Genomic DNA, 72089 nt, shown 5'->3' with positions numbered 1-72089 from the left:
TCATACCTAGTGCATCGGGACCAATGAAGATCTTCTGTGACAATACTGGTGCAATTGCCTTGGCAAAGGAATCCAGATTTCACAAGAGGACCAAGCACATCAAGAGACGCTTCAATTCCATCGGGACCAAGTCCAAGTGGGAGACATAGAGATTTGCAAGATACATACGGATCTGAATGTTGCAGACCCGTTGACTAAGCCTCTCTCACGAGCAAAACATGATCAACACCAAGACTCCATGGGTGTTAGAATCATTACTATGTAATCTAGATTATTGACTCTAGTGCAAGTGGGAGACTGAAGGAAATATGCCCTAGAGGCAATAATAAAGTTATTATTTATTTCCTCATATCATGATAAATGTTTATTATTCATGCTAGAATTGTATTAACCGGAAACATGATACATGTGTGAATACATAGACAAAACTATAGTCACTAGTATGCCTCTACTTGACTAGCTCATTAATCAAAGATGGTTATGTTTCCTAACCATAGACATGTGTTGTCATTTGATTAGTGGGATCACATCATTAGGAGAATGATGTGATTGACATGACCCATTCCGTTAGCCTAGCACTTGATCGTTTAGTATTTGCTATTGCTTTCTTCATGACTTATACATGTTCCTGTAACTATGAGATTATGCAACTCCCGTTTACCGGAGGAACACTTTGGGTGCTACCAAACGTCACAACGTAACTGGGTGATTATAAAGGAGTACTACAGGTGTCTCCGAAGGTACATGTTGAGTTGGCGTATTTCGAGATTAGGTTTTGTCACTCCGATTGTCGGAGAGGTATCTCTGGGCCCTCTCGGTAATGCACATCACTATAAGCCTTGCAAGCAATGTAGCTAATGAGTTAGTTACGGAATGATGCATTACGTAACGAGTAAAGAGACTTGCCGGTAACGAGATTGAACTAGGTATTGGATACCGACGATCGAATCTCGGGCAAGTAACATACCGATGACAAAGGGAACAACGTATGTTGTTATGCGGTTTGACCGATAAAGATCTTCGTAGAATATGTAGGAACCAATATGGGCATCCAGGTTCCGCTATTGGTTATTGACCGAGAATGGTTCTAGGTCATGTCTACATAGTTCTCGAACCCGTAGGGTCCGCACGCTTAACGTTTCGATGACAGTTTTATTATGAGTTTATAAGTTTTGATGTACCGAAGTTTGTTCGGAGTCCCGGATGTGATCACGGACATGACGAGGAGTCTCGAAATGGTCGAGACATAAAGATTGATATATTGGAAGCCTATGTTTGGACATCGGAATGGTTCCGGGTGAAATCGGCATTTTACCGGAGTACCGGGAGGGTTACCGGAACCCCCCCGGGGGTTATTGGGCCTACATGGGCCTCGAGGGAGAAGAGGAAGGAGGCAGGAGGGGCCGCGCGCCCCTCCCCTTCCTAGTCCGAATAGGACAAGGGAAGGGGGGCGGCGCCCCCCCCTTTCCTTCTCCTCTTCCTCCTCTTTCCCCCTTCTCCTACTCCTACTTGGAAAGAGGGAGTCCTACTCCCGGTGGAGTAGGACTCCCCCCTTGGCGCGCCCTCCTTGGCCGGCCGCCTCCTCCCCCCTGGCTCCTTTATATACAGGGGCGGGGGGCACCCCATAGACACACAAGTTGATCTACGGATCGTTCCTTAGCCGTGTGCGGTGCCCCCCTCCACCATATTCCACCTCGGTCATATCATCACGGAGTTTAGGCGAAGCCCTGCGCCGGTAGAACATCATCATCGTCACCACACCGTCGTGCTGACGGAACTCATCTCCGGAGCTCGGCTGGATCGGAGGCCGGAGATCTTCATCCAGCTGAACGTGTGCTGAACTCGGAGGCCCCGTACGTTCGGTGCTTGGGTCGGTCGGATCGTGAAGACGTACGACTACATCAACCGCGTTGTGCTAACGCTTCCGCTTACGATCTACGAGGGTACGTGGACAAATACTCTCCTCTCTCGTTGCTATATCATCACCATGATCTTGCGTGTGCGTAGGAAAATTTTGAAATTACTATGTTCCCCAACAGGAGCAGCAAGCACATGCATATTATATCTATCAAAATTATCATGTGCAACGGTAAAAGGCAACCCATCAATATAATCCTTACTAAGCGCAAACTTCTCTCCTATAGTGTAGTTGGGAGAATTCAAAAAGATAATAGGATTATCATGTGTGGGTGCAATAGCAACAATTTCATGTTTAACATAAGGAACTATAGCAAGTTCATCTCCATAAGCATAATTCATATTGGCATCTTTGCCACAAGCATAGCAAGCATCATCAAAAAGGGATATTTCAAGAGAATCAACGGGATCATAGCAATCATCCTTCGGTAAGCACGGAGGGGAATTAAACAATGTATGATTTGAAGAGTTACACTCATTATAAGGTGGGCACGGGTGATCAATCCGCTCTTCCTCCTTTTATTCTTCGCTCTCCTCATCATCTTTTTCATCCAATGAGCTCACAGTTTCATCAATTTCTTCTTCCATAGCTTCCTGCAAAATATTAGTCTCTTCTTGGACAGCGGAGACTTTCTCAATAAATGCATTAATATTGTAATTGTATTCATAATAGTCATGGTAATATTTCAATATAGCAAAATTTTCAGTCCTATAAACACCATCATCATCAAAAGCTTCATACTTTTCAAACAAAGATTCAATTTCATAAGCAGCCTTAAAAGCAACAGATTCTTCTATTTGTTCAACATCATAGTAATCATAGATACCATTAGCATAAGAAGCTAAGGTTTCATTATCATTAAATTTGCATGAAAAGGGAAGGTGTGGAGCCTTCATCCTAGAGCAATAAATAATATCATATCTCAAGCATAGATCCCTAGAATACCACTTCAACATTTGAATTTGATCCCATAATAGTTTCCCTTTTTGTGTCAAGCGATAATCCCTAAAGTATTCACGTTGATCCAACGTGTCTCCCATTATAAAGTTGAGTTGGGTTTTCTCAGTATTATCAAAGTAGTACATAATATTTCGAACATAATAAGCATCGAGGGTTTTAGGAGGTTCCCCATCTCCATGAGTAGCAAGTACACCTAATTTTTTTGGTATTTCGTGTTCCATATCCATAACTAATGATAGAGAACAACTTAGAACAGCAAGTAAAAATTACTTAGTGATAAAGCAAACAAGCACACACGAGAATATTCACCCCACACTATGACTCCTCAGCAACGGCGCCAGAAAAAGGTATTGATAACCCGCAAGTATACGGGATAGTTGTAGCCTCTTTCGATAAGTAAGAGTTTCGAACCCAACGAGGAGCTAAAGATAGAACAAATACTCTCCCAAGTCCTATCGGCCACCGATACGACTCTACGCACGCTTGACGTTCGCTTTACATAGAACAAGTATGAAACTAGAGGTACTTTGTAGGTGTGATAGGATAGGTTTGCAAGATAATAAAGAACACGTAAATAAAAAGTAGGGGCTGTTTAGATAAAGATGCAATAAATTAAATATAGCGAGCGTGGAAAAGTGGTGGTAGGAGTTATGAAAGTGTCCCTAAGCAATTGACTACGTTACTAGACCGATAACAAGTTTTTTGTGGGAGAGGCATAAGCTAACATGTTTTCTCTTCTTGGATCATATGCACTTATTATTAGAACTCTAGCAAGCGTCCGCAACTACTAAAGATTCATTAAGGTAAAACCCAACCATAGCATTAAAGCATCAAGTCCCCTTTATCCCGTATGCAACAATCCCCTTACTCGGATTTATGCTTCTGTCACTCAAGCAACCCACCATAAAAGAATCATGAATGTATTGCAACACCCTACAGCGGGGATCCCTCACGCTTGCGCGACACGAAGGGCACAATAGGACAGCAACATAACCACAAGAAAATTAAATCAATCATAGCAATTCATTAACCACCAATAGGACAACGAAAATCTACTCAGACATCATAGGATGGCAACACATCATTGGATAATAATATGAAGCATAAAGCACCATGTTCAAGTAGAGGGTACAGCGGGTTGCGGGAGAGTGGACCGCTGAATATAGATGGGGGAAGGTGATGGAGATGTTGGTGAAGATGATGGAGGTGTTGGTGAAGATCGCGGTGATGATGATGGCCCCCGGCAACGCTCCAGCGCCACCGGAAGCAAGGGGGAGAGAGGCCCCCTTCTTCTTCTTCTTCCTTGACCTCCTCCCTAGATGGGAGAAGGGTTTCCCCTCTGGTCCTTGGCTCCCATGGCTTGGGAGGGGCGAGAGCCCCTCCGAGATTGGATCTATCTCTCTGTTTCTGCGTTCTCAGAGTCTGCCCCTTCACCGTTTCTTTTATATCCGGAGATCCGTAACTCTAATTGGGGTGAATCTTTCGCCCAGATTTTTCTCATAAAATTAGCTTTCTTGCGGCAAAAGAAGAGCGTCAACCGCCTTACGGGTGGCCCAGGAGAGTGCCAGGCGCGCCCAGGGGAGGAGGGCGTGTCGTGGGAGACGAACACCTATGGGACCGGAGCCCCTTTCGGTCCGGCAGGGAGCGGACATCGCATGAAGAGCGGATCGAGGCGAGCACACGAGCAATTTTACCCAGCTTCGGAGCTCTCCGGAGAGATAATACTCCTACTGCTGCTTTGTGATTGTATTGCGTTCTTGCTTGAGAGCGTGAGTGTGTTCTAGTTTCGAATGCTTCCCACCTCCTCTACGTTGCGCATGGGCCCCCTTTTATACGCTCGAGGGGTCACCGACAGGTGGCAACGTAGGCGAGGGCAAAAATGTAAAAAGAGTGGTTGGTACAACTACTTGTACAGTGTATCCTACCTAACTCTGACGGCAGGGGACAAAGGCATTAAATGCCCGTCCGCGTCGCCCAAACAGTGCAGAAAAGCGACCGTTAGGGGCGCCACCGCTCGCCACGATGGCCATCTTGTCGTCTCCGCTTGCCACCTCGCACCGCTGGCTGCACAACCTCTCGCCACGCGCACCTGGAAAGACCCCAGGGCGACACATTGGCGGATGCGCTGGAGCGCGGGTACAGAGTGGTTGCTTTGCCGCGGCAAGCGCCTTGCCGCGGTCGTTCTCTTGCCGCGCCCGGAAGCTTGTTGCTCGCTGGGCCTTGCCGGGACGCACGGCGCGTCGCGGCAAGTTCCTTGAAATGCCTTGGTTGGCCTTCCCGGCAAGCTCCTCTTGTCGGGGCCTTGTCCTTCCCGGCAAGCTCCTCTTGTCGGGGCCTTGTCTTCTCGGCTTAAACACTTTGTTCTTGAATGGCTCCAAAGGAACCAACGGAGGACCTTGGCGGTCACCCGGCAAGCCTTGCCGCGGGACGCTGCGACTGCCCGTGCACAAGTTCGGGATACTAAGGTACCCCTACTTTAGTACACCGACAGGAGCCCCCGGGCCTGGGCCACACACGGTGTCGAGCGCTGTTGGGCCAGGCCCAAAACAGGGCACGGGCACACGCGGCCTGGGTTGCGCCGAATCTGACTCCGTATCCGCCGCGCTCTCCCTTAACGGCACGCGTCGAATGCGGCGTCGTGGGAGAGATCGTGGGTGATTCTTTATTTGGAAAAAGAGTAACGTTCGCCTCCTCCTCTTTATAAGCAGGGGAAACAGGGGCAGTTCCCCCACCTTCGCCATTTGCTGTTCACACCTCAGAAATCTCCGCCGCTCCCCTCCGCTCCCAAAGCCGAAAGAGAGCAACGCTCCGCCTCCCATCGCCACTGTCGCCACCAACGCCGTCGATCTTCCCCACCACCTCCGCCATGGCTCCGAAAACCGGGAAGGGCGTGAAGTCGGCCGAGGCGCTGCGGCTCGAGGCGCTGCGAAAGGAGCGGGCTACCTTCCCCTCTGAGCTCGCCGCGGCGGAGCTGAGGGAGTGGTACTACCTCTTCTGGTCGATGGAGACGCGGGCGCATCCGCGCATGAAGGTACTCTCCGCCGCCGCTTCGAAAAGGGCTCCAAACAGATACCCCTTCTTCGTGCTGTTCTTCTACTGCGGGCTCTGCCCGCCCTTCTCTGAGTTCTTCTGCGACGTCATGAACACCTACGGGTTCCACCTCCTTGATTTCACCCCCAATGTTGTCCTAACCATGGTGGTTGTCGCACATCTCTGCGAAAACTTTGTCGGAGTCCACCCAAATGTAGCCCTCTTCCGCCACTACTTCATGCCCCGGGTCGAGAGAGGAGAGCCCCTATCCGGCGGGATCGCCTGGATCTCGAGAGCCGGCAGGAAGGAGACGTATCTGGAGGGGGAGCTCCGCAGCAAATGGGAGGAGTGGACAGCAGAATGGTGCTGGATCGTCGAGGAGAACCCGCAGCCATTCACCACCCTGCGCCAAGCCCCAGTAGTGCGCGGCGGCGATTGGAGCGCCCTGGCCGCGGACGACGACAAGCTGAAGATCGCCACCACCCGGATCTTGCGGCTCAGGCTTGCCGAGCTCACTGTAGGCGCCGTAGGCGCAGACTTTCTTCGCTGCCGCATCGCCCCCTGCAAGAGAGGAAGAGACCCGCCTGGGAATTCGGGGGTCCGGCGGACATTATGAGGCTGCGTCCGGGACTCAATTTCAATTTCACTGTGCTGGAACTGGATGCGATGCTCAAGGAGTTGTTCAAGCACGATCCTCAGCATCCCAAATGGTTCAGGCTACCGCAGGGCGTAGTTCCGCTGTGCAACAACTCCTCGCTCGACCGCATCCGTGCAATGATGCCGCAGTGCAACTCGCATGGGATCGTCCCCACTTGGCAGGTGCCTGCAGATGACATCGTGCAGCAGTTCTTCGACGGCCTAGTGGAGGTGGCGGTCCACGCCGATGAACAGAAGATCCTCACCCGCGACACCACTGAGGAGGAGATGCAGCGCATCGCCACTAGGGCGGAAGAGGCGGCGGCAGCTGCTGCCGCGGGCGAGTTCGGGTTCACCGTCGAGGAGGCAGAGGCAGCAGAGGCGGCAAGCCTTGCCGAGCGAGAATGGCTTGACGGCGAGGAAGAGCTTGCCGCACCTGACGCCGAGTCGGGCGAGCCCGCCGAAGGTGCGAGTGGCCCGCCGTCTCCAGGTAGCTTACCGCAAACGGAGCCCACAGCGCAGCCCCCAGCTCCACCAAGAAGGCGTCTCCGCAAGGCCGGGGATGCGGCAGGGCGGCAGACGGGTCAGCAGCCGTCGCGCCGCACGACACGCTCCGCCGTGACAAGCAATGTTGCCGCGGGAGCGCCTCGCACCATGCCGGCAACTGGAGCGGGGTCGTCCCGGACCACCGCCGCTGCCCCCGCCAAGCGGCCAAGGGCACCTACTCCTCCGCCTCATCGCGCCGAAGGTGGGCCTGACTTCGACCTCTCCGCACTCAGCTCCGACGAGGAAGAAGAAGAGTAAGCTTCTTTGTTATATTTGTAGTTCTTCAATTTTTGTTGTTTCTGTCTTGTATCTGATCTGCTTTACTCTGAACTGATTCCTTTTCAGGACCCTGGCCCAGAGAGCGGCGAAGAGGGCCAAGGCTCCGGTGATTGTCATCGAGGACGAGCCCACCGTGACAGCAGGGGGCACACCCGAGACCACCTTGCCGGACCTGGCAACCACTCCCCGAAGCAGCCCCCAGCGTAAGTATATGATCTTTTTCTCGCTGTTGGGAGCGCATGGGTGTTCTTTCCTTTGTTGATATCTGACTGTTGGTTTTCTTGTGTAGGAGCAGAACAGCCTCACCAAGAGCCTCCGGAAGCCGCCCCTGAGATGCTATCTGCTTCGACTACGCCGCCAAGGGAGGATTCCCCGGCAAGGGAGCGTTCTCCGGCAAGGGAGAAGTCCCCGGCAAGGGAGGAGTCCCTGGCAAGGGAGGAGTCTCCGGCAAGGGGCAGCACCAGCGATCCCCCGTTGGCGGAGCACATGACTGTAGATCCCAGCCCAAGTAATCCCCTTGCTTGAAACTTCCCTTGGGTTCTTCTTCTGATTTTCTTTTTGGACATTTTCTTGACCTTTCTCCCTCTTCCGGCCTTTAGATCCACCTTCCACGGAGCTGATGGAGACCGAGGCCACCGGCGAGGAGAACGCGTGCGGCAACACTGACGATGCCGCCGCCACCAAAGAAGAGGCCGGCGCTGATGATCCCGCTGGCGAAGAGGCCGCCAAGGCTGCTGGCGCAGGAGCTGGCGAGGGGTCCGGCGATCGCACTGACGACCCTGAGGCCGCAGGAGCGCAAGGCGCTACGCCGACCGCCGATCCCTCCGCCGCTGATGCAGCACCAGGCTCCGAAGAGCCCCAGCCCGGCGCCTACTTGAAGGCCGGCGACGGTGTCTTCATCAAGCTTCCCTGGAATGTGCCGGTCTCTTCGAGCTCGCTGTCAGGGATCTGGAGTTTCTGGAGTACCACGGAGGAGATCAGGTTCAAGCCGGCCCCGCCGTCAACTAGCATCTTTGTGACCTTGAGGTTGCGGATAGTTGGTGAAACCAACATCGGCAAGCACCCAACCGCAGTTATGCGATCAGGGTGGTCCTCAATATCAAAGATGATAGGCGTGCTGGACCACTTCAGAGGCTTCCGTGACTCAACTGGTGGTTCTGCTGCATTAACTTCCCGTACCCACTGTTTGAGCTGGCGGTGCGAAGTATGCAGAGAAGCACCGCCGTCAACGCACAGAACCTCTGTGGCTTTTTGAAACTCCTGCTCGTCGGCCTCATCATCATCCATCTCTTCATCATCGTCTTCATCTTCATCCTTGTCGCGGCCGCGGGGAGGTCTGTCTCCTTGCCGCTGCTTGGCCTTGCCGCGGCGTCCTCCCCGGCCGGGACGCTTCTTGCCGGATCCTCCAGTACCTTCTTGGGCCTTCTCCTTGTCGCGTCGCTCGTACTCAGCTTTCTGCTGCTCGACAAGCTGCTCGACTTTCTTGCAGCTCTGGAGATCATGACCCTTGGTGTGGTGGATCTTGCAATACTGCTTGTCGGAGCCGCCCTGCTTGTCGGCGGCCGCCACAGCCTCACCGGAGCTACCAGCTTTGGCTTTCTCGGCGCCACCTCCATTGTTGGACTGCTCAACAACTAGCACGTCTTTGCCTTTCCTCTTTCTGTTGTTCCGCCGCCGGTTTTTCCTTGCCGGGGCGGCATCCTCGCTGTCAGATCCTCCTGCTCCTGTATTCTCTCCGGGGAGTCTCCTCCCTTCCTCAGCACGTGCACACTTGTCGGCCAGGGTGTATAGCTCACTGACGTATCTGATCTTGCACATCGCCATCTCCTCCCGCATCCTGCGGTTACGCACGTTCTGATGGAACGCGCTGATGACCGCGGCAGGGTGGATGTCTGGGATGTTGCGCTGTACTTGGCTGAATCTTTGAATATACTTGCGCAGGGGCTCTCCTTCCTTCTGGGTGAGTAGATGAAGATCGCTCTCTTGGCCATGAGGCTTGTGGCCGCCTGTAAAGGCACCGACAAACTGATGGCACAGATCTGCCCTGGAGGATATGGAGTTGTCCGGCAAGTGCATGAGCCAGGACCTGACATTGGGCTTGAGCACCAGCGGGAAGTAGTTGGCAAGGATCTTGTCGTCTCGTCCCCCGGCAGCTTGCACCGCGATGGTGTAGATGCTGAGGAACTCCGACGGATGCAACCTGTCGTCATACTTCTCTGGTACGTCTGGCTTGAAATTCTTTGTACTGGGCCACTGGACTTGCCGCAGCTCACGAGTGAACGCAGGGCAACCTACCGCGTATGGCAAGTCGCCTGGTTCCCCTGGCGCATGCATGTCGACAGCGGGCCCAGCGCGCTGGTCTGATTGACGCCGCGCTTCTCTTTGGCGCTCGATGCGGGTGCGACCGTCCTCTTGCTGCCGTTCCTGAAGAACTCGGCGCTGATTGCGACGAGCTCGAGGGTCAGATGATGCGGTGGAGTCGCTGTCGAGGTTGACCCGGCGAGTCGGTGATCTCGGCCTTCGGGGTGGAGAGTGCACTGTAGTTGCACCCCCACCGGTCTTGTCGCCATCGTCTCGCGCCTGGGCGTCTTGCCGCGGCTTCGATGTGCTCGGTTGCCGGGGAGTGTCGCCGTTGGCGAAGCCGATGAGACTCTGAATGGTGGCCCTCCAATCGTCGATCTTGTCTGGCGCTGGAGGGTAATCCAGGAGCAGTTGAGCTCGGGCCAACGCCTCTTCTGGAGTCTTGGGTGGCGGTGGCGAACGGTGCGAGGAGCGGGATATGTTCGAACTTCTAACTGTGTTAGAAGGAGCAGCATCTCGTCCAGGCGACCGTGCCGCGCTCGTGCCAACATGTTGACGCGCATGCTGGTCTTGAGCATCCCAAGACCCACCAGCTTGGCCTTGGCCCAACGAACGTATGGTACCGCGTGTAACATGACGCTGTTGGTCCAGCGCCTCCTGAGATGGGCGTGGTGCGTGTACGGACGCCGAGGTCTGCGCCGCCTTGTCCTTGGACCTGGCAGCAGCATGAGCTCCCTCGACGGCGCCCGTTCCTCCGCCGGCGTCTACCCCACCGCCTGCTTGCACCGGTGGTGGTGGGTTCGACGCGGACGGAGCAGCCACCTCCGAAGCCTTCTTCTTCGGTGGCATGTCGATGAGGATAATGAAGATCTAGATCGCGTGAACGCCGGATCGGGTTCACACAACCTCGACGCCCCCTACCTAGCGCGCCAAAGATGTCGTGGGAGACGAACACCTATGGGACCGGGGCCCCTTTCGGTCCGGCAGGGAGCGGAGATCGCACGAAGAGCGGATCGAGGCGAGCACACGAGCAATTTTACCCAGCTTCGGAGCTCTCTGGAGAGATAATACTCCTACTGCTGCTTTGTGATTGTATTGCGTTCTTGCTTGAGAGCGTGAGTGTGTTCTAGTTTCGAATGCTTCCCACCTCCTCTACGTTGCGCATGGGCCCCCTTTTATACGCTCAAGGGGTCACCGACAGGTGGCAACGTAGGCGAGGGCAAAAATGTAAAAAGAGTGGTTGGTACAACTACTTGTATAGTGTATCCTACCTAACTCTGACGGCAGGGGACAAAGGCATTAAATGCCCGTCCGCGTCGCCCAAACAGTGCAGAAAAGCGATCGTTAGGGGCGCCACCGCTCGCCATGATGGCCATCTTGTCGTCTCCGCTTGCCACCTCGCACCGCTGGCTGCACAGCCTCTCGCCACGCGCACCTGGAAAGACCCCAGGGCGACACGTTGGTGGATGCGCTGGAGCGCGGGTACAGAGTGGTTGCTTTGCCGCGGCAAGCGCCTTGCCGCGGTCATTGTCTTGCCGCGCCCGGAAGCTTGTCGCTCGCCGGGCCTTGCCGGGACGCATGGCGCGTCGCGGCAAGTTCCTTGAAATGCCTTGGTTGGCCTTCCCGGCAAGCTCCTCTTGCCGGGGCCTTGTCCTTCCCAGCAAGCTCCTCTTGTCGGGGCCTTGTATTCTCGGCTTAAACACTTTGTTCTTGAATGGCTCCAAAGGAACCAACGGAGGACCCTTGCGGTCGCCCGGCAAGCCTTGCCGCGGGACGCTGCGACTGCCCGTGCACAAGTTCGGGATACTAAGGTACCCCTACTTTAGTACACCGACAGGGCGCGCCCCCTATCTCCTGGCCACCTCGGGCACCGTTTCGCGTTGATTCTTCCTCCGGAAAATTCCAAATATTCGAAAATAATTCTCCGTCCATTTTTATCCCGTTTGGATTCCGTTTGATATTGGGTTTCTGCGAAACATAAAACATGCAACAAAATGGAACTGGCACTGGGCACTGGATCAATATGTTAGTCCCAAAGATAGTATAAAAAGTTGCCAAAAGTATATGAAAGTTGAATAATATTGGCATGGAACAATCAAAAATTATAGATACGACGGAAACGTATCAGGTACCAGAATTGGTGGAGTTTTGATGCAAGAAAAGCGAGCTATTGCATATTTTAGTGAAAAACTCTCCGGTGCTCAACTTAACTATCCCATCTATGACAAAGAATTGTATGCTTTAGTGCGTGTGTTGCATGTTTGGGAGCATTACCTTAGACCACATGAGTTTGTCATACATACCAATCATGAAACACTTAAATACCTAAAAGGTCAAACCAAGTTGAATAAACGGCATGCTGAATGGAGTGAATTCATTGAATCTTTTCCCTATGTGATCAAGTACATTAAGGGCAAAGAAAATGTGGTGGCGGATGCCCTTTCCCGCAAATGCATGTTACATACTCAACTTGAATTGAATGTAGTTGGATTTGATCATATCAAAGACTTGTATGCAAATGATCCTACCTTTGCTACTCCTTATGCTAAGTGTTTGACGCATACTTCTTGGGAATGATATTACATCAAGGATGATTATCTTATGAGAGCTAACAAACTTTGCATTCTCCAGTCTTCTTTTCGTTTGCTCCTTTTGCAAGAGGCTCATGGAGGCGGACTCATGGGACACTTTTGAAAGATCGAGGATGTCGCCTAGAGGGGGGTGAATAGGCGCTTTAAAATAATTATGGTTTAGGCTTGAACAAATGCGGAATAAACCTAGCGGTTAATTTGTCAAGCACAAAACCTAAAACAACTAGGCTCACCTATGTGCACCAACAACTTATGCTAAGCAATATAAGTAACTATGTGATAGAAACATATACGACAAGAAACAATATGGCTATCACAAAGTAAAGTGCATAAGTAAAGGGCTCGTGTAAGAGATAACCGATGCACATGGAGACGACGGTGTATCCCGAAGTTCACACCCTTGCGGATGCTAATCTCCGTTTGGAGCGGTGTGGAGGCACAATGCTCCCCAAGAAGCCACTAGGGCCACCGTAATCTCCTCACGCCCTCGCACAATGCAAGATGCCGTGATTCCACTAAGGGGCCCTTGAGGGCGGTCACCGAACCCGTACAAATGGCGACCCTTGGGACGGTCACCGAACCCGTACACTTTGGCAACCCTTGGGGGCAGTCACCGGTACCCGTCAAATTGCTCGGGGCGATCTCCACAACCTAATTGGAGACCCCGACGCTTGCCCGGAGCTTTACACCACAATGATTGAGCTCCAAACAACACCAACCGTCTAGGGCGCCAAGGCACCCAAGAGGAACAAGCTCTAGGGTGTCCAAACACCCAAGAGTAACAAGCTCAAGGGTACCAAGCACCCAAGAGTAATAAGCTTCTCAACTTGTAACTTCCACATATCACGTGGAGAACTCAAACCGATGCACCAAATGCAATGGCAAGGGCACACAGAGTGCCCAAATCCTTCTCTCACAAATCCCACTGAAGCAACTAATGCTAGGGAGGAAGATGAGAGGAAGAACAAGAAGGAGAACACCAAGAACTCCAAGATCTAGATCCAATGGGTTCCCCTCACATAGAGGAGAAATTGATTGGTGGAAATGTGGATCTAGATCTCCTCTCTCTTTTCCCTCAAAAACTAGCAAGAATCCATTGAGGGATTGAGAGTTAGCAAGCTCGAAGAAGGTCAACAATGGGGGAAGAACACGAGCTCAAAGGATGAGGTTCATTGGGGAAGAAGACCCACTTTTATAGGTGGGGAAAATCCAACCGTTATCCTCACAGCCCGCACAAAGCGGTACTACCGCTCTTCCTCACGGTAGTACCGCTAGGGATCGCGGTACTACCGCAAAGGGTAGCGGTACTACTACTTGCGAGCGGTACTAAAAAAATACATCCGTGCCTACCACTGCATGACTTGGGATGAGTTTTTGGTCCGGAGCGGTACTACCACTATAGGAGCCATGGTAGTACTGCTCCGGAGCGGTAGTAAAAAATTACATCCGCTCCAATTCGCGGTAGTACCGTTGCAGCCTTTTTATAACACCAAAACTGTCATAACTTTTGCAAACGGACTCCGAATTCGATGAAACCAAGTTTGTTGGAAAGCTAGCGACAAGGGCTAACACAATCTTGAAAGAAATATCAATAAGAAGCAAAATAGAAAAGGCCCATAAGAAAAAGGTGAGAACCCTTCCTCGGGTAAGACCGGTAAAACCTCCAACACGGAAAACATCCTAGAAGTCGCATGCGAACTCCGTTTTCGATGAACTCAAGCTTGTCATCAAGATGACCATAAGATCTAAGACTCACAAAGAGAACCAAACAAGAACCAAGAAACATGATGCAAGGATGCAATGGTTTGAGCTCTCTACTAACGATACGATCAAGCTACCAACTTGAGAGCCCCCCTTGATAGTACGACAAACGATCCTATAACCCGGTCTCCCAACTACCACCACGAGACCGATAAAATAGAAAACCTATCAAGGGGAAACCTTTGCCTTGCACATGGTCCACTTGAGCTAGATGATGACGATCTTGACTCCCTCAAGTTGGACCACCTTTCTTGATTGCGTTGGCTCGATGAAGACTAGATGATTGCTCCCCCATAGTTCACTATGGGTGAGCCACTCTTCGGCACATCTTCACAAGTCCATTGACACAAAAATGGATGGCAAGATTCAAGCACTTGATCTCTTCATGATGCTCCACTTGAACTTGCACACGGCAATCTTGATGACAATCACCACTTGATGTCATCCTTTCCATGGGTTGTATGATATCTTCCTCTTGACGCAAGCCCATGGATACGTACCTAACCCCACAAAGAACACTCACATAGACCATGGGTTAGTACACAAAGTGCAATGGACAATGCTTACCATACCATGGGATCACTTGATCCCTCTCGGTACATCTTCTACGCTTTGTGAGTTGATCAACTTGATTCACTCTTGACTTAGTCTTGATCAACCTTGAATCTTTGCAACTCTCTTCATTTGGATGATGTCTTGAAGGTAAACATGAATGATCACACAATCTTCTTCTTCAAGACATGCTTGCAATAAGCTCAACACTCACATGACCAATCTTTGGATAACTCCTTAATAGCACCTTGGTCAACTCATAAACTCCTTGAAACCAACACATGGACTTCAAGAAAAGCCTATGGACAAATCCTTCAAATATAACTCAAGACAACCATTGTCCATAGAGATTGTCATAAATTACCAAAACCAAACATGGGGGCACCGCATGTTCTTTCAATCTCCCCCATTTTGGTAATTGATGACAATCACTTTCAAGAGAGTTTATATAAGGAATTATGCATCACCATGCAATGCAACAACCAATAGTGCATGCGAATGAGATGCAAATGCTAAGGAACAAAACCAAAGCAAGAGGAGATAAGTCTCTAAACTTCTCCACAAAACTCTTTAAACTTCTCCCCCATTGGCATCGATTGCCAAAATGGGCGAAAATCTAAGAAGGCCAATATAAATTGTGGTCCTCCATAAATTGTGTATTTCTCAACAAGAGAGTAGAATGCAATACACATACCCCAAAGGTAAATACTTGGAGGAACACAAACTATATTGAGGCACAAAGATTGCTAAAGAATGATATGCCACAAAGACATAACAAAGAGAGACACAAGCAATGAAGCAATCAAAATATAACAATTGAAGCAAGCAATCAAAGGATATCAACTGAACCAACTAGACCAAGGATCCTATGAGCCACAAGAATAAATGATATTATGATATGAGCAGAGGAGTGTTCTAAAGAAACTAGAGAAGCTCCCCATGATTTGTGCACAAATAAGAATATTTGTATTGGATACAAAGTGCACAAAATAGGATCATAGCTCCGCCAAAATCAATAGAAACTCATAACCAGTGCGAGTGAGCATATAGGAAACAAAGCCTAGAACTTGCAACAAGCACATGGTTGAGCAACATGTAAAAGAGGCAACTTAATAATAGGCTCAACCAAAATGATGTGTGTGAGTCATGACAAAGCACTTGAGAAGACTAATATAAGGATGAGCATAAAGCATCAACATAGTCTTGGGTAAATGAGATACACGGTGCATGACATGTCCTCCCCACACACACCAAGCAAACGGGTTCACAAGCACACTAAAAATGCAAAATGAATAACCAACACTTGTGACAACCCATGGTGAAGAAAGAAAAAGAAAGCCTTATCAAGACGAGGGATACCAATTAAGATGGCAAAAGCCTCGTAAAGACAAGCATGAGGAAAAAATCTTCACCACACAAGAGTGCATCAAGATGCAACGAGATAAGACACACACTCAAGGCAAAAGCTTTCATGGAGCCACCAAAGAAAAAACCAAAAGAAAGACAAGGTGGACGTGAAAGAAAGGATATCATCTAGATATGCAACTTCTCTCAAGTGTATAAGGTTCTAGGTAGACGAAATCATGATGATATATGTCTACAAAGAAGGATGTACACCCGATATAGTTACAACACGCAGGAACAAGATATCCACAAGGAAGTCATACATATACCAATAAGATATTTGCTTGGAAGCATAGCACATGGCTAGATATGGTCTTATTGTATATAAATGAATTCCTACCACACAACCATCAAAGACATCACAACTAGCAACATGAGATCATCGTTGAGATGCTTTGAGAAAGGAAACAAGTATCACAAGAAAGAATGAATTACATGCCATGATACAACCTACACAAGGTTGATGCAAGAAATGTGTGCATGAAGTAGATGATGATACTTGTTACCGAGATACCATTGGAAGGATGTAGTAGATACCAAATGAAGGTAGATGGTAGTTCATTGATCATCCTAGCTTGACTCCAATAAGCACATGGTGACAACACCTTCCTTGTGAGTGAGCCGAGCATCCAATGCATCTCCAACCGTTCCTAGAAGAACAACACAAACTAAACGGTACCCAAACTCATTGGGACCAAATAGTTAGAAACACCAATACATAGGACAAACTCCACATAAATATGTGCATATAGATATGGAAATGAATTTCATGCACATCTCATCCAATTTGAGACTTGGTGGAGTTTCCCCTATATATTGGGTCAACGAAAGAAAGCATGCCAAATAGAATACATGAAGTAAATATGCATGCTCGAAACTTTCAAGAACCGAAACCAAATGAAAAAGAAATGCCAAGTGAAAAGGATACCAAATGGAGAAATCATCACTTGGAAGATATCATTAAAGATACATCAAGGAATGAGATATCCATTGATACACACTAAATTAAAGATGTCAAACTCCTAAAGAGAGGATGGTTCCAAACAAACCAGGCTCTCGACAAAGTTTCAAGATGGCACAAAGTACCAAAAAGAAAATGGCTTACCTTCCACCAACACACACTTGATAAGGATCACAAGAAGAGTGTTCTAAAGAAAATAGGATAGCTCCCCCACGAGTTGTGCATTATGGAGAATTTGCATTTGAATATAAAATGTACAAGATGGGATCACCACTTTCACTATATCTAGAAAACACTAGACAAGAACAATAAATTAACAAGATCCACAAGTGGTATTGAGGACAACAGGAGTTGACACAATCCTTGGCAAGAGAAAAGGCAAATAAAAACAAAAACCAATGTAAAGATGATCAATAGATTCTACCAAACATAAGTGAATACCAATTGTCAAAAGACAAGAAGTATTTGGAAATAATTCCCGGTGGTAGATAACAAGGATATCCAACATCATATTCACAACCAACACAAGCAAGCTGCAACTTGTAGAGCTAACATGTCACCTAGGAATAATATAATTACAATATCAACTCTAAGTGACAATATCTCAAATGTACACATTTTCTAGGCTTGTAATATGCCCATAGCATATTACTCCCCCATAATGTGATAGCAAATAAAACTTAACAAGAGGCAATAAGAGGATCCAACGAGAGATAATCAATGGACTTTTAGAATTTGAATTTCTCATGAGAGATATACCACCTAGCGACTAGATACTCTTGTAATATCAATACTAGATGGTATTCCTCATTTACACACATTTATAAGATTGTGAGGTGCACAAAGCACATCACTCCCCCATAATGGGATATTCCATTAATCTCTCACAAGATCCAACTAAGAAACAAACAATATGCACAAAGGCTCAACGCACAACACACACGTACATGATGTGCAAACCAACATACACATACTTGATTACTCAAGTTAAGCAAATTGGAAACACATCACATACAAACACATGCAAGGTACAAAACCACAACATGCTTAGGGGCAAGTAACTATCAATGTAAACAATTTAAGTACGAGTTACCGCAAGGAGGAACATTGGATATAACATAGAAACTTGATAACCCAATTGACTTGGCTTGAGACAATAAGAATGATGAAGGCCCCTTAATTCTTCATAATGTAGCCAAGTCTCCAATGCTCTCCAACAACACCTATTGATCAAGTTTGAGCTTGTTGGTCCCCAACCAAGTTGGGTCCTAAGAGGTTAGTCACAATAGTCTTGGCAACCCAAATGGTTCTTTTCTTGACACCACTTTGAGTACCAACAAACTTGGCGAACACATTGCCAACCTTATCCTTCCCAAGAGAATAGATATTATCAATAATAATTGGGTTGGATAAGTTACCACTAGTGCATGAAGAAGCGACGTGACCTTTCTCACGACATAAGTAGCAATGTCTACTCTTCACTTTCTTCTCACTTGATTTCTCAACTTGAGAAGCATTAGCTTGAGTATTCTTGGGAAGAGGCATTTCTTCAACTTGTGGTTGAGCATGAGATTGAACTTGTGGCCGCTTCCCTTGTTGCTTGTCACTAATGGCCTTCTTCTTCAATGGGCAAGATCTCACATGATGCCCTTCAATTTTGCACTTGAAGCAAACAATCTTGGCCGAATTCTTGACTTGTTCTTGGCCCTTCTTCTTGTTCAACTTGGACTTCTTCTTCTTGTTGGAGTTGAATCCAAGTCCACCTTTGTCATTGGGGGATTTTTGCACACTCAAGATATTGTTGAGTGTGGATTTCCCTTCATGACTCTTTTCCAAGTCTTTCTTCAAAGAAGTGACTTGGGCCTTGAGCTCTTTGATTTCCTCTACATGGTTAGTCTCAACACAAGTACTAGAGGAAGTATAAGCTTCATCATTAGAGCAACAAGGCAAGGAAAGCAATTCATCACAAGATGTACCAATGTTATGCATAGACGAATTACGAGGACTAGCACAAGGCAATATAGCATTTTGACTAAAAGTAGTGCTAATATCCACATGAGGCTCACTATATGTTACCTTAGCAATCATAGCCTCATGAGCTATTTTTAGCACATTATGGGATACAAGAAGATCATCATGAGAGCTAGAAAGCTTTTCATGATTTTCTTCCAATTTCCCATACTTGCTAGATAGCAACTCAAGTTGATCCCTTAGCTCAACATTCTCCTTTAAAATGGATGATTCACAAGAAATAGAGTTAGTAGCACAAGCATCATCATTAACAACAAGAGGAGAAGGCAACTTGGAAAGCTCTTTTAAATAAGAAGATTCAAGTTGAGCATGAGACTCGGTGAGTTTGATGAGCTCACCCTTGATGACCCTTGAGCCATTTTCGAGGTGCTCAAAATCCTCAAGGAGTCTATCATGAGCAACTTCAAGCTTAGCATTTTTAGTTTCAAAAACATTGGCCACCTCAAGAGCTCTATCATTAGATTCCTTCACTCTAGATAATTCTAGAGCAAAAGTCTCCTCAAGAGATTCCTTGGTGGTTTGTTCAAGTTCAAGAGCTTGAGAGAGGTCCGCAATCTCATTAGTGTAATCACGCTCATGACCTTCCATTTTATCAATGGTGGCCTCATGCTCCTCAAGACGAGATTCCAGCTCATCAATATATTTCTTGCTCTCAATAGCAATCCACATGATTTCCATGAAGTTGGAACGAGCAATTTTATTCTTAAGAAGAGCTTTAAAAATCATTTCCCCCTTAAGTTTTAAGGAGGCAACATCATCATTCTCTTCATCATAATCGACATCATCATCACTCTTGCCATCATCAATATCATCACAAGATATATTGGGATTCAAAGTGGAAGATACCTTTGAAGCCTTGGCCATAAGGCAAAAAGCAATAGATGATGATGTAGGATCCCTTGAAGCACCATTCAAGACCACATCTTGTTCCATGGAGTTTTGGGTTTCCTCTACATTGTTAGCACAACAACTCGAGGAAATACATGCATTTTTATCATGTCAACAACATATAGCAAGCATATCATCATGAAATTTAGTCAAGCAATTTCTACATGATATGCAAGAACTATCAACACAAGCATGTGAAACATTTGGAGTGCTCAAAGTGCTAAAGTCCAAAGATGAAGCATTGCAATAAGAAAGTGATGAAGGATTATCAACAATAAGCCCACTATCATCATTGCAATGAACACCACTACTCACCATGTCATTACCTTGTGGAAAACCACATGTAGGTGAAGTAGAAGAAGTTGAGAATGCAACACGGTCGGAGGTGGAGGGAGAACGATCATCCTTAAAAATCTTGGACACACCATATTTATCTTGAAGCTTTGTCCACAACTCATGAGCATCCCGGAACGGCATGAGTTCAAATATAACTACATTGCTCAAAGCAGCGAAAAGCACATTAGAAGCTTGAGCATTGAGATAAGAGTTTTTCTCATCCTCTAAAGATAAGCTTTGGGTATCCTTTGGAGGAGAAAAACCCATATCTATAATTCGCTCTAAATTTGGGTCCATGACCCTAAAGAGATTAAGCATGTGAATTACCCAAACATCAAAATTTGTGCCATCGAAACTAAGAGTGCCAGAGAATCCTAATCCCCTAGTCGACATTTTTACTCTCTAGGCGGTTAAGCCCAACAAAGAGAGATGAGGCTCTTATACCAATTGAAAGATCGAGGATGTCGCCTAGAGGGGGGGTGAATATGCACTTTAAAATAATTACAATTTAGGCTTGAACAAATGGGGAATAAACCTAGCGATTAATTTGTCAAGCACAAAACCTAAAACAACTAGGCTCACCTATGTGCACCAACAACTTATGCTAAGCAAGATAAGTAACTATGTGATAGCAAGATATACAACAAGAAACAATATGGCTATCACAAAGTAAAGTGCATAAGTAAAGGGCTCATGTAAGAGATAACCGATGCGCAGAGACGACGATGTATCCCGAAGTTCACACCCTTGCGGATGCTAATCTCCGTTTGGAGCGGTGTGGAGGCACAATGCTCCCCAAGAAGCCACTAGGGCCACTGTAATCTCCTCACGCCCTCGCACAATGCAAGATGTCGTGATTCCACTAAGGGACCCTTGAGGGCGGTCACCAAACCTGTACAAATGGTGACCCTTGGGGGCGGTCACCGAACCCGTACACTTTGGCAACCCTTGGGGGTGGTCACCGGTACCCGTCAAATTTCTCGGGGCGATCTCCACAACCTAATTGGAGACTCCGACGCTTGCCCGGAGCTTTACACCACAATGATTGAGCTCTGAACAACACCAACCGTCTAGGGTGCCAAGGCACCCAAGAGGAACAAGCTCTAGGGTGTCCAAACACACAAGAGTAACAAGCTCAAGTGTACCAAGCACCCAAGAGCAATAAGCTTCTCAACTTGTAACTTCCATGTATCATGTGGAGAACTCAAATCGATGCACCAAATGCAATGGCAAGGGCACACGGAGTGCCCAAATCCTTCTCTCTCAAATCCCACCGAAGCAACTAATGCTAGGGAGGAAGATGAGAGGAAGAACAAGAAGGAGAACACCAAGAACTCCAAGATCTAGATCCAATGGGTTCCCCTCACATAGAGGAGAAAGTGATTGGTGGAAATGTGGATCTAGATCTCCTCTCTCTTTTCCCTCAAAAACTAGCAAGAATACATGGAGGGATTGAGAGTTAGCAAGCTCGAAGAAGGTCAACAATGCGGGGAGAACATGAGCTCAAAGGATGACGTTCATTGGGGAAGAAGACCCCCTTTTATAGGTGGGGAAAAATCCAACCGTTATCCTCACATCCCGCACAGAGCAGTACTACCGCTCGTCCTCACGGTACTACCGCTAGGGATCGCGGTACTACCGCAAAGGGTAGCGGTACTACTGCTTGCGAGCGGTACTAAAAAATACATCCATCCTACCACCGCATGACTTGGGACGAGTTTTTGGTCCGGAGAGGTACTACCGATGTAGGAGCCGCGGTAGTACTGCTCACGAGCGGTAGTAAAAAATTACATCCGCTCCAATTCGCGGTAGTACCGCTGCAGCCTTTTCAGAACACCAAAACTACCACAACTTTTGCAAACGGACTATGAATTCAATGAAACCAAGTTTGTTGGAAAGCTAGCAACAAGGGCTAACATAATCTTGAAAGAAATATCAATAAGAAGCAAAATAGAAAAGGCCCATAAGAAAAAGGTGAGAACCCTTCCTCGGATAAGACCGGTAAAACCTCCAACACCAAAAACATCATAAAAGACACATGCGAACTCCGTTTTCGATGAACTCAAGCTTGTCATCAAGATGACCATAAGCTCTAAGACTCACAAAGAGAACCAAACAAGAACCAAGAAACATGATGCAAGGATGCAAAGGTTTGAGCTCTCTACTAACGATACGATTAAGCTACCAACTTGAGAGCCCCCCTCGATAGTACGGCAAACGATCCTATAATCTGGTCTCCCAACTACCACCACGAGACCGGTAAAATAGAAAACCTATCAAGGTCAAACATTTGCCTTGCACATGGTCCACTTGAGCTAGATGATGATGATCTTGACTCCCTCAAGTTGGACCACCTTTCTTGATTGCGTTGGCTCGATGAAGACTAGATGATTGCTCCCCCATGGTTCACTATGGGTGAGCCACTCTTCGGCACATCTTCACAAGTCCATTGACACCACAATGGATGGCAAGATTCAAGCACTTGATATCCTCGTGATGCTCCACTTGAACTTGCACATGGCAATCTTGATGACGATCACCACTTGATGTCATCCTTTCCATGGGTTGTATGATATCTTCCTCTTGACGCAAGCCCATGGATACGTACCTAACCCCACATAGAACACTCACATAGACCATGGGTTAGTACACAAAGTGCAATGGACAATGCTTACCATACCATGGGATCACTTGATCCCTCTCGGTACATCTTCTACGCTTTGTGAGTTGATCAACTTGATTCACTCTTGACTTAGTCTTGATCAACCTTGAATCTTTGCATCTCTCTTCATTTGGATGATGTCTTGAAGGTAAACATGAATGATCACACAACCTTCTTCTTCAAGACATGCTTGCAATAAGCTCAACACTCACATGACCAATCTTTGGATAATTCCTTAATAGCACCTTGGTCAACTCATAAACTCCTTGAAACCAACACATGGACTTCAAGAAAAGCCTATGGACAAATCCTTCAAATATAACTTAAGACAGCCATTAGTTCAGAGAGATTGTCATCAATTACCAAAACCAAACATGGGGGCACCGCATGTTCTTTCAACTTTGGACGCGATAAGACATTCGCCACGCTCTCCAAGAACTATTATTAGCCCAAGATGTTTCGCGATGTCGCCCGCTTCACCAACCGGTGCTCTATATGTTGCAAAGCTAAGTCACACTCTCAGTCCCATGGTTTACATATGCCTTTACCTATTCCACATTAACCTTGGGAAGACATTAGCATGGATTTTGTGCTTGGATTACCTAGGACTCAAAATGGCAAGGACTCCGTTTTTGTTGTTGTGGACCGATTCTCTAAAATGGCTCATTTTATCCCATGCAATAAGATAGATGATGCTTCACATGTTGCCAATCTCTTTTGTAGGGAAATCTTGAGGTTGCACGGCGTGCCAAAGACAATTGTGTCGGATCGATACGTCAAGTTCTTAAGCTACTTTTGGAAGACGCTATGCGCTCGGGATCAAGCTACTATTCTCCACGGCGTATCATCCTCAAACCGATGGCCAAACGGAAGTCACCAACCGGACGCTTGCAACTCTCCTACGCGTGTTGATCAAGAAGAATATCAAGGAGTGGGAGGAGTGCCTACCCATCGCCGAGTATGCCTACAACCGCGCAAGACACTCTACCACCGGCAAGTCCCCCTTCGAGGTCGTCTACGGTTTCAACCCTTTGTCGCCATTGGACATCCTTCCTCTACCACTTCAAGAACGAGCAAACATGGACGCAAGTGCAAGAGTCGCCTACCTCAAGAAGATGCATGAAGAAACACGTTCCACGATCGAGCGCCAAGTACAACAACTCGCTTCCAAGCTCAACCTCAACAAGTCTCCGATGGTGTTCCAACCGGGTGATCAAGTATGGATCCATCTCCGCAAAGACCGCTTCCCCAAGGAACACAAGTCCAAGCTACTCCCAAGAGCCGATGGACCATTCAAGGTGCTCGCACGCTACAATGACAACGTCTACAAGGTCGACATCCCACGCACCGAGTACAACGTTAGCGACATATTCAACGTCAAAGACTTGGCCAAGTACCATGGTGATGAAGAGCATGATCTGTGGACGGATCTCTCCCAAGGGGGGGAGATGATGCGGAGCATCCCTCGACTACCTGCACCGACACTCCATCACCACCGCAAGCACCGAGTGGACCAATGACAAGAGCACGTGCACACACCATCGAGAACAAGGTTGACTCTCTCCTCTTCGAGTTTCGTTCGGTTTCGCATGAGAATTGGATTCTACCTCAAAGAGACTCGCTATGCATTCTTAGGCACCAAGAAGATGATCGTGAGAAGGAGAATACGGAGACTCGAACACCCACAGAGCAAGGGAGAGGAGAGGAGATCAAGAAGAAGGAAGGGCCACGGCCTGGGCAGCGCCCCAGCCGGCCCCAGGTGCCCGGCCCCAAGGCCCCGGGTGCCCGGCCTCCAACCTGGGCCTCGCTAGCCCACCCTGGGTGCCTGGCCAGCTGGCCCCGGGTGCCCGGCCTGCCCCTGGGCTGCGCCTAGCCTCTCCCTGGGTGTCTGGGTCATCAACCCCGGGTGCCCGCCGTCCCCGCCCAGCCACCTGAGACTGTCCTGGGTGCCCCGTCATCCACCAGCCGGCGCCCCTGACCGGTCCGGGTGCTCGGCCGGTTTGAACCCGGGTGCCCGGACGCCTCTGGTATTGCCCGTGTGCTTTTGGCCTTTTGGCCCTTGTACCCCTCTCTCCCTCTTGTTGTGTCCCTAGCCTTTATATACTCATCTCCTAGCTCATTTGGAGGGTTAGCAAAGTATTAGAGAAAACATTGTGAGCTTTGCTCCTTGTATCCCCTCCTCTTTGGAGATCAAGCCCCCACCTAGGGAAGAATCCTTTGGATTGTCAAGGCCTCCTCTTGGAGAAGATCATCATCAAGACCTCACCTAGTGGGAAGAACTTACCTAGTGCTATTTTCCTTGAATTGTTCATGTAATCTTGTGGATCTCATGTATGCTACTCTAGTGGATGTGATATTTGGGTTTATTTGAGAGTTTTGTTCCTTGTGTTCTTGAGTGTTCTTCCTCCCTTTTCCCCTGCAAGTGTGAAAAGATCCCCTCTAGGGTTTGACCCTACAACACTACTGCTAGTTCGTTTAGTTGTAGTGCTTTCACCTATAGCGCCCTACTGCTAAAACTACCAATCTCCCACCCCCCCCCATGCTCTCCTCTATCCGATCCACTCACACTCACACTCACTTCATCTCCCCCTCAACCCGCCGCGCCGGTCCTCCCCTGCCGGCCGCCGGCGCCTACCCCTCCTCCCTCCGCGCCGTTGTCACCTCCTCCTCCTCGTTGGACTCAGTACCGCCCTCCTCCTTCGTCCTCCCTCGACTCGCCGACGACCGGCCCCTCCTTGCTCCGCCCTTCCTCCTCCGTCCTACTCTCTCCTCCAGACACCCATCCTTCTCCCTCCTCCCTCCTCCATCCACAACCCCTCCTCCCTGCTACATTTTGATTTAGTAGGCAAGTTCATATGCAATATTTTTGATTTAGTTCATATGATTTAGTTGATTTAGTAGGCTAGTCGATTTAGTTGATTTAGAACATTTTGACTTAATTGATTTATTAGGCAAGTTGATTTAGTAGGCTAGTTGATTTATAGAACATTTTGATTTAGTTGATTTAGTAGGCAAGTTGATTTAATACGCTAGTTGATTTAGTAGGCAAGTTGATTTAGTAGGCTAGTTGATTTAGTTGATTTATAGAACATTTTGATTTAGTTGATTTAGTAGGCAAGTTGATTTAATACGCTAGTTGATTTAGTTGATTTATAGAACATTTTGATTTAGTTTATGTAGTACGCTTGTTGATATTGCTTCTCATGGAAGAAGAATCAAATTGCTTCTCGCGGAAGAAGAATCAAATTGCTTCTTGCGGAAGATTTGGCATTTGCCTGCTAGCTGTTGGTTCTATTCTAGAAGGTGTTAGTAAGCTATGAAAATATAACTGAAGAAGAACCAAAAATATCACATGCTACTGTTTTTCTTTCATGTGAAGTGGACTGTTAATCCTTTGCTCATATTGCTTTAGGAAAATGGCGCCACCACCACCACCACCACCATGTCAACTGTGCAAGTCAAGGCACGCCAGCATCCTTGCAACTGGCAAGCTGTTCTGCATCTACTTCCAGCCGATTTTTTGTCATGCGCGGTAAGAAATTATATGAAATGTAAAAACTATTTTATTTTTAGTGTTGGCATTACTGCATTGTGCTTTTTTACACAGATCGTCCCATGCAATGTGAGGTTGAAATTCAACAAGCTGACAGGAGACACTGTGACATTTGAGGCTCCTGGGGGGGCATACACTATGGAGGTCGAGAAAGGACGCAATATGTCGCAGATTGGAGGAGATGGATGGGCCCGTTTCCTTGCTCGCATGTGTCTTACTGGTGGTGAGTTGATCAGCTTCTCCTTCAGAGCAAAAAGACCCAAGGTGGCTGTCATTTATATCAACCTGGTGGAAGCTGATGAAGATGACGAAGATGATGAAGATAATGAGGACCCACTCAATGAAGATGATGAGGACCCACTTCATGAAGCCATCATAGCTCAAAGAATGAGGCTGAGCGAGGAGGAGGTGTGCAACCTATGGGACATAATTCTGCCACATGCTGACTTTGTCGGGGTGACATTCGTGACCCGCCTGACAAGTACCATGGTCGATCGACATGATATGGTATGTTATACTTACAAATGCAAATTATCCGATGATATGCTTAGTGTAGAGTCCAATGATATGTTGTGTGGAATCTAGTAGATGATATGCTTTAGTGTAGACTCCGATCACATGCTTATTAGTGTAGAATCTAAGGAACTATTAATAGTGTAGATAATCCATATATACTTATTTGCAAGAGTATGTGCGAGGCTATTTATTAATTGATATGTCTTTCTTATTCAAAAATTGGCAAAGAGCCTATCTGTGAGTTATTGTATTGAGCCTGATGAAGAAGGCTCAGCTGGACTATGCCTTATCGCAAGGGGCTCCATCACAACCTGTACTTACCGCATGGACACGGACGGTCGCACACACTTAAATCGGTTGGGTGGAAGAGATTCCTCGTTGGCAAGAATCTTTGTGTTGGACAAGCCATCCTAATTACTATCACGAACACCCACCGCCTAGGCTTGAGGATGATGATCATCTTCGATACATCTAGAACTACATATGTGTGTGTGTGGCTATATCATCTAGAACTACATATGATGATCGTCGTCGATATCATCTAGAACTACATATGATGATCGTCGTCGATATCATCTAGAACTACATATGATGATCGTCGTCGATATCACCTAGTACTGCTTGAGGATGCATGTTGACTATATATGAAATTGTTATCTATTACTCCCTCCGTTCCAAATTACTCATCGTGGTTTGAACTAAAACCACGACGAGTAATTTGGAACGGAGGGAGTACTACCTAGTACCTATAATGCTTTATGAAATTGATATCTAGTAGTACCTAGTATTTGGAAATTGCAGTTTATTGAAACTGAAATGGGGTAGGAAGCGGGGGCAAAATGATGAAAGATATAGCAGTAGCGAGGGGCTAGGAAACCGCTACAGCTAATTAATAGCAGCGCGTTCCAGAAAAGCGCTGCTGATATAGTCAACAGTAGTAGCGCGGGTGCGGACCATGCTACTACTAACAGTTAGTTGTAGCGCCGTAGTAGTAGCGCAGCTCTCCGCGCTGCTGATAGCCTCAAAACCCGCGCTACTACTAGGGTTTTCCCTAGTAGTGGGAGAATACCAGTAGCTGGAATTCTGGACCTGAAAAAGCTACGTCAGAGATACCTATTCTGCACATCTCCAAATGAACTGAAATTTCACGAAGAAATGTTTTTTGGAATATTTAATAATTCTTGGAGAAAAGAACTACCGGAGGGGGCCACCTAATGACCACAAGACACCATGGCATGCCAGGCCTCCCAGGCGTGCTCTGGTGGGTTGTGGCCAGCCCAGCCCATCTCCGGTACCCGTCTTCTGGTATATAGACCTAGAAAAAATAAGGAGAGGACTTTCGGGACAGAATGCTGCCGTCTTGAGGCAGAACTTGGGTAGGAGCACTTTTGCCCTATGGCGGAGCGATTCCGTCGGGGAAACTTCCCTCTCGGAGGGGGTAATCGAAGCCATCGTCATCACCAACAACCCTCTCATCTTTGGGAGGCCAATCTCCATCAACATCTTCAACAACACCATCTCATCTCAAACCCTAGTTCATCTCTTGTGTTCAATCTTTGTACTGGAACCTCAGATTGGTACATGTGGGTGACTAGTAGTGTTGATTAGATCTTGTAGTTTATTACTATATGATTTATTTGGTGGAAGATTATATGTTCAGATCCATTATGCCATTTAATACCCCTCTGATCTTGAGCATGACTATCATTTGTGAGTAGTTACTTCTGTTCTTGAGGCCACGGGAGAAATCTCGTTGGAAGTAATCATGTGAATTTGATATGTGTTCGATATTTTGATGATATGTATGTTGTGATTCCCCTAGTGGTGCCATGTGAACATTGACTACATGGAACTTCACCATCTTTGGTCCTAAGAAAATGCATTATGGAGTAGTTATTAGATGATGGGTTGCTAGAGTGACAGAAGCTTAAACCATAGTTTATGCGCTACTTTGTAAGGGACCAATTTGGACCCATATGTTTAATGCTATGGTTAGATTTTATTTTAATACTTTTCTCGTAGTTGCGGATGCTTGCGAGGGGGTTAATCATAAGTGGGAGGTTTTTTCAAGTAAGAACATCACCCAAGCATCGGTCCACCCACATATCAAATTATCAAAAAAGCAAACGCAAATCAAACCAACATGATGAAAGTGACTAGATGAAATTCCCGTGTGCCCTTAAGAACGCTTTGCTTATTATAAGAGACCGTTTTGGCATGTCCTTTGCTACGAAAAGGGTTGGGCTACCTTGCTGCACTTTATTACCGCTACTGTTACTTGTCCGTTATAAATTATCTTACTATCAAACTACATGTTACCAACAATTTCAGTGCTTGCAGAAATTACCTTGCTGAAAATCACTTATCATTTCCTTCTTCTCCTCGTTGGGTTCGACGCTCTTACTTATTGAAAGGACTATTATTGATCCCCTATACTTGTGGATCATTAGTAGTGGCTCCGTTCTCCTCGCCTCTCGGTTTCGGCTTTGGGCTGGGTGGGTGGTGCTGAACTCGCAGGCTGGGCGGTGTTGTGCGGGACGTCCATGTGCTGACAATTCTTTGATCATATATGATCGGATTTATCGTCGGTGGCTGGATGTGTCAGGCTCTCTACTAGGAGGTGGACCACGGCGGCGACACATGTTGGCCTTGCTGCCTGAGCGATGGCCGGCCAGTGACGCTAAAGTCCACGGTTTGGTGGCGGTGATCCAGATCTGATCGGCCAGGTCGGGGTGAAAATAAACTGTTGTATTGATCCCTATGGCTTCACGAAGGCGGTCACCGAAGATCTTTTGGAAAGTTCATCTTTCCAGATCTGATGGTTGACTATGGCGGTTTGATGCAAATTATGGACAACGGCTTGACGCGGAGGGATGGTTGTGTAGTGGCGACAGTTGCATCACATGTAACTGCTGGGATTGTGGAAAAGTTGTGGTGACAACAGTTAAGTATGTTTGATGGTTGTGTTATTTGAGCACCCATCTTGAGCTCCGAGGTGAAAGACGAGGTCTGACCCGAGTTAGTTATGCCTAGCAATGGCGATGTTTTTTACATTGTTACCTTATTGAAGGCATTGCTCGGATATACTCAGATTATTCTTCAGGGTGAAAACCTAGATTCTGGCCTTGGTGGTCAGTCCGGTAATGACCGACTTGAGTTCGCCCCTTCCTGAAGGTGTTGCTGTTGAGAAATTTCGTTATCCATGTTGTGTCATGAGATAGTTGGTGCGGATATGATCATTGGTGTAGTTTGCCGATCATGAATCTGATTGCTATGGTTTTTTTTCTTGCCTACATATAGCTTTGGTCTTATATGACTTTGCTAGTAATGACGTGTTTTCGTGTGTTTATATGTTGTGTTGGTTGTGTGCATCCTATCTATGCAGAGGCCCGGTGTGTGCTCATTTAGTACCTAAGTGGATCGAATAAAAGCACTTGAAATCGCCATTTCCTATTCGGCGCCCATAGCACTCTTCTTATTATTTTTGTAACCTAGCGCACACCCCCTTATTTCGTTAGGAGGTAGGTGGGCTGCCGGCCAATTATCGCCCCCACCAGTTTTTGCAACCATCTAGAAGGTTCCCCCTTTCTCAAAAAAAACTAGAAGGTTCCACCGGGTTTTGGGCGGGGTTTTCTCTGGTTTCTTTTTTTTTGTTCATTTTTAGTTTTTTTCCTTTTTCTATTTTCAAATTCATGGACATTTTATAAATTTGTGAAGTTTTTCAAATCCATGAACTTCTTTAAATTCATGAGTTTCTTTTCAAAATTGTGAACTCCTTTCAAACTAATGTACTTCTTTTTCCAATTTATGGACTTCTTTGAAACTTGTGATTTTTCAAATTCGTGATTTCTTTTCAAACTTGCGAACATTTTTCAAAATCGTGATTTGTTTTCCAAATCAAGATCTTTTTTTCAATTTAATGAACTTTTCTTAGAGAAAGTCAACAGCCAACGGTCGCCTGACCAACGATCAACTGAGTAAATAAACGGCAGGGGACGACCGAGCGAGATGTGTTACTGGCGTTGTTGGTTCGGCCCACGTGAGGGTGCACGTGAGCGCTCCCTTTGGGTGTCGGCGCTATGAGCGCTGACCAGGAGGTTGAAAGGCTCGTGAGGGTCGACTAGAGGATGGGTGAATATTGTAGACGACAATTTTTAAGATTAATCACCAATTTTAGGTATTTGCGGTTAAAGTAGGTTTTCTAGATAATCCAAATAGATGAACACAATATGGATGACAAGTAAGCTGAACATTATGTAATCTAGACAATAATCTAATTAGCGAGCCCACAAGCATACAAATCAAAGTAAAGTGCAGGAAAGGAATAATCACAAGTGAGTCGGGGACGCGGATTTTACACTACTAGGGAAAACCTTATACACAGAATGTTACCAGTAGCCCTTGTTAAAATGAGGCGCTACTGCTACTTAGCAGTAGCGCGTCTGGCAGAACCGCGCTACTGTTAGCCGCTTAGCAGTAGCGCGGCAGGAACAGAAAGCGCTACTACTATAATTGCCACACCGTTCTCGACGTGCTAGGTATAGTAGTAGCGCCCTTCTACGAACAGCACTACTACTACGGATTTTAGCAGCAGCGCGTTTTTCCTCCCCACGCTACAGTTAAAGCTATTTTCATCTAAACCCCCGCGCGGCCTGATTCCCTCTCCTCTGCTTCCTCCCCCAATTCTCCTCTACTATTCCTCGTCGCCTCCGCCTCGCCGCCGTCTCCCCCAACCCCGCCTCGTCGTCGTCTCCCCCGACCCCGCCTCGCCGCCGTCTCCCCCGACCCCGCCTCGCCGCCGTCTCCCTCGACCCGCCTCGCCGCCGTCTCCCCCGACCCCGCCTCGCCGCGCCTCGGTGCCGCCGTCTCCCCCGACCCCATCTCTCTCCCCGCCCTCTGTAAGCACTCTCCCCTTCCGATCCCTCTTCTCTGCTGAGTATGAACCCTAGCTATTTAGTGCTAGTTAGTATGAACCCTAGGCTATTTTTAGTGCTAGTTAGTTAATTACTTAGATGGTAATTAGGGCAGTAATTCCTTTTTATTTATAGTAAGTTTATTTTTAGTAAGAACTAGTTGAATTAATAGAACTAGTTAGTAAGAACTTGTTTCTATTTTTTAGTTAAAGCAATTTTTCCCGCCTCGACGTGGACGATGCCTATCCCGCATCCTCGTCGTCGAGTCGGCGGAGGACGACACCTGCTTGACCAGATCGGCCATGTCCTGGACTGGGCTCCGCCGGGGTGGTACTGCGAGGCGCTACCTACCGGGGGGCACAGGTTGGTGAGGAGCCAGCCTGTCATTGACCCGAACCTTCTTTGGTGGCGGTCGCGTGGGCCAGTGATGATCCAGAGGCTCGAGGACTCCGCGGAGGTGGTGCATCACCGTGTCAGTGAGGAGGACGCGCACGTCCGTCGCTACTTGTTTGCGTTGGAGCATAGGCCGTTCTCCAATACCTGACAGGTTCTCCGGGGATCTCACTGGAGCTATGATCCCGTGATGGTTCCTTCTCTGTGGGTGTCCACCGCCCGCGTCGATACCCGTCGTGTGCTAGAGTTTTAGTTGTATTAGTGATGTTACATGTATGACGCTATTCGTGATGTATTAGTGATAATATTCGACGATGTACGGACGCATGAGATGATTTACTTTTGCTTATTGAATGCATGCTAATTTGAGTCCTATAAGATATTTTGAAATGTATATCTTGTGTTGCTCAATATCCAAGTGGCCGGTCATGTTTGCAAGTTACACCTCCGAGTGGCCTATGTTCTGCCGGAGTGTTGATTCATTTCCGTTCCGGCAAATTTCAGGCGCTCGATATGTCCTATTTTAGCAAAGGTCATGCCGGATTTTTCCGTGAATTTTGGCATGACTTGTGCCAGAATATGTAGGAAATATCGAGTGCCCTGGATTTGTGTGTTGAGTATCTTGGTAGTTGTCTTCGATCGATTTTGAATTAATGTTTTAACTATGAACATAGGAAATGTCTGACGACGAAAAGGATTTCGGTATTTGCAAATACTGCAAAGACGAGCGCGGCCTGTGCGACGGAATCTTCCTAGATGATGATAGGCGCTTCAACATCAAGCTGGACGAGAACTTCGAAGTGGATACAGTAAGTCACAACGACAAGTCTTTTTTCATAATTAAGCATGACATCTGCTTCATTTGCTTCAACTTATATTTTTTTACTATTCTACTAGCGTATCCCCTGCCATGCAAGAGTTTTTGTATTGGATAAGATAGGTTTCAGTCATAGTATGGAGGAAAAGAAAGTTTACTTGAAGACCGAGCATGGTTATATTTTCCATGCAAAATTATACAATTCAGACGACTACACCTATTTTGGATGCAATACATGGCGAGCACTATGCAAGATTATGCATTTGAGCCTGATATGGTTATCACCTTTGATATTCGTCCGGAAGATGATATTGAAGGTAATACCGACATCTGGGTCGATGTGCAGACGCCTCCAGTTATACCATTATGTAAGTTTCTCAACCATATTTATGTCTTTGATATTGTTTATTCAAAAATAGTTGACAACTAATTTGTATTGTCAGCTTATTTCGGTGCAAGCAAACATGTCCAGCGCTTGGTAGATAGGACCATATATTGTCCTGGGGCTGAACTCAACTGCGAGGAGCTCAGTCATTATGTTTCATGGCTTGAGGATCTTGATACTGTCAAGACAAATTTTCTTCCTGCATTTAGAAATGTTAGTACTGAAAATGTGCGACCAATAGTGTTCGTAATAAACTATGGTCACATCTATTTAGGAAGGATGGTAAGATTTTTACTATTTGTCATCAGTGCATCTTTTCCATACATTATTTTTGAAGCTAAACTTCATTGCTAAGTATGTTACCGTACGATGTTCTTCAATAGGGACTCCCGATGAATGTTGTGCCTTATGGGATCGAGACTAAAGGTACCATGAGTATTATCAGCTTACGGCCAAGATATCCTACAGATTACTTTAGTGCATTCAAGATTAGCGACGGATGCTTAATAGTGCAAGACTGGACCAAATATGTGATGGGGAGCGCAGAGAAGTACTAGGGGGCAGCAAACAGATGCGCTACCCACGATTAGGAGATAGGTTCATCTGCATGCTCCAGTTTGATCAAGGAGGAGAGCTATACATGTTTTATGTTATTTTACCTAAGAGAGAGAAGCAGGAGTGATTAGCTAGCTAGAAATGAGTTTGAGGATGATGATGTGCTACACTATTACTATGATGATAAAATAGCTAGTGTTGGTGGTAATGACTATGATGATTATTATTAGCTAGTGTTAGTGGTGATTAAATAAATACTGTTGGTGGTAATGACTATGATGATGACTAAATAGCTTGTGCTGGCGGATTAGATTCAAGTGGAGGCAACATGTGGTGCACATCGAAAGTACTACTAGTCCAAACTAGATCAAGTTTGGATTAGTAGTATACTTTTGACATGCACCACATGTTGCCTCCACTTGAACCTAATCCACCTTCATTTGACACACTGTTATGGACATAATGATGTAAACCTCATAACTGATATTGTACCAATATTTGTACGATGGCACATAAATACACTAAAAATAAAAAATAAAAAATACTAGTAGAGATGGACAGAAAACACGCTGCAAGTAGTTACCTTAGCAGTAGCGTGGTACTGAATAAACGCTGCAGCTATTTGTCCTAGCAGTAGCGCGTGCGGGCACGCATTACTGCTAAGCAATAGCTGTAGCGCCTTATTAGTAGCGCGGCCTCCCGCGCTACTAGTGGACACAAAACCTGCGCTACTGCTAGGGTTTTCCCTAGTAGTGTTATCTTGAAGTACGCACTTCCTTGAAGAAGTGTTAATCTCCGTTGGAGAAGTGCTAACCTTCATTGGAGCAGTGTCGGAACCAAGGCTCCAGAATGCCACTAAGTGGCTCACCGTATTCTCTTCGAGTCACCCTCAATGGATGAGCCTGGAATCGCTAGGGGTGGTCTTGAAGACGACCACCACACATCTACAAACATCTCCGGAGCACACCACAAGTAAGGAAGCTTTCAGGACAAGCCAACGACTCCAATAAGTGTCGGGGGAGGCCAATGAATGTTGGGCACTTCAATGAAGACATAGGTCCAACCCACTTCTGCAAGGTGCTTATAGAACCTAAGTTTCCGATCTTCAATGCCTTGCATGAGGACATGAGGACTGCCCCACAGGAAATCGTTCTAAAGAAGAACACCGACTGTAGTAAGGTCAAGCTCCAGGATTTTAATGGGAGATTTGGCATCAATCAAGTGTGGGCTAGCTTTGCCATAGCTCAGAAGTTGCACATCAGGTACTTCCTCACCTTCAAGGTCTCGACTGACAATAGTTTCAGGGTCATCATCTTTGACCTTTTCGACACTAAGGTGGTGGTTAGGTGTATAGTCAGCACGACCCAGTACTTGTCATGATCGAAGAGTTGTAGCCTCTGTTTGTGAGTTTGTCGGTCCTAGTCTGGCAGTTCATGTTGCAGGTTGTCGTGTCATAAACCAAGATCGTACTTTACGAGCAATTCATAAGAAGTGTTTCATACAGTCTGCCTAAGTTCTGAATTGCATTTGGCCTCTGCACCACCGGCGCAACAAATCATCTAGTGATATACAGTGCTTCTACCCCAAGGAGAGTTACCATGGAGACGAGAGGCAATACGATGAAAAAGGTGGATAATGCAACGAAAAAGGTGGATAATGCAACTCTGGTTGCACCAACATGAATATTTTAAGAGTACAAAATGAAAGATAATGAGCGATCCCTGACTCCCTCGATGGGGAGCGGGTCGTGTATATATTGAGATTTGGGCAAGCCTGCCTTGGCATACAAGGAATAGATACAAGAGTTTGAGAAGGATACGGGAAAGAGAAGGAAGGTAGGTTGAGATTACATATTTTATCTAACACCCTCCCTTAATCTCAACTATCCTAAATTAAGATTATTCTTGAACTCTTCAAATGGTCTTGCTGAAAGTGCCTTTGTGAAACCATCTGCTACTTGGTCCTTGGAGGGAATAAACCGTATCTCAAGTTTCTTTGCTGCAACTCTTTCTCGCACAAAGTGAAAGTCAATCTCTATGTGTTTTCCTTGCATGAAACACTGGGTTTGCAGACAAATAAGTTGCTCCCAAATTGTCACACCATAAGCACGAGATACGATTTTTCTTAACCCCCAACTCATCAAGAAGTGACTCAACCCAAATAATTTCAGCAGTTGCATTTGCCAAGGACTTGTATTCTGCTTCTGTGCTTGAACGTGACACAGTGGCTTGCTTTCTAGCACTCCAGGAAATAAGGTTGGATCCAAAGAATACTGCAAAACCTCCAGTTGATCTTCTATCATCACTACATCCTGCCCAGTCAGCATCAGAGAATGCACTAATAAGAGAGGAATTAGACTGTTTGAAATGAAGTCCTATTCCCATAGTATGCTTCACATATCTCACAATTCTCTTAACTGCTGCCCAATGTGTAGAGGTAGGTGCATGTAGGTATTGACAAACCTTATTAACAGCAAACGAAATGCCTGGACGTGTGAGAGTTAGATATTGCAATGCTCCCACAGTACTCCTATACCTTGTGCTCTCCTCCTCTTGAAGTGGCTCACCTTCATATGCAGAGAGCTTTTCTGAGGAAGATAAAGGTGTGGGCACTGGCTTACAATTCTTCATTCCCATGTGAGACAGAAGCTCGTTTACATATTTTTCCTGATTTAACACAATGCCATCTTGAGTTTTCTTGACTTCAATGCCTAGGAAAAAGTGCAAATCACCTAGATCCTTCAAGGCAAACTCTGAGCTCAAATCATGTAACAGAGCATTAGTAGCATTTTGTGAAGAACTTGCAACTATGATATCATCCACATATATGAGCACAAAAATGACTACTCCTGCCTTGTTATAAATGAACAAGGACGTATCAGCCTTGGAAGCAATAAAGCCAAGATATTTCAATTGTAAGCTCAGTCTGGAATACCATGCTCTGGGTGCTTGCTTTAAACCATAGAGTGCCTTATCAAGCTTGCAAACATAATGTGGTAATTTCTTACTCTCATACCCAGGTGGTTGTCTCATAAAAACTTCCTCTTCTAGAACACCATACAAAAACACGTTCTGTACATCTAGCTGCCTTAGGCTCCATCCTTTGGACACAGCAATAGCTAGCACAAGTCTGATAGTTGCAGCTTTCACAACATGACTAAATGTGTCCTCATAGTCAATGCCATAACGTTGCTTAAAGCCCTTTGCAACTAGACATGCCTTATACCTGTCAATGGAGCCATCTGCCCTTTTTTGATTCTATACACCCATTTACAGTCAATGATATTTTTACCTCTCTGGTTTGGTACAAGATGCCAGGTTTTGTTCCTCATGAGTGCAGAATATTCCTCATCCATCGCCTTTTTCCACTTAGGATCATCAAGTGCACTATTCAACGTTGTTGGTTCTCCTGAAATACACAGCATCCCATATGGTATAGTTCCATCTTTTCTTATTTTAGGGTTCCGTATACCTTTCTGTAGCCCAGTCATAACTCGTGAAGAAATTTCTGGCTGAACCACTGGAATGCTTGCCACAGAGGATCTGGGCAAATCTGCATGTGCTGATGCAGCAGGCGAATTTGTCGCCATATGCGCAGGAGATCCTGCGGCCATCGGTGTGGCCGCTTCGCCTGCAGACACACGGGTGTCACCCGTTCGATCTGACGCAGGAGATCCGCTGCCTGACCGCGACTGGGCGCGCACGCGTGACGAGGGGGATCCGATCCCGCTGCTGGTCCCACCTGTAGGCGACGTGGCCGCGCGGGAGAGGCCCTCCCTGGAGTCTGGAGTGGAGCCGGCTAGGGCGTGATCCGATGACGATCCGCTCGCGCGATCCGAGGACTGCACGTGCGCAGGAGTGTCAGGCGCCGCCAGATCTTCTTCGTTATCTGTGCCAAGTTCGTCCTCTTCCTCAGCATGCAATATTGGGTCAAATTGAGCCATATCTCCGAAATTTTGATCATTTTGAACACCATTTTCACCAGGAACCTGCACAGGCATAAGAGAAGAACCAGTACCAGCAAAGACATCATCACATTGATTAGTACAATTGTTGTCGCCCCCATGATCAAAAGACTGAAGATGTTGAGGAAGAAGGAGGATTTCCTTGTGGAGAAGTGCACCGGCATTTGGATGAAGAGATGCAAAGGGAAATACAGACTCATCAAAGACAACATCTCTAGATATATAGACCCGACCAGTGGGAACATCAAGGCATTTGACCCCTTTATGCATGGGGCTATAACCTAAGAAAACACATCTTTTTGAGCGGAAAGCGAGTTTACGTGTGTTGTAGGGTCGAAGATTGGGCCAACATGCACAACCAAAAATGCGAAGAGATGTGTAGTTAGGTGTGACACCTAGGAGTCGTGTAATGGGTGTTTCAAACTTGATGACTTTGCTTGGAAGCAAATTGATAAGATATGTGGCAGTTAAAAAAGCTTCATCCCAAAATTTGAGTGGCACGGATGCATTTGCTAATAGTGCAAGCCCCATATCAACTATGTGACGGTGCTTTCTTTCGGCAGACCCGTTTTTTTGGTGAGCATGAGGACAAGAAACATGATGGGATATGCCAAGTTTTTGGAAGAAAGAGTTCAATTTTTCATACTCACCACCCCAGTCACTTTGCATAGCAATGATCTTGGAGTTCAGTTTGCGTTCAACAAGATTTTGGAAATTAATAAAACTTGGAATACATCAGATCTTTTCTTCAGTAAATAAATCCAAGTAAATTTACTATAGTCACCAATAAAGCTTACATAATAGGAAAATCTACCAACTGAAGTAGGAGCTGGCCCCCATACATCTGAAAAGATAAGTTGTAGTGGGGCAGTAGACACACTAGTAGAAATAGGATAAGGTAATTGATGACTTTTTGCTTGTTGACACGGATCACAAACTGACTCAACACTAGGCTCATAATCGAGTTTATTTTTGCTAAGAACATATTTAACTATGACTGAAGATGGATGACCCAAGCGACTATGCCACCTTGATGATGAAAGCTTGGTGACAATATTTGCTTGTTTATTGGACCACGAAGATGATGATGATGATATGAGTGGGTAGAGGCCTCCCACGCACCGTCCTCTAAGAATGATTCTCCTTGTTCTCAAGTCCTTAACCAAGAAAAAATAAGGATAGAACTCTATAAGAACATTGTTATCAAGAGTGAATCGATGAACGGAAACAAGATTTTTTGATGTTTGAGGAACGTGCAAGACATTTGACAAATGTAAATTTTTCACGGGGTTTTCAACAATTGAACTACCAATGTGTGTGATATCCATACCAGAACCGCTTGCCGTGTGAATTTGGTCGCCTCCATTATACTTCTCCCGCATCGTCAACTTGTCAAGTTCACCTGTGGTGTGGTTTGTTGTTGCACTGTCGGCATACCAATTTGTGTCCACGCCATATGAGGCAGCATGTGCCTCCTTTTCTTCTCGCTCGTTCTCCTCATAGCGCCACCAGCAGACCCGTGCACCTCCTGGATGATGCCTGTAGCATATTTGGCACTCAGGGTAATCATGCTGCTGCTCACGCACCTGGTGCTGCTGTTGCTGTTGTCAGGGACGTCCTCTAAAGTCGTTGCCACCGCCGGAGGAAGAGGGTTGGCGGTCACCGCGGTCACCACGGCCACGCCCCCGTCCTCCTCGCCCACGGGATCTGCCGCGGGACTGTCCACGGCCTCTGTAGACCGCGTTGGCAGATGAGTGGAATCCGCCTGAAGACGAATCACCTAGCATCTCCATCCTTTGATCAAAGGCAGAGATTTGGGCGAAGAGATCATCAGCGGTGATGGTGTTCTTGACAGCACCGATCGCCGCCACCACGGAGTCGTAGTCGCGGTCCAGTCCGGCCAGGATGTAGTCCACCATCTCCGGATCAGAGACAGGACGACCGACAGCAGCTAGTTCATCCCCGAGGCTCTTCATCTTCGCCATGTATGCCGAGCATGACATGATGCCCTTCTTGGTGTTGGTGATGGCGATTCTCAGATTGGTAATCCGGGATTGTGACTGTGAGGCGAAGAGGTTTGTCACCGTCGTCCAGAGCACGAAGGTGGAGTCCTTCCCGACGACCTGCGCAAGAATTTATGGCGACATGGAATTGAGGAGATAGGATAGGACCTGCTGGTCTTTGGCGATCCAGGGCCCATACAGCGGATTCGGCTCTAGGGCCGTGGTCTTGTCAGCCTTCGTGACCTCCACCATCTTGGGCGGAGCGGCATCTGTGTTGTCGAGGAGTCCAGTCACCTGCGCTCCTCGCAGGGCTGGTAGCACCTGAGTCTTCCAGAGGATAAAGTTTCCTCGTGCGAGCTTCTCAGATGGCGGCGAACCGAGGTTGAGGGCGACGCCGGCAGAGGAAGCCATGGAGACGGTAGTATGCGGTTTCTAGGTTTTGATTTGTGGGGTATGTGGTTTTCTAGGGTTTTGGTTTGTGGCTAGATGTATGAGAAGAGGTGGCTCTGATGACCACGAAAGATAATGAGCGATCCCTGACTCCCTCGATGGGGAGCGGGTCGTGTATATATTGAGATTTGGGCAAGCCTGCCTTGGCATACAAGGAAGAGACACAAGAGTTTGAGAAGGATACGGGAAAGAGAAGGAAGGTAGGTTGAGATTACATATTTTCTCTAACACAAAAACTTGGAATTTTGTTGTCCAGCTGGAATCGAATCAAGGTGGTGTATCCATTGCGGTGGGACGTCGAAGACAAAGGAGGGAGAAGGGGATGCATGGAGTAGAGCTCCAGGACTTCAATTGTCTTGGTGTAGATGGCCAGAAATTTTGATTGTTTGTACAATCGGCCCTGAAGTCATCAGCTCCCATGTTCAAGGTGAATGATCTTTTTATGAGAAAGTTCATATCTAGGGTGTTTAGCCTGGCATGATTCAATCAGGCACGACGGCGATCTGCATAGCTGGACAAAAAGTTGCACGCAAAGCCACCATGTTCTATATAACAACGGCAAAAAAAAAGTAGAGTGCAACTAAAAGGTTGGCATGGCCGTTTCCTGGGAGAATAGGAGTGGCAGCAGCCACGGGAGCAGTCGAATATGGTCAAAACGCCGGAATACGTGCGAGCTAGGGCAGTGATCAGTAGCAGTTTGTAGCTTTGTTATGGTCTCTCAGTCTTCATCTAAATTTTTTTTAAGTTCTCTCAGTCTTTGATTATGCGATGCAATTGCACACAACTAAGATTTTACTCCCTCCGTTCCGATTTACTCGTCATGGTTTTAGTTTAAATTTAAACTGAAATCACGACGAGTAAATTGAAATGAAGGGAGTAATTAATAGATGGATCAAGAGCTAAGGTTTGCAAGGTGCAACGAGGCAACGATCGATCTACCTAGAGCCGTCCCTATCGTAACTGAGAACACACGTTGGCAGATAACGTTCTTTCGGGTGAGCGAAAAGAGCCGATCATGGAAGGAGGTTCTTTCGGATGAGGTCCCGTCGTTTTCAATCATTGCTCCCAGAAAATTAACCTCAGTCATAAATGCAATTCTGCAATCATGAGTAGTGTACCGTTGTACTCTCTCCGTCCGGAAATACTTGTCCTAGAAATGGTTTCTAGGACAAGTATTTTCGGACGGAGGGAATAGTAATTAGGTCAATGCCGAGGACGCACGGGACGCAGCCCCCCAGCCCCAAAAGGCATCCAGGGTTCCTTCACCGCCGTCATACCCCTCCACAGGTAGATTGCCAGCCTCCTCCTTCTCCGCCGGCTTTGTCGGTGAGGGTGTGCGAGGAGGCTCGATCAACCGATGGATTTGTAGTTTCCTCCATCTTGGGCATTAGGTAGGTCTCCGCTTTTCCAGCGATTCACCCTTTCTGGCGATGGTGGCGGCAGTGTTCAATAATGGTTCCTTCGGCTTCTTCTTCGGTCCTGACATGGCGTGTGCCATCGGATCCAGTGATGAGATTGTACGGACATATAGGTCTTCGCGACTTCGGCCCTTCCGACGATGGTGGCGGAAGTGTTCAATGAAGTCTTGGCGGCGCTGTCCTGTAGAGCGGACAACATGGTTGTGCGTTTTGGTTCTCCGGCTCCAGTTCCCACTGATAAAGGTTGGCCAGCCTCGACCATGTTAGGGCGTGTGCGAGATTTTTGTTCCACGACTCCGTCTGGCCAGATATGGGGCGTTCTACATGCCCTCTTTGATGTTTTCTTCTCCGGGCAGTGATTTGCTACGTAGATCATGGCCGGCCGGCAGCGTCTTCTGGTCTACATCGACGACTTCTCGGTCATTGCTTTTACAAGCTCCTGACAAGTTTGCTAGGCCCAGAGGTGGCAACGAGTTTTGCTCACGTTGCCCATCGGTGGATGCAGGAGGAACAAATTATTTTTACGCCCCCAATGATTTTGGCGTATTTTTAAATTTTTGTAAGGGTATTTTCCAAGGGCATGTGCTACTTAACATATGGCTTTTGGCATTTTCACAAAAAAGGTAATGTTGTATTAGAACTTACTTTGCGCAGAAGCCTTTAAGAAAGATCTCGGATTAGAATTCTCTAAGAAATGCAAATATATTTTTTCTATTTGAAATAGAATTATGTTTTCATGATTGAAAACCACGAATATATTTCATGGTCCCCGCTAAAAAGAAAAAGAATGCATTTCATGTTATAATTTGTATGGATGCAGAAGTTTGCGTAAGTTTATTGCCATATGTATCGGACAGGTAGAAAACAAACATGTTGAATTATGCCGGCGATTTTTAAGTGACTCAGGTGGTCACATTTTTTCCAATAAGTTATGCAGGAGTTTTCATGTACCATAGCCATTCGTTGCTTTCTTAGAGAATGGAATACTTCCTTCCTCCGGGTTGCCGTCTATCAGTTAATGTTGCCATATTTTTTAGTTTTGTGGGACAAACTGAAGAGCTGTTCGAAGAAGGCATCGAAGCATCAGCTGCACATGCCACATCTAAAGGTGCATGAGCTCATGGGCACAAACCTCATGCTGGAATATGTTCTCAACAGTAGTGATTCTCTGTTTGTACATGTGCATGTTAAGCATTATATTATCACTCTTCATAGCTGTATGTTAGACCCATCAAATTAATGAACTATTTTTTTTTACAAATGTTGATTTATTGTGCATGCGTGAGTATACAGTTAAGAAGAAAATGATATACTGACAAACACTACTACCGAAAGCAATATTAAACGTGCATAGATAGAAGCAACAAATTGAAAAGCCTAAATACCACATATGTTTTGTCCACTGTACATGTCTATTCCCTGTCAGAGTTAAATTTAATGAGTATAACAGCACTCAATAATATATATAACCGGTTGTTCGCTGTAAAGAACCAAACAGATCGTAACTTGCATAGAAGTACTATACCAAGCACTGGGGCCTGATCGACACCGAGCTAGCAAGCAATATATCGCCAATTGCCAATGATACCATGTAAAGTCAGAAGTAGAGATCTTCCTCGTGGAATTTGATGCATAGAAGAACAAAAGATATATAATTCCATATAACTGATATGGAAAGGATATATGCGATTCCCAAACATTTGTTACATATGCTCTTATCGCGAGAAGGAGAGATGGCGCTGAGAACCCTAGCAAGACGAAGGAATAATGTCTAAAATGCTAACAAGTAGAAGGGCATCTTGTGGAAAGTAGATCAACATAGTGATATTCTAATTATTAGAACGCGAATCACACGTGCATGTGTGTGTCATCTTAGAGCTCTCTCAAAGACTATAAATAGTCCCCAAACCCATGTAATTTCTCAAGCTTTTGTAGTTCAATAGTGTATACACTTGCTCTGAGACTCCAAAATATTATGGCGAATGACTCCTTGACAAGGGCACAGATAGTTGGAGATGTTCTAGACCCATTTGTTAGCTTGGTGCCTCTAACTGTGATGTATGATGGGAGGCCTGTGTTCAATGGCATGGAGTTTCGCTCACCAGCAGTCTCTCTGAAACCCAGCGTTGAGATAGGCGGTGATGATTTTCGTGTGGCCTATACTCTAGTAAGCCTACCACTTTGAACCCGTAAGAGTACTCCATTGATGGAAGGCCATACGTGTATGGCCATGGTGTGAACTTGAGAGAGCTTGGGAGACTAATGGCTTCACCAAACAAGCTCGTTGTTGCATGTTGCTTGAACTTGTTTGTTGGTAGCCCAATCCAAATTATAGCCAGGTTAATTTTTATCCCCTAACATGTTGACCATGTGCTTGTGTAATTGTGAATCAAATAGGTTATGGTGGATCCTGATGCGCCTAATCCCAGCAACCCAACCCTGAGGGAGTACCTGCACTGGTAAGCCATTACTCTTACATGTTTTGTCATATTTTACTGCATGCATGTTTTTGTTGGGCCACAACTATATGTTGATGGACTGCTCTAATTTTATTTTATTTTGGGTATGTGCAGGATGGTGACTGATGTCCCATCATCAACAAATGATAGCTTTGGTGAGTACATCAAAATTAGTTTTCCTAATGCTCAGGTTTTCATTCAAACTTCTTGCCAAACGGTCCATATTAGGTACTACTATCTCAGGTGATGTTCCATAGTCACGCTCGAGCTTATACTTAGTGCTTAAACTGGGATATTGTATATTATGATATATGAGTTTTCACTTCATACCTTAATATGTGATACACCTTACTGTGTTTTTTTGCGAGGGATGATACACCTTAGTTAACAAAGCAGTAGATCTGTATAGTGTGTATAAGACGATGTTAAATCAAAATATTACAGTATGTGGATTAACTAAAAGTGATTTCATACGTTTATTATTAAAACATAAATTTAATGACTTCATCTTTAGGATGTATGAATTGTATTGCTTTGTGATCATATTTGTAAAAAAGTATGATGCAAGGAAAATGGTTTCTTATTTACTGCAAAATATTTATCAAACACGGTTAGACATTTCACATCAATTAGTGTGCAATGTTGCAATGGTTGCATAAGGTACTCGCGAAATGCTTCTGAAAAATATATTCTCTGCAAATAATTTGAGAGGTCTTTATCATGTTGTTCAATTTTTACTTAATTACTCGTCAATATTGTTTTACACCATGTGACTTTGCCAAATTAGCATACATTGGTTTTTCTACATGGCAAAACACATAATGTTGCCATATAGCAACTGCCATTTTAACGCTCAAATAATACAACATTTTATGAGTGATTACAAGTAACCAACTACCAAGTCGCCCATGTTAATTAGGGTAGGAAGAGCAAAATTCTGGCATATACTTCAATAGTAGCTTCAATCACTGAACAAAATAATACATGTACGCCCTTGAACCGCTTTATAGTTGTTATTTTCCACATATCCCACCTTGCTGCAAAATAGTACAAATTAATGATACCAAGAAAGGACACAAATGCAGTAAAAACCACAAAAGGACATGCTATTTATTCCATTTTCCGGGGAAAGCGCACGCTTAACTTATCTGAATTCCCTTGCTCTTTGATGAACTGGCAGGAAAAGAGATCGTGCCATACGAGAGCCCAAGCCCTACCATGGGCATCCACCGCATGGTGCTGGTTCTGTACCAGCAGTTGGGGCGGGGGACGGTGTTCGCGCCGCAGGCACGCCAGAGCTTCAACTCACGCAGCTTCGCACGCCGCTTCAACCTCGGCAAGCCCGTCGCTGCCGTGTACTTCAACTGCCAGCGTCCCACAGGCACTGGTGGGAGGAGGTTCACCTGATCTGTCTAACTGATCGATCAGCCATGATCCTCGTCGCCGCCTGAGCTCACCGGTACCTGATACAGATATCTAGAGAAGTTGGAATAAATGTACTGGAAGGTTCATGTCTGATCTATCTAACTGGTTGATCAGCCATGGCCCAGCTCGAAGGCAGTTAGTTAAGCTCGAGCTCTGCCGGTACTTATGTCTGCGTGCTTACTAATACGTACACCCATGATAGCCGCATCACACGGTACTTAGCTAGAAGAGTTGGAATAAAGTACCTGTGTTTGTACTTGTAGGCTCTTAAGTAAGGAGCCTTTGCAAGGATGCGTTGCTACTGTTCAATAAGGAATGTGACATTATGCCACACCTTGGTAATGAGATATGTGCGGTTGGTTGTTCTGATCTTCAGGTTGAGCAAAATTATTTTGTATTTTTGTGAGTTAGATTAGAACAATCACAAGCGTAATGTTGGCTCATATAGAGATCAAAGTGATGGCACATGCACTATATACCTCTATCGTGCCACAAAAAATTGAAATCAAATTTTGGTCCAAAGATATAGAACTTCGAATTGTTCGCACCAAATTTGAACTTGGTACGTACGATCTACCAGTACATTTTTCCTCAATTGTTTCCCATGGTGTGCATTGAATTTATTTCTGGACTCATGCAAACTTCTCGAAGAATCGTGCCTCGAGATGTAGTTTGGTGGATGCGGCTGTAGAATACCGGTGGGCTGCATGTCGACGGGTTGGGGATCCCAAGGTAGATTTCAGTAAAAACAAACATTTTTATCGTGTTATGGGACAGGTTGAAACATTTAACAACAAGATTCCCATGGGCGCCCTTAAATTCCTTGGGAGCCTCTTTTGTGATGTTGTTTTCCCTTCTTTGATTGGACGATGGTTGTGCTTCATGCATCATTCCCTTCATGGGGACATTGTCTTGGAGGTTGGAGACGATGTAGTTCTGACACCGGTGGCTGGCGGCTTGACCGCAACTCGGGTCGTAGAGAAACTGGTGTTAGTTGGGCTAGGTGCCTAGGTCGCATCACAACCTTATACATTGATTATTCAACTTCATTTGGTTCTCTTAGGGCACCCCACTCATTGGGGGCGAAACGAAGCTCCGATATCACAAGACGACATGGCAGTGGCGACTAACTGTGATTGGTGGTTTGGTGGGTGGTGTTCGCCAACTATTGCGATGGGCTTTGTCAGTGGCAAGCTCTTGTCAATGTCTCCTATGAGGCTCGTAACTGAAAATCAGTATTCTGCCTTGTCCTCGCGTCGGCTCACTATTTGGATGGGAGCAACATGGTTGTTATGTGTCTATTGTAGTGTTCGGTGTGTATTGTTTTCTTCTTTTGTGACGCTGAAATCTATGGATTTCAAGAGACGACGTGTGATGAGATGATCATGTTTGTTGGTGGCCCCGACAGATGTATGTTCTCGGCATGCGCCGAGCATTGTGTCGGTGGCCATGCATGTCAGGGTGGTATCATATCTTTAGATGAGTTGTAATCATGATTTTGCTCAGGTTTCCTCTTATTAAACGGGCAACTCTTTTAGGCTTTGATTTTGCTAATTCTCTATCGCTTGAGAATTGTCTATTTCTCGACATATGTCGAGAGCCATCGATCCAACATTGATATGTGTGCAAATTCTCACTTTTGAACTACGAGAGCAAGTTCTAAATCTTTTTGTATTAGACCAAAACAATACTCCTACCTTCGTCCAGATGTATAGGGCATGTCCGTGTGCTTCTAGGTGGTAGATTTGACTACAAAAGATGTGCTATATGTCATCAAAACCATATCACTAGATTCATCTATGGACTATGGATGAAGATTCTAAACGTATAAGTTTTGCCACATGTAATAAACATTTGGTTAGTTAAATTGGTGACATAAAAGTACACGCACGCCCTATACACCCGGACGAAGGGAGTAGAAGGCAGTGCAGATTTTCTTAGATTTGTATGAACAAGAAACAATATTTTCTCATTCGACTGACTGATCCGTAGACATACCCCTCCAGCTTATTTAACACACAAATAGGTAAACTGGCCACTATGGCTTCAAAATTCGTTTTTTTTTTTTGTGTGTGTGTGGCAAATGCTGGGGTCAGTAAGTGGAGACATCCTCATGGAAACATCTCCCATTTCCCTTAGCAAAGATCTCCCGCTGCTATATTGTGACTGGAAAAGTCGCCAACTGACAGCGATATGCAAGGTCTTCTTCTTCCTCTGGCTGCTGCTGGCTGCGTAGAATATGTCTTGCGATGAGGCCATGCATCATTATTCGTTCATGACAGCATGCATCCGACTGGGCATTTTGCTGCATGCAGCCTGCATTGTTGCATCTTTGACTGTGTGTGGAATAACATGCAACATCGAATTCCCTTTGAGATTGCTCCTCCCGGTCAATTCCCCGATTCTTGGTGTCGCTGGCCGATTAGCGCGCTGAAATTGGAATTGGAGTGTTATGATCGAGATGTTGGCGGTCGCTGCCGATGTTTTGGAGCCCGAACAGGCAATGTGGAAAGTTGGTACTAAGCTTTCGAAAGGTTCCTGTAGTTCCACTCCCACCCACTTGGGCTGTGTTCGGTTGGGAGGGATTTGGAGGGGGTTTGGCAGGGATTGAAATGGATTTAATCCCCTACAAGTCAAAACCTCCTCAAATCCCCTCCAATCCTCTTGTGAAGGGGTGTAACCGAACAAGGCTTTGATGGGTAGCTAGCTTGTGGGCAATGTGGTCACTGGCCATCACGAGGATCACTTGTTTCAAGCGACAAGAAGCTAAGGAGCACGAGTTCTGCGTGCGATTCTGCGCGCCCGGCTATCGATCGACGACGCGTATCAGATGCTGTGGAACATGATGGCCAGTAGAGACTTAGAGTGGTAGTGGATGTTTGTTTGATGTTGAAGCTCAACCTAAATACGAGCTTGCCTTTTTGTATTTGGTTCAGGCTGGCAGTACTCAGTACGTAAATCAGCTTAGCTTAGATAACCATTGTTGTATGCACTGTAGAACGGTTGTTCTACGGTTCTTGGTTCTTGGAAAAAACTAATTGGTGTATGCTCCATGTGCTTGTATGTGGGCAAGCATAGCTATGCCTATAGCGGTAAAAATAATAATAATCTTAGTACATGTTTCAAATCAAGAATTAATGAATAATCAAAGCATAGCTATACCTATATCGGTAAAAATCTTTACCTAATAATAAAGAAAATTGGGTTTCTGGTCGTCCATCATGCATTTTACAAAAAAGCCCCTCTATATTTCATAAATAAACCCGTAGTTTATCTCAAACAAAATTATCCGTAAATAAACCCCTGATGTTTTAGATAATCAACCCACCATCCACATTTAAGTCAACCGAATCGTTTTTTCGTTTTAACATAAAACCCCCTGAATTTTTAGTTAATCAATCCATAGTTTATCTAAAACAAAATTATCAATATCTTTTAAATCGTAACTTCGATTTTAACTTGTTATATATGAAACTTGATTAAAAAAATGTGTAGAATCTAAATATGATGCTAGTTTTTGCTGTTAAATATTTCTAAAATATTATTTTAGTGTGAAATTAATCTATAATGTACGATCCGTTTTTCTTTCTTACTGATAGAGAGGAAAGAAACCATCGATAACCACGCATGCACACCTGTGAAAAGCTTCGCGGGGAAAAAGAACATATTTCTCATTTTATTTCGAGCGAGTGTGCGCGAGAGAGAGACGCCTTAGAACTGACTGCATTCAAACACGCTTTTGTTGTGTGAGCAGTGAGACCACCATCAACAACACAAATGTGATGCATGTAAAATAAAGGACGTGAACACATTAGGGTCTTGAGTCATGGTTATTGGGTTAAGAACGTGTGTTATTTACTCTCCTGTTGCAACGCACGGGCTCTTTTGCTAGTAATAATAATCTAAGTACATGTTTCAAATCAAGAATTAATGAATAATGAAAGCTTAAGATAACTAGAACTATATGCCCATAGACTTCAAAGTGTATCCCCATATGTATAGCTATATACAGTAAGCAAAATCGATGCTCTCATAGAGCTTACAATAATCACTATACTAAATAGACTGCATGGTTTAAGTTTAGAGTAAAGCAAGAGATAATATTACTTTTCTTTTTCATGCAAAGTTTAAGTTTAGAGTAAAGCAAGAGATCATTTAATCCACTAAAGGACTACGCGTATGACTTATTCACCTAGACGGAGGAAGTAGTATTTCTTTTCTTTTTCATGCAACATTGGTACATCCCATTTGGTGGATTAAGTGATTGCCTTCAATGCCTAGTGTGTTAATTTTTGGGGCGTTTTCCTTCAAACATAATCTAACCGCAGCACTGCGGTAACACATGTGTTTTTAAAAACACCAGCTAACCAGCAATACCATGTCAAGATTTTCAGCTGTGCTCCATATATTTGATAAATTATAAATTTCAGATTTTATTTCATTGGTGTACTTGTCCAGCATTTCTCGTGAAGAAGTAAAAGGTCTCTTGATCCAAAGGATTTTCATACTTTTTAGAAAAGGAGGATGACCCCCAGCCTCTGTATCTGGGCGATGCATACGACCACTTTATTAATTATTCTCACAAGACCTTACAAAGTAATACCACAGTAAGACTAAAGCCGCAGTCTAAGCAACAAACTGTCGCTACACCTATCCAGTTGATGAAGGGGCGCAGATAGCCTAGACCTAATACGAAACCGACATCGCAGCCAAACCTAACATCTAAGACCTGAGGACCCATCCAGGACGCCTGCCAGGCATGGATCTCGCCAGTCCGGCGTGCTCTCAGAGGCTGCCGCCGCCAACTGCCACCGCTCCATCTTCAGAACTATACTGATGCATCAACCTTGGTTGGTCTAGCTATCGTCGACGCCATCACGGCGCCCAACAACACCTCCTGTCTGCGCGCAAACAGCTGTGCACGTCGCGATCGCCACTGATACACCTCAACACCATGCTGCCAAGTACCACCAGCCGACACAGCTTGAAGTCTTTGGAAGATCTGTCGTGCGTAGCACCAGCCGACCAAGCATGACAAAGCGTAGCACATGTCGGTCAAGCATGACTTGACATCTTCACCGAAGCTCCGTGCAAGACGAAGCCGCTCCACCTCCTGCTCTGACTTCCAGCGCTGCTCCACAAACGATGCTCCCAAGAGAGAAACGACACCGCAGTGCCGCCATCGTCCGATCTGGAACACCAGATCCTAGGGTTTCCCCAGAGCAGCACGAGTCGGTCGACAGTAGTTACACGGTAATGTCTCCATCAAGGTAACGACGTAGAACGCCACCATCGCCTGCCAACGGCTCGATTTTCACCAGCAACCATGTCTCCCCAACTCGCAGCCGGGACTAGATGATGGATCTCGAGATCCGATCACCAAGCCTCTGGCCGACCATCTTTGACGACGAAGATGACCACCACCATTGGCCAACGAGACGACGCGAGATGAAGTAGGGCGCTGCCAGCGTGCATCCTGGCCAGCACCACCGGCGCTAGGCCCGTCCCGGACCACGCCTCATGGCCAAGGGCAACGGCAAGTGCTGCCACGACGAGGACGCAGACCGGAAGCCCAGATCCGGCCCACCTACGCGCCGCCACGTGGCCACTACCAAGCGCCGTTCAGGGGCAGCCCCGCCGCCGTGAGGGACGCCGCCTCACGGGCAGCAGGCGCCAGCCCCCGGCGGAACACCGCCGCGCGCCACTGGCCGCCGCGAGATCTGTGCGAGAACGACGAGTACGCCCCACCGCCACCTTCCCTGGGGACCACAGGGGCTTCGCCGGTGTCCCCTTCGGCGGCGGCGAAGCGGGGGAGGAGCGGGGAGGGGCGGCTGGCGGCGCGGTTAGGGTTTTCATATGAATCTTGGAGGATTAAAGTCTTAGGAATTTTCATACATGGGTTATTTGAATGTGCAACTTAAATTTTGTAGTATTTTCCTAAGAAATTACGTAGACTATGTTTCACAAGTTTTTTTTTCATCCACTCAAACCGCTTGACAAAATCTGGTGCAATCAAATAAACTTTGGCATGATGCTATGGAATCTAGCTGTGTCCCAATTCAACTTTCATTAAATTTGATCAAGTTTACAGAGAAATGTATCTACAACATCTATTAATTATACGATTCATCGTAAATGTGTGTTCATATTTTATATATGTTTAATGATGTAAATATTATCATATTTGTATGCCTTCTTTTGTTTACATGAAATTTGTAGGAATTCTACAGTATATGACTTTCGTAGGAAAAAATGTTTAGAGCACTTTGATTTGCAGGAATCACTGTTCAAGAAATCGTCCGATTAATCGCTACTTGGGGGGTGACCGATAAGATTATGCCTTATCTTCACCATTTATCGTTTGGGCCGATTTACAGCTTTGATAATTGATTTATCGAGAATGTACCGATAAATTTGGCATATTCCTAGCACTATGTTTGCAAAAACTATGTTTTTTTGTGTTTTGTGAACCTTGTTATGCAATATATACAGTTGTCCTATTTTTTCATTATTCTCCCTCCGTCCTAAAATATTTGTCCTAAAAATGAATAAAATGGATGTATCTACTAAAGTAAGTCTAGATACAACCATTTCTAGGACAAGTATTTTCGGACGGAGGGAGTACGAGGATTAAAAGGCTAGCAATCAAGGTAACACTTCTGTCCAATATTTTTTGGTGTTGAATATAGCATAATTTAGTGCTGGTAACCTGGGATTTTGCAAAAAAATGGCCAATTAATAGTCGACCGATAAAATCGATTAATTGGCCAATTTCCAATTAATCTCTAATCCCCAGCTGACCGAGACGATAACGATAAGCGATATCCTCAACATTGGCAGGAATGGAATTATATTCGCATACATGAATGATTACTATCCTCCATATTTCAAAGGAAAAGAAACATTAGTTTAGACTCAATGAAAAATAAAACATATCAATGAGAAACCAAATGAAATATCTTTCCTTGTATCTTATCATAGAATTGAAGATACATGTCATCTCAGATGACATGTCTAACCCATCCCACTTAATATAGTTGTTCTATTCCTATTATATTCTTGCCCTATGAATGGAAGGAAACTTTACACATTTCGTAAGTGTAGTTTACCGATTGTGTATCTGATCATTTTGGTTTTTTTCCCCTCACGTACGAATAACTGTGTTTATATGACTTTGCTATTTGTTGGTGTGTTCTTGTGTGCGTGTGTTGGTGTTGGTTGGGTGCATCGATGTATGTATTGTGTTGGTATTCTTTTGATATTTCATCTTGGGACAATAAAATTCATCAAGAAGACAAACTTGAACTCTTCAATGCTTTGGCAGCTACCAACCACTAGAAAAAGAAAATGCTTTGGCAGCTCCAACATTCTGGCTGGACGGACAAATGGGCTGGAAGCCTGGAACGGCGCCAGGTTCGCGAAAGCTCAACGCCGAAAAGGACAGCGGCGAGGTGTGGGGCAGAACCGAGGGAAAACGCCCAACCAGAGCGTCGCGTCGTCCGCTTCAGTCTCCGCTCTCCGGCACCAGCCGCAGCCAGCCACCAGGCGCAGCCGCGGCACGTCTGGCTCCCGCGGCCTCCCCCCTATCCAATCCACCCATCCGCTCCCCTGCGCTCCACACCCTCCGCTTGATTCCCTTCCCGTCCCGGCCCGTCCACTCCGCCAACACCACCCACCACCCACCGACGCACAAGCAGCCACCTCGCTCCCTCCCCCTCCCCCTCCCCGCCTCCCCTCACCGCGCGCGATGGCGGTCACGCGCCTCGCCGTGGCCGCCGCCCTCTCCTCCGCCCCGCCCTCCTCCCGCCGAGGCAGGGCGGCCCCGTCCTCGTGCCGCCCCCTCCCCGCCGCCTCCTGTTCTCGCGCACCCAAGTCCAAGGCCCTGCGCGCCACCGCCGCCCCCGCCGCCGACGCGGTCGACGAGGAGGCCCCCGCCTCCTCTCCTCCGTCAGGTGCGCCGCTCTCAGTCCCCTGTTCCTTCCGTCTGTCCAGATTTTAGATTTGGGGCTGCCCTGACTCTGTAGTCTGTAGACCTGCGTACTGTCAGTTTTTTTGCTATTATCCGATACTGTATGTGGAGCTGAAGACGCCCTGTGGTGAAGTGGAACAGTGGGTGATTGTTTTCTCGTGGTTGCAGATCCTGGCAGGGGGGTGGAGAACCTGGTGATCATCGGCTCCGGCCCGGCAGGGTACACCGCGGCCATTTACGCTGCCCGGGCCAACCTGAAACCCGTCGTCTTCGAAGGCTACCAGGTGGGCGGTGTTCCCGGAGGCCAGCTGATGACCACCACCGAGGTGGAGAATTTCCCTGGGTTCCCCGACGGCATCACTGGGCCTGATCTCATGGACAAGTAAGAGTGCCCCACTATCTGTATTGAATTGGTAAACGTTGTGTTTGCTTACTTATATCATCCTGGGGTCGTGATTTATGCCAGAATGCGGAAGCAGGCGGAGCGGTGGGGTGCAGAGCTTCACCAAGAAGATGTTGAATTTATAGATGTGAAGAGTAGGCCATTTGTTATCCGTAGCAGTGACCGAGAGGTAAGCACTTTGTGTTCTTCCTCTTGGTGCGCCATAACATATTTTGGACTCTGAACTTGCCTCTCGTAACAAGGTAGTGTTGCATGTGAATTTTGTGAACATTCAATGGTTACTATTACTGTGATGTTAGTCAAAACCAGGATCCGTTTTAAATTGAAAAGTAACAAAGCAGAGCTAGTGGAAAGTGTAGAGTAAATAATGTGAGCTCTGAACCAGTGCAGAATTCTATGTGCTTTACTTATTTAGGTCTTTGTCTACTCTTTTGCTCTACGATTATGACTTGACTCTTAGTTGTGCTGTAATTTTTCTTTGTATATGTATGTTGATGGCAAACCACCTGTTATTAATTTATAGTGCACGTGAATTATTTTGCACATATTTTTTGCTGCACTAATTTTAGTGACATATATATAGGTGAAATCCCATAGTGTAATCATTGCAACTGGAGCTACTGCGAAGCGACTTCGATTACCTCGTGAAGAAGAATTTTGGAGTAGAGGTATCAGCGCATGTGCAATATGTGATGGAGCATCACCACTGTACAAGGGTCAAGTTCTCGCGGTCGTTGGAGGGGGTGATACAGCTACCGAGGAAGCAATATATTTGACAAAATATGCGTGCCATGTTCATTTACTTGTTCGAAGAGACCAACTACGAGCATCCAAAGCTATGCAGGACCGGTAAGGCATTCTCTAAGTTTTTTTCCCTATAAAATTATATCCTTTACTGTGATAAATATCAAAATAGTCTTACCTGTTCATGTAAATCTTCGGTCCATGGATTGCCAAGATTTCACTTATTTTCAGTGTTAGCATCAGTTGATACTTGACAACTTAAACAACTGTAAAAGGAATGCACGATTATTTTTCCACCTCTCATCTATTGTAAATAACGTGAACTCATTCACCATTCGATGATGGCATTTAGTTGCATGGTAATATGCTGAGCTTCCACTTTAAAATGTTGGTTATAGCGGCACAATTGGTCTTCGTTAATACTGCAATAAGTTTAGATACTCAAAATCACAATATTGCCAGAGGTCCATAGAACTCGAGGGCTGTAATTTTTTTGGAACTTGTCTGTAGATGAAATTGTTAAGTTCTTTAAAGGATGTTAGCTCCTCTTCAGTTGCATGATATATTAATGAAGTAAAATTTCAATTGCCTGGATGTTTGGTTAACAGGTTGATTATGGCGAATGTTTCAGAGTACTCAACAACCCCAACATAACAGTACATTTCAATACAGAAGCTGTGGATGTTGTCGGCAATACGAAAGGACAGATGTCCGGTATTCAGTTGAGGAGAATCGATACGGGAGAGGAAAAAGTTCTTGAAGTGAAAGGTCTATTTTATGGGATAGGACATACTCCAAACAGTCAGCTGCTACAAGGTCAAATTGAACTTGATAGTTCTGGATATATTTTGGTTGATGAAGGGACAGCAAAAACTTCAGTTGATGGCGTATTTGCTGCTGGTGATGTGCAGGTAACTCCATCCTTCATTGAATGTCTGAAACTTCTTCATGATTGTAAAGTGTGACGCTTGAAGAAACAAGGACTTAATCCTGTTGCAGTTCATGTGTGCTGTCACCTCACCACGTTAATCCTGTAGCATGCTAGCACATCATCTCTTGATGACCCTGCCTCTACTGTTTGGAAAATTCCGCAGTGAAAGGCAATATAATTTGTTGTCTAAGACAGAAGACTTGTACCCACTCATCATTCGATACCTATCCATGAAACATAGATATTCAGATATTCTATTTATTATTTCAGCCCGTTATCATGAACTTTTTCTGTTTTCACACATCTTCACCTGCAGGATCATGAATGGAGGCAAGCCGTTACTGCAGCTGGATCTGGATGTATAGCTGCTTTGTCAGTTGAAAGATACTTAGTCTCCAATGATCTTCTTGTTGAATTTCACCAGGTATTATTTTTCATGCAAAATGTATTTGTTTAGCGCAATTGATCCATGTGCATTTGCCAGCTTCATTTTGATTGGTCGTCATTGTCTCAATGAAAACTGTCTCTTACCCTATGAATATCACTGGTCTTCATTATCATGGGTGTTGCAGTAATTTGTGATAAATTTTGTCCATTCTAATTAAGCTTCCTAGTTTCCATATATTAGCATGCTATGCAGGCACATTTGATTATTCTTTCGTGTATAAAATTTGGAGTTTAGACTTCCATTATCATAAGCTGTAGCGATGTGAAACTGTGAGTTGATATGTTCTGAATAAGAATTTGTGACCTTGTGAGTGGATAAAACCTGAGCTACTAGAGATCATTAGTGTATGCATACTTAATGCACCTTCATATGTTTTGGGGCTTATCTTCTGTAACAACCAATCAAACTTATGTTACAACTCTTTGTTCTACTTGATTAAATTTCAGCCTGTTCGTGAAGAAAAAAAGAAGGAGATTGAAGGCAAAGATGTCGAGATGGGCTTCGACATTACTCACACAAAGCACAAGGGACAGGTGCCAAACATATATATCCTTAGTGTGCCTCATATAAACGTAAGTGTTCATGTCAAATTTGATCCTGAGCTTTGCTATCTTTGCAGTATGCACTCCGCAAGTTATACCATGGAAGTCCAAGGCTCATTTTGGTTCTATATACTTCTCCAACATGTGGTCCCTGCAGAACCTTAAAACCAATTTTGAACAAGGTTAGTTCTTGAATTTTTGTAATTGAACTTTGAACATCTTAACATCTACTCCCTCCGTTCCGATTTACTCGTCTTGGTTTTAGTTAAAATTTGAACTAAAACTACGACGAGTAAATAGGAACGGAGGGAGTACTTAAATAAAATTACTTGTCAGCAACCTTAAATCTAGTTATACAAAATGTATCTTAACATCTTCTTCACATCTACCTTAATTCTAGAAATAAATTTACTTTATGCTGTGGTTTCCTTTGACGACTGAACATCCATAGCGACAAGCCAAGCCAGTAGCCTGATAGTTTACATTTGGATCTGCTAGAGCATGCCGGAGCTCAATCGTCTGTTCTAGAAATAAAATCCTTATTGAAGATAAACTCAATCCAACAAAGAACAATATATGATTGAAACACACCAAATGAATTGAGTGGGCATATGCTCATGATGTCTGCATTGCATTGTGGCATTTATGAAGATGGAAGTCGATAAGAACTGCATCAGTTGAAGGTGCCAGTATGCATTCCAGTCATAAATATCACCCACTCGATTAAAATTGACCCTCCACACATGCATCGGTTAATTTCTAAATCTCATCTTGTTTTCAACACACACTGCTAAACAATGGTAGTCCACACATTACATTGGAGTATATTTTTGTTAGGGCCCTAGGTATATGTCTAAGACACTGGGTACAGATGTTACCATTTGAAATGCATTAGGTGGTCTGAACCACACCACCTGATAGCTGATGGACTGTTCTATGCCAGCAATTTGACAATGCATGGATGTGATTTGATCACCTTGTCTATTTTTAATTTCATGAGAATCCCCTATTCAAGATAGCACCCTTCTCTATGCTTGGTGATACACGCGTCATCACAGCGGTAACCTTGTAAGAACTATGAATTTACCACTTCGGTGGTAAGAGTTTAATCTGGTAGCTGCTCGACTACCATTGGGTGCGGCACTTCAACTGCAACACCCTTGCTGATATATGGACTACATACGGACTGAAAGGACTGAACAAACACACTAAAACGTGTCTATACATCTGATTCAGAAAAAAAGTTAGAACATCTTATATTTGTGAACGGAGGGAGTACATAAGTTCACAATTTGGTACAGCTTCAAAAAAAAGTTCTTGTGCAATTATATGTTATTTTTGTTGCTTGCTGATAATGATACCTCATCCTTGTGAAAATGATATTTCTTACAGGTTATAGATGAATACGACGAATACGTTCATTTTGTTGAAATTGACATCGAGGAGGACCCTGAAATAGCAGAAGCTGCAGGCATAATGGGAACACCGTGTGTCCAGTTCTTCAAAAACAAAGAAATGATCAGGTTTGCTTCTTAGATTGGTCTTGCTAGTTTTTCTACTAAACTACGGCCGCAACCTAAAACACAACTTACCTAAACATTGGGTTAGCTGAAATATGAGTATTTTATTGTTCTTAGTGAACCTTCTTGCTCTATGACGGCAACCACTTTTGTACCTTTACATAATTCCAGTTTTGTACTTATCCTTTTGGTAGTAATAAACCAAATTAAGCAGTGACCACCATGCTCACTTCATTTTCAATGGACGGGTTCTGCTGGAATTACATATTCCACAGTTAACAATTTTTTATATCCAACCACAGGCTTAAGTTGAGATGTCATCATCCTGTAAATGAGGCCAAAACACATGAATGACGGGCATGTTGTACGTACACATAGAGATAGATCAGTGGTCAACACTTTGTCCATCTTCTTTCATGAATGCCATTTTGACGATGTTAAATAGGACAGTTGGCAGGATAAGTGTGCTCTCTTTGCAAGTACACATCTTAATCGTGACATATGGGTAGTGTTGTTCCGGGTTAACAAAGCTTCTACCATGCACCCGGAATTTCTCCCAAATATGTCGAACATCTCTTGGGCAGCTTGCAGAACCCCTGTCTTGCCTACTTTATATGGTGTCATAGCAGGCCCACCCTTCTGATATACCTTAATCTTGGAAATGCAGGACTTTCTCTGGTGTGAAGATGAAGAAGGAATACCGGGAGTTCATCGAGTCGAACAAATGAGCTGAGCTCATTGTTCGTTCCAGGGTTTTGAAGTGTAATGGCCTCCATTTACACATATATTGACTATATTTAGAAGCCACGCTGGTGGGCAATTTTTGGTCAAATTATCAGATGAGCCTGGTGCAATCCGATGCCATAGGAAATTAACCGACCGCCCTTATTGAATCCAAAATATATTCTTTGTTGTACAATATAACATCTTGTTGACCCCTTGCTCATGATCATCTCAACAATGTGCATACCTCTTTATGTCTTTACTCAGTACAGATCATATGCAATCTATTGCTGTCAACACAACTTTAAGGGCACCGCTATTGACAGCCGTTTCATGTCTATTCATCCATATGGTGCTCTCTGTCTTTCCCCTGCCCCCTCCTATCCCCTCCTCAGGGCATCTCCAGCCGTTGGCTCCCCAGGAGGGGCAAAAAATCGCCCCTGGGGGCGCACCGGCGCTAACTGCGCACTGGGGGCGCCCCCCAGTCGCGGCGCCCACGGTATTTTAAAAAATTTAAACACGGCACAAACACGGTGCAAATTCATAGCAAATTTCGGCGAGTTCGTTCAAACTTAAACATATTTTACAAAAAAAAAACGGCGGGCTACTCCCGCCGTCTCCCTCGCCGCCCGCCCAACGCGTCTACATGCCGAGGAGGCTGTAGAACCGCGTGTAGTCGCCGCCGTCGTCGTCGTCGCCGCTGCCGCCCCCGCCTAAACCTCCGTCGTCCCTGCTGCACCCCTCCCCCGGTTGGCGCGGCGGGTTGGAAGGTCCGGGGGCGTCGTCGTCGTCGCTGTCGAGGATCACGACGCCGTGCTCGTCCTCGCGCCCGCGCTTGCGGGCGGCGATCTCCTTCAGGGCCCGGCACTGCCGGACCGTCTCCTCGCGGAGGTAGTCCTCCCGCGCCCACCGCATGGCGTCCTCGTCGGAGAAGCCGCGCCGGGCTATCTCCTCGTACTCCGCGGGGAGGCCGGGCTCCTTCTTGGGCTCGACGAGGCCGGGCTCCGGCTTGGGCTCGACGAGGACAAAACGGCCGGCGGGGCTCCGGCTTGACGGGGCGCCGATACGGACGCCGGAGCTGCGGGTGCGCGCGGCCACAGGCGTGTCCTGGGGCTCCGGCTTGACGGGGCGGAGGCAGGGCGAGCCGCCGGACGAAGAGGAGGACCCCCCGGTCTCCTCTCCATGCGCCTCGGGGTCCAGGAGCTTCCCCGGCGGCGTGAAAAGGAAGGGGGAGCGGGGTAGTCGAGGCGCGGCGTGTTGCCGCCCTCGATGTACTCGAGGACGGCGTCCAGCGTGCGCCCTGGCACGCCCCACCATCGACGCCGGCCGGCGGAGTTTTGCCTGCCGGAGGGCACGACGCCGTTGGTGGCCTCGAGCTGCTGGGCGTGACGGCGGCGGAAGTAGGGCTCTCACAGCGGGCTATCGGGGGCGTACCGTGGCGCCTCCCTCGCCGCAGGCGGCAGGTTCGAGCGGATGCGGGCGATCTCCGCGCGCCGCACCGCGCCGGAGGGTACCGGGGGCACCGGCACGCCGCCCGCGCTGATCCTCCACGCCCCGGGCACCCGCATGTCCGGCGGGACCGGGTACTCGGCCTCGTAAAGGAGGCGAGTCTCGTCTTCATGGAGATGGCGGCGGCCGAAGCCGTTCGCCGCCGCGCCGTCGCCTGGGAAACGTTCGGCCATTGGAAGGCGGCGAAAAGGAGGAGAGGAGAGGGAGGAAGGAGCGACGGCGGAGGGGACGGAGCGACGGCGGAGGGGAAGTGTGACGACCGAGTGCGCCGGGGCGCGGCATATATAGGCCGACGCGCCGCCCACACGCGTGGCACCGTGCGTACGCGTGGCGGGCGAGGCGAGGGCGAGGGACGCGCGTCGTCCGGCCTTCACTACGCCGCCGTGAAGCATCAATGGCGCAGGCTGACCGGCGCGGCAGCGCGGCAGCTTTGGCATTGATTCGCCGCGGGAAATGAGGCGATGAGGACGACGAAGGGCCGAGAAGTAACCCGGTCGCTGACGCGTCGGGCCCGCGGTTTCTTCGCGCCAAAAAAGTTCGCCCGGCGCCCCCGAGTGCCCCCCAGCGCGCCGGGTTCGGGCTGGGTCCGCCGGCGCTGTTTTCGGCCCAAGCCGGCGAAAATCGGGCTCCTGGGGGCGCGGCTGGGCCGTTTTTTCGGCGCCGGCGCGAAAAAATCGCCTGGGGAGGCCTTCTTAGGGGCGCGGCTGGAGATGCCCTCAACTCGCAGCATCTGATCTTTGAGCTGTTGTCATTCTTTAATGGCATGTTTAGTTGAGGAACCAAATGAAATGGAATGCCATCTACCAAATGGGCCGTTCTATTGATGCATTTCTTTAAAAGCGAAGTCAAAAGATTTACCTCATTCATTATAATTAAGAAAAGAGTTTATAGAGCTTTCTCAAAAAAGATGAGTGTGGCATGTTTTGAAATACAAAAAACTCACCCTCCTAGCATGATATTTCTCAAATGCCTAGCCCTCACGGCGTCCAAATCCGAGCCTCCTCCTTGATGGCCTCTATATGTAATGCGGCAATTTGGACTTTTTGAAATAAGCATTTTGTTCGTCTAAAATTGTTGAGTTGACAAGCATGGTGAGGAAAGTCATGACCTTTTGATTTGCAGTGTTGTGGCCTGCCATGTTGTTCCACCAAGTCTTGACGCTTCTCTTGTCCAGCCAGCAAGATAGAGCGAGAGCCTCCAAACCAAGCCAAGTCTTGATCATTCTCCAAGCCGGACCTACATAGAGGCCAGTGGGGGCCTATGCCCCCACTCAATTTTTAAAAGTTTAGCAAAGTTTGCTTGTATTTTACTGAATTTACTTCGGAAATTCAGATTTGGTGTAAGAAGTGCCCCCACTATAAAAGAAATTAGGTCTGCTCCTGCTTTTGCAGAGGGGTGTAAAGACCACATTTTGCCCATCCGCGCTTGTGTGCTTGGCTCGCCCTCATGCGTTTGTGATTGAAATAATTTCGTTCATGAGTTTATTTTGGTTATAGAGATGGAATTTGCTTGGGCTCACATCTTTTAAGAAATTATGAGATTACCTCTCATATGGCTATTGTGGAATCCAAACTCATTCCTAAACCTGTTGAGTCCCTTTACCCTTCGATACTGGCGGAGCTACAACAAGGCCGATGAGGCCATGACCCAATGTTGAAGCAAAAAAAATTACACCAAACCCAATCCAGAACTGTTTGGCATAGACGCATCAGCCCAACTAAGCTCACATCACAGGTCATCGCGGTGCACCACCAAGAAGAGGAGCAGCCGCCAGTCGCCACCCCCGGCGACAGAGGCACACCGCGTATTTGAAATTTTTGTGCTCTCTGGCCCGCCCAACTCTCTCTTTGTTTTTTTCTGAACAATCACCTGGGGGGAGAGGGTCCCCACCTGAATATATTACTCAAAAACCAAGGGCAAGTTGCACATTACATAAAAGGATTACAACGAGAGGATACATACAGACGCCAAGACACGGCAGCCTCCCTACTAATTGGGTCCTTAAATCTAAAGGCCCAAAGCATAAAATGTGAGATGATGTTCCTAATAGTATCTAGAGGGAGTGCATCCGTTACAGAAGACACAAGCGTTCCTGGAGTCCCACAGCTCCCAGAGGATGGCGAGGGCGATGGTAGGCCAAGTGCTGATGTCGAGGCCAACCGGAGTCGGAGTATCCCAGATGAGGTCGATGGTGAGAGGGATCTGAAGGCCCAAGCAGGACCAAACCTAAGCCGCGCATGGGCAGAGAAGGGCGAGGTGTGTTGCGTCCTCCAAAGGGATGATGCAGCGAGGATAAGACGCCCCCGCGGTGATGATCTTACTATGTAAGTTCGCCATCGTGCTAAGCTTGTCACGGTAGAGGAGTCAGCCAAAGATCTTAACCTTGATAGGTGCCTTGGAGCCCCAAATGTACCCTGCATTGTGTTGGAAATATGCCCTAGAGGCAATAATAAAAGGATAATTATTATATTTCCTTGTTCATGATAATTGTCTTTATCCATGCACTACTAGAAAAACCCCTACTAATGGCGCACCTAGTATGGCCATTAATGGCGCATCTGTGGTACGCCATTAACAGCGCGCCATTAGTAATTTTTACTAATGACGCACCACCTGGTGCACCATTAGTATCTGGTATACTAATGGCGCACCGCGGGTGCGCCATTAGTATAGGCCAGGGTGCGCCATTAGTATGCCTCCCAGGGGCCATGTATATCCAGGTGCTTTGGCATACTAATGGCGCACCACCGCTGGATGCGCCATAAGTAACCATGGCATATTAATGGCGCACTTACCAGTGATGCGCCATTAGTATGCTTTGTCATACTAATGGCGCACTGTCATGTGATGCGCCATTAGTATGAATATTAGTTTTTTTTATTTTTTTATTTTCTGTTTTTGCACAGGTTACAAAATATATAATTTGACAAAATATAGACAGCACACATCAACAACAGATTCATCGAATACAATAGAAGATTAGTCTTTGAATACAATTCATCATATTAGTCTCCGAATACAATTCATCATATTAGTCTCCGAATTGAAAAGACCGAACAAAGATAGAATATTATATTACAAGTCTCGAGACCGCGAGTAGCGAGTTTGTCTTCACATTATAAGTCGATATCGATCATCTAAACTACCATCACATAGAAGAGAGTTGCGGTCATCACGATGAGCATCATCACGATGAAACTCGTCTTCATTCGGTTCCTCCAACGCTCCCTCCCCTCTCCCGCTAGATAGCGGGCGTATCTAGATTCGGCCTCGGCCCTATTGGTGTATCCTTTGTAACTGTTACCGCTGAATTGGTGAACCTGTCTCCGACACTCCTCCCAGTCATCGTAGACTCCGGGAACCTTACCCTTGTACACGACATACGTCGGCATCGCTATGCACTAGCCAAACGAAACGTTAGTACCAATTCACAGACAATACATAAGCAATATATAAGTATGCAACAGAGCGATCGGAAGAGAAAAGCAAGACATTAATAGCATCGATTATATCTAAGTTGAACGACTCTCGAAACCAAAGAGACATACTACAAGTTCATTAAAGTTTAATTACAACATGAGCCAATCGATGTTTCAGAACTAGACACAGCATCACTGCTTTCGACTCGACTCAAGGGACCGGAGCGTGGATGAAGCCGCCGTCTATCGTGGGAGTCATGAAATAACGGTCGTTGTCAGCCTGCATTTGTAGCATTGTGTCGATGTCACTGTTGGATGGTTGATTTCTGAGGTAGAACTGCACCGAGGTACGAAGGACATCTTGATGGATGATTTCCGCAAACTCCGACTGGATGCGAAAGAATTCTTGTCGGAGGTCCGCGTCCTGGATTGCCGACACGCTCGCGGCCCAATTTTTGAGTTTACTCGGTAGCAGAAGTTGATGATGGTCCCGTACGATCGCCCGCATGTGATGGATGGCGTAGTAGGCACCCTTCTGACCGCCAGGCGGCTGCTTGACGCAGCAGAACATTGTATTGTGGGAGAACACGTGCTTGCCGTACTTACGAATAGGCCTGGTGAAGGTGCCTCCAGATTTGGCGTAGCCGGGGAGAACATCATCAAGAACCTTCTTGACATTTGTGTAGTCTACGTTCGACTGACGGTCCGGGTCGAAATACGTGGCCATGGAATATTTGGGGCTTAGGAGGATGAGCGTGCAACGTGTGTCACTGCAGAAAACACGGAATGTTAAAAGAAAAATGATCGAAATGTAAGAATTCATATGTTACGGGCCGGTTGAGGGGAGGACTTACTCGGGAAAGTAAGGCACGAGGAAGTTATCCTTATCTTGGTTTGCCAGAATGACGCCTTCGAGGTAAGAACTCGCGACTTGCCGGTCCCCAGCGCTGCCCAAGATCTTGGCACGCATGTAGAAGGGGTCGACTATCACGATGTCCGGGGTCTTGTCGCGAATGATCCGCATCTCCATACTCAGCGAAAATAGCCGAACGAAGGTGTAGTGCAGCGGATGAAGGTTCAACATAGCGTGGATGTCATCAAAACGCAGGACGATCGTACGCCCGATGGAGTTATCCACAAAGCCCTTGCCCTCTGGCACCTTGGCCGCGAAAACTGGGTATGCCACATCCTTCTCCCTGAGACGCCGCTTCTCCAAAGAAAGAACACTGTCATGCAGACTCCGCATAGCACCGGTTGCAGCATTGAGCATATTTGTCGGTAGCATCGCCCTACCCGCCACATGCACCCTCCTCGAGATATCCTGCGGTGAAGGTGGCCCATCCTGAGCACGGATCGTACTCGGTGCCGGCTGGCTCGCACCCTTCTTAGTCTTTCTTTTGCGTGCCTTCTTCTTCTCCTGTAATGGGACCGAGTTCTGCTCATAGACCGCCTTCTTGAGTGTGTTGGGGCTGATAATATTTCGCACCTCGCCTATCTGAGGCTCGGTGAAGTCGGCAGCTGGAGGCGTCTCCTGAGAGCTGAACGTCAGACGGCGCCTGTTGCAACTTGGCTTCTCCGCGGTACCAGCTAGATCGCACACGTCTTTTGTTGGGTTTGGTTCTTGAGAAGGAGGCCCCATGAAGTCGCCATCGTACCCATGATCGGCAAAGTACTGATCAACGTTGCCAAATGTATCATCGTCGTCGTCGTCGTCGTTCTGATCCTGTGCCATATGCATGTTTGGATCCAGTGGCATAGGGATGTCCGGCACCGTTACGGCGGTCTTGCCATGGGGCCGACTTGGCGCCGGCACGACTGGCGGTGTTGTCTTTGGGGTGGTGTCCCCCGCCCTCAAACGAATCTGGCTCTTCGGCCAAAGCAGGGGCCAGCTCAGGCAGGCGCTGAGGGTCATCACGTCTTCATCGTCGGCCCCGACGGGTCGAATCGGAGGTAACAGGTCGTCGCAGCCTGGCAGCACCCGAACCAGTTGAACCCTAAACAAGTTGGGTGGCATCTGGGTACCGTGGAACAAGGGGTTGCCCGGTTGAACGATTTTGCCCTTGGCGACATCGACCAACTCGTTGTTCACGAAGTGGAGGAGAGTGCACGGAACGTCGACGGCGCCCTGCGAAAACATGTAGGGCGTCAGGGATGCCCAGTCAAAGGCAAGGAGATGAAGTCCTCGGCCGAGAGAGGCTTAATTAGTTACCGTGATGATGGCGTCGAGCTCGGCTAATGTCGACGCACCGCCAACGGCGGGCGTGCAGTTGACGGAGGTGCCGCTTGCTGCAGAGGTGCCGGCCGGCGTACACCCGGGTGCATTAAGCTCCCGTGCCGGCGTCGGAGACACCAATGTCGCCTCCGCCAGAGGCACCAATGGCCCCGCCATCGCATTATGCGAGTTGCTGGCCGTGAAGCTAGGAATCGGGGGCGGCCCCTGTTGGCCGCCCGCAATCCACGCACTCAACCCCGAGATCAAGGTAGGCACAAGGGCGGTGATCGTCGCTCCGAGTCGTTGTTCCACTTGCTCTTGGACAATCTCCGGAATCCGCGCCACCTGTGCCTTGAGTTCTTGAACCTCTCGCGCCTAGCTTTTCGAGCTGGTCTTTTTCTCCTTCCGCACACCAGCGGTATAGTATGACCCCCATTTTGTCGACAAGCCTTTGACGGCCACACGACCAGCTGACGTCGGCTTACTGAGCTTATCCTTGTTCTTCATTACATTCAACCCCCTATTTAGAGTGGTGTCCCAAGGGTTGCTCTTAGTCGACCCCGCGCTACTGCTTTCAGTCGCCTGCGGAAGGAATGTGAACCATTTAGAGATTTGGCTTCATTAATTAGAATGCAACCATATGGAGCTAATTACGCGGGGGTGTATTCCTTACCAGAACAAGCTCAAGCTGCCTGGTCTTCGGATCCGTAGTAAGCTCCTTTGTTTTCGGGTCCTTCTTGTACCGGGCCCTGACAAAGTTCATGGTCTGCTTGTCACCGTATTTATCGAAGAGGGGCGGTAGGCCTTGCTCGGCACGGTCCGCCTCCTCCTTGTCCCATATAGGCTCCGCCACTCTGTAACCACCGGGACCGAGTGTGTGTTCCCCTATGTTCAGCTCCCGCATTTGTTTCCCCCACTCACTTGATTGGGAGCTTGCGGTGCTCGAGCAATTGATCTTGAAGTCGTTGTAGTCATCTTCGGTGATCGAAGGATTTTTCTCCTTGATCTTCTGATAACTCTCACCTTTCTCGATCATTCTCTTCACATTGCTTTTCCAAGTAGACAGGGCCTTGCTCATCTTCGTGAGGGCAGCATTGTTCACTTTATTCCCTTTGAGGCTTGTGTTTGCAAATTCAGCGGGGATCTTGTATCGTTCGTGCAGCTTCGTGAAGAGGAGGTGGCGCAAATTCCCTCGGTCAGGATGCCTCAGGTTCTCGGTGTTGATCGAGACGGTGCTCCGGACAATGCACCCGAGCTGAAGCGAGTACCCCTTGACTATTCGTTCGGGCGTCGTTGGATTCCCGTTGGAGTCCACTTCAGTAACTTCCTCCTTGAGGGTGAGGAGCACGATCGGGCGCCGGTCCTTCCGTTGCCTCTTCGGTTGGCTGCCATCTGTGCGGGCGCCGCCATCATTAGTGGTGGCATCCTCGGCAGCACCATCAGTGGTGGCATCAGTGTGGTCATCCTCGGCGGCACCATCAGTGGTCTCAGGATCGGTGGGGAAGGCGGCGGCCTCATACAAGTGAGGTTGTTCCTCCATCTCCTGGGACAGCTCCCAGAATGCCTTTGTAACGCCCTCGATGCGGCTATATCTCCCATGTGTCGAAGCACGACTTAGAGGCATAACCGCATTGAAAGCAATGTCGCAAGTGAGGTAATCTTCACACAACCCATGCAATATAATAGGGGAAAAGGATACATAGTTGGCTTACAATCGCCACTTCACACAATTACATGAATAAAGCATTACATCATCCAGATACAATCAAGGTCCGACTACGGAACCAAAATAAAAGAAGAACCCCAAATGCGACAAAGGTCCCCGATCGACCCCAACTGGGCTCCACTACTGATCAACTAGAACGAAACAACACAAAGGGCAAGATCTTCATCGAGCTCCTCCTGAGCTTGGTTGCGTCATTTGCACAGACTCATCAGCACCTGCAAGCTGGTTTTGGAAGTATCTGTGAGCCACGGGGACTCAGCAATCTCGCACCTGCGAGATCAAGACTATTTAAGCTTATAGGAAGGATGGAGTAATGAGGTGGAGCTGCAGCAAGCGACTAGCATATATGGTGACTAACATACGCAAATGAGAGCGAGAAGAGAAGGCAAAGCACGGTCGATAAAAGTATGATCAAGAAGTGATCCTATAGCAACCTACGTCAAGCATAACTCCAACACCGTGTTCACTTCCCGGACTCCGCCGGAAAGAGACCATCACGGTTACACACACGGTTGATGTATTTTAATTAAGGTCAACTTCGGGTTTTCTACAACCGGACGTTAACAAATTCCCATCTGCCCATAACCGCGGGCACGGCTTTAGAAAGTTCAAATCCCTGCAGGGGTGTCCCAACTTAGCCCATCACAAGCTCTCACGGTCAACGAAGGAATAGACCTCCACCCGAGACACTCCGATCAGACTCGGTATCCCGGTACAACAAGACATTTCGACAGGGTAAAACTAAACCAGCAACACCGCCCGAATGTGCCGACAAATCCCGATAGGAGCTGCACATATCTCTTTCTCAGGGCACACTCAGATGAGTCTAGCTATGAGTAAAACCAACCCTCAAGTTTCCCCGAGGTGGCCCCGCAGGCAGCTCAGTTCGGACCAACACTCGGAGGAGCACTGGCCTGGGGGGGGGTAAAATAATGATGACCCTTGAGTCCACGAAACCGAAGGGAAAAAAGAGGCTAGGTGGCGAATGGTAAAACCAATGTTGGGCATTGCTGGAAGAGCTTTACTTAAGGCGAACTGTCAAGGGGTTCCCATAATAGCCCAACCGCGTAAGGAACGCAAAATCCGGGAACATAACACCGATATGACGGAAACTAGGGCGGCAAGAGTGGAACAAAACACCAGGCATAAGGCCGAGCCTTCCACCCTTTACCAAGTATATAGATGCATTAATTAAGTAAGATATATTGTGATATCCCAACAAGTAAATAAATGTCCCAACAAGGAACGGCATCTCCATGTTCCAACAAGGAACAAACTTCAATCTTCACCTGCAACTAACAACGCTATAAGAGGGGCTGAGCAAAGCGGTACATAGCCAATCAACGGTTTGCTAGGACATGGTGGGTTAGAGGTTTGACATGGCAATTTGGGAGGCTGACAAGCAAATGGTAGGCATCGTAGCATTGGCATAGCAAAAGAGCGAGCAAACTAGCATAGCAAAGATAGTAGTGATTTCGAGGGTATGATCATCTTGCCTGAAATCCCGCAAGGAAGAAGAACGAATCCAAGAAGAAGACAAATGGCCGTAGACGAACGAATCCTCACAACTCCGGAACGAAACCGAAGCAAACGTGAGAAGCAACCCGGAAAGGAACAAACAACATAGTAAACACACAAGCATAAACAAGTCATGATGCACAAACAAGTATGATGCATGTCCGGTTTAATGAGGCATGGCATGGCAAAGTGCAACAAACAATACTACAAGTTAAGTGGAGCTCAATATGCAACGAGGTGCATGTTGACGAAACACCACATCAATTATTTAGTTATCTCTCGTTATGTACCCAACAATATTAAGTGTTGATAAACATGGCAAGAGGGTGAAGCAAATGAAAACTACCTATCTAGGCAAGTTTAAATGAGGCCGGAAACAACAAACAACAATTCCGGAAAATCCCCATGTTATTTAGCAATTTAAAGCAAACAACAATTTTAAATATTTTAATTGTTGTTATCATGATGCGGATGACATATGCAAGTTTTATGCAATTTTTATGAAAATGTTGACATGAGCATGATAAGAAGCATTAGTCGCCATGGCGGAAGGAAAAAGGTGCCACAGCGGCGAAACAAAAATGGTGCCACGGCAACATATCCGAAAATGATGCCACGGCAACATATCGGTTCCGGTAGCTCACGGAGATACCGGTACAAAAGGAAGTGAGCGTGAGCGAGTCATGCAAGATGGTGGGGTGCTCCCGGCTACCGGGTTCCCACGGGATTGTGGCATGGAAACGAGGAGGAACTTGCAATGACAATTCGGACATGGTGCAAACACGGGCATCTCATACAACGTGCATTCGGTCCATGGCGGTCGTTTCGAGTTATACCTTCGAAGCGTTCAAACGAGACGGTTCGCATTCGGAGCGGTGTAGAGGAAGTAGGCGTTCACGGGACGTCGTCGGAAGTAGTTGTTCACGTGGCGACGGTAGTGGAAGTAGTGGTACACGACGGCGGCGGTAGTTGTACAGGGTCTTGGCGGGTCGTCGTGTAGCCGTACATGTTAGTCGTGGTACTTGCGGTCTCGGCGACGGTAGTCGTTCACGTGTGACCGTGGTGTAGTCGTACATGTCGGCGATAGTGGAACTTGGCGGTCTCGACGGTCATCGGGGTACTTGTTGGTCCGGTCTTGGCGTCCGCAATCGTAGTGGTACTTGGCGGTTTCGTGTAGTCGAACTTGACGATCCAGGTATGGGTCTTGGCGGTCTTAACGAATCCAAGGACAGAACCATGGCGAGGTTCAGCAGCTCCCCCACGTCCATGATGAAAAACGAAGCTCGGGCAGGGAGTCGGAGCAGCAAGCAGGGGCTCGCTGGGCCTCGGCGCCGGTGCAGGGACTCCGGTAGGCGGGACTTGGCGGCAGCAGCAGGTCCAGGAGGGGTCGCCGGGGCTGGACGGCACGAGGACGACGCCGACGAGCTCCACGGCCACGGCGGACGGCAGAACTGGACGGATTCGAGGGCAGGGAGACGGCTTGGCGACGCGGGACTTGAGGCGCAGGAGGATGATGGCTGCGGGCACGGGTGCTCGAGGAGCTCCTCTCCTCGGGCGCTCGGGCGACGGGGACGCCATGGAGACCAGGCGCGAGGTGGAGGGAGCAGCTCCGTCGTGGCGGGGTACGAGGCGAGGACGAGGAAGCCAAGGGGAGGTGTCGCGCACGGGGTGGCCCTCCTGGTGGTCGCCAACGGCGGCGGGTGGCGACGGGGCTCCGGCCTGGTGGCTGCTCGGGGATCCGGCAGGCGGGGCTCGCGCCGCGGCGGCGGCTGATAGACGAGGAGGCGGGCGAAGTGGGGCTTCGGCTGTGGGGCGCTGCGGGATGAAGAGGGAGCGAGGAGAAGGGAGAAGACGAGCGTGAGGAGGGGGATCGCGCGCTGGGGATCAGGGAGAGAGCGAGAGGAGGGAGGCGAGGGGATCGAGCGCTGGGTCTCCCTGGCGATGCGGTGTGTGTGTGCGCGGCGGCGGGCAGAGGGAACGAGAGGGAGAGAGATGCGCTCGGGCTAGGGTTAGGGAGCTGGGCCGAGGATTAGGTGGGCCAAACCGGCCAGTTGGGCTGCAAAGCTGGCTGGGCCAGTCCGGTGGGGAGGAAAATGGCCAGGGGCCTGATTGGTTTTAAAAGGAAAAGAAACGGGTTATTTCCTTTTATATAAAAAAAGGAAATGTAGATATATTTATTTGGTAAGGCAAATAAATACAAGTTGAGCTCAAAACTGACATGGATCTACTTTGACATATTTCAAAGCATGACAGCTTGAACCGGAGCAAATTGGAGAAAGATCAAGGTTAGAATATTCGGAAACGAGAGTGGTTTTAAATGCCAGTTTGTTTGGGATGATTCCATACGAATGGAATATTTATTGTAGCTCCCTAAAATATTGGGAGGATATGTAATAAAGAGAAATCACCATGTGAATATCCCTCGATTTAAATGGACCGAAGATCCATGCAATTTATTTAGTTGAGATGCAAAAGATTTATGAGATGATGGCATGATGACATGATGCAATGCACATGATGCAAAGATGAATGCATCAAACAAATAAATCACACGACGAAACTCAGAGTAGCTGGAAGTCTTCTGGAGCGTCGGTCTCGGGGCGTTACAGCCTTGCCGCCCGAACCCCCGGCCTCATCGTTGTGGGCCATGTTTCTCTCTAAATAGAAACAAAGTTTGGTCAAAAAGTTGGTTATTGTCAAGGAACAAGATCTCTAAGT

At 47.0% G+C, this 72089-nt stretch overlaps 2 protein-coding genes across 2 annotated transcripts; both read left to right on the top strand.

Moving 5' to 3' along the window:
* Window positions 1-43774: 43774 nt before the first annotated feature.
* Window positions 43775-46080, top strand: LOC123040799 (protein RICE FLOWERING LOCUS T 1). The gene is made up of 4 exons (XM_044463555.1): window positions 43775-43990; window positions 44221-44282; window positions 44397-44437; window positions 45463-46080. Exons 1-4 carry the CDS (start codon window positions 43799-43801, stop codon window positions 45687-45689), a joined length of 522 nt encoding a protein of 173 aa, XP_044319490.1. The 5' UTR covers window positions 43775-43798; the 3' UTR covers window positions 45690-46080.
* Window positions 46081-53227: 7147 nt separating this feature from the next.
* LOC123043884 (thioredoxin reductase NTRC) lies at window positions 53228-59249 on the top strand. The gene is made up of 10 exons (XM_044466476.1): window positions 53228-53659; window positions 53845-54058; window positions 54143-54248; window positions 54663-54928; window positions 55455-55734; window positions 56071-56178; window positions 56649-56735; window positions 56822-56926; window positions 58137-58267; window positions 58932-59249. The coding sequence occupies exons 1-10, from the start codon at window positions 53455-53457 to the stop codon at window positions 58990-58992; spliced, it is 1563 nt and encodes a 520-aa protein (XP_044322411.1). The 5' UTR covers window positions 53228-53454; the 3' UTR covers window positions 58993-59249.
* The last annotated feature ends 12840 nt before the right edge of the window (window positions 59250-72089 follow it).

Source organism: Triticum aestivum, chromosome 2B, assembly GCF_018294505.1.
Source record: "Triticum aestivum cultivar Chinese Spring chromosome 2B, IWGSC CS RefSeq v2.1, whole genome shotgun sequence".
Taxonomy (NCBI): domain Eukaryota; kingdom Viridiplantae; phylum Streptophyta; class Magnoliopsida; order Poales; family Poaceae; genus Triticum; species Triticum aestivum.
Note: the sequence above shows the minus strand (reverse complement) of the source record. Positions and strands in the feature narration are given on the sequence as shown.

Bases quoted from the DNA above. Each gene is read 5' to 3' on its own strand.
- LOC123040799 (XM_044463555.1), top strand. From the start codon at position 43,799: ATGGCGAATGACTCCTTGACAAGGGCACAGATAGTTGGAGATGTTCTA. The intron at 43,991-44,220 runs GTAAGCCTACCA...TGAATCAAATAG, and splicing joins TTCGTGTGGCCTATACTCTA to GTTATGGTGGATCCTGATGC. The intron at 44,438-45,462 runs GTGAGTACATCA...ATGAACTGGCAG, and splicing joins ATCAACAAATGATAGCTTTG to GAAAAGAGATCGTGCCATAC.
- LOC123043884 (XM_044466476.1), top strand. From the start codon at position 53,455: ATGGCGGTCACGCGCCTCGCCGTGGCCGCCGCCCTCTCCTCCGCCCCG. The intron at 54,059-54,142 runs GTAAGAGTGCCC...GATTTATGCCAG, and splicing joins GGGCCTGATCTCATGGACAA to AATGCGGAAGCAGGCGGAGC. The intron at 54,929-55,454 runs GTAAGGCATTCT...CGAATGTTTCAG, and splicing joins TCCAAAGCTATGCAGGACCG to AGTACTCAACAACCCCAACA.